The sequence below is a fragment of the Ammodytes marinus genome, assembly GCF_949987685.1.
Source record: "Ammodytes marinus genome assembly, chromosome: 19".
NCBI lineage: Eukaryota > Metazoa > Chordata > Actinopteri > Uranoscopiformes > Ammodytidae > Ammodytes > Ammodytes marinus.
In genome coordinates, this window is record NC_137223.1 from 13,082,643 (window position 1) to 13,140,600 (window position 57,958).

A 57,958-nucleotide genomic window follows, 5' to 3' on the forward strand; every position below is an offset into this window, starting at 1 on the left:
TACCCATCCTGTTTTCATTAAACCAGGCTATTTTTACTCCTTGATGACTTAACAGAAGAAATTTCAAACAGATACAACTAAACAGATACAACTAGTCAATTGTATTTTTGACGTGATAGATACACAACTTAGATAAATGTCTAATGTGACAGAAACATTTTAAAGGATGAAAGCGCTGAATTCAAATGGGTAATAAAAAAATCCACTCGCTCTGGATGTTTTACCAATAACCTCTCATATATAAAAGTCAGATGAATCACTGTGTGTTGGGGAATCTGAGGACAGATTTAGTCCCACTGCTGGCAACACTTGTAGCCCTCAATGCTGCCCACTACACTCTGTTTAGGGAAGGGGGGCTAATTGTCAGAAAATGTTGTTTGACAGTTGGTTGATGTCATGGTCTGACCAGTGAGTCCGGCGCAGTGGAGAGAGAAGACATGTTGCTGCGTCCCATTCATTCTGACCCTTTTTTTCCCCCCTGCAGTTCCAGGTCAATAAATGTAGGTCAGAGAACAATGCACTCTCTCTGTTGGACCGCAGCGGGGTGCCGTAACCCTTCTCATGCTCCCCACCAACCCTCATGCCAAGCCTTCACATCCAACCACTCAATGCAACTTTACACATGGCACACACTCCGAAACTCCAAGAGGGTTTAAGCTGGGTGAGCTGTTAAATAAAGCAGGGTGGGGAGTCACCTTGTGGTTAGATATTACAATTACACTTGAGCTATCTATCTATCTATCTATCTATCTATCTATCTATCTATCTATCTATCTATCTATCTATCTATCTATCTATCTATCTGGGAAAGACAGCTTTTAGCTTCAGTGCCCCTGACTCCTGGAACAACTTACAGCAACAAATTAAACTAAATAACTTCATATCCTTTAACCAATTTAAACAAACTATCTTAAATCTGCCAAACTCTACCTGTAACTGTTTTAATTAGGCTATATTGTACTTTCACCCATTTCATTTTAATTGCTGCCACTCTTCACCACTGTGTAAATGTTTCAATTGTTTTTCTCTTCACCTGTTGTTGTGTATTTGATGTATTTGCATTGAATATTGTTTATGTATTGTTGTTTTTCCTTTGAATTTGTTTGAACTCGACGCAATTGTAAATGAGGGTCACCCCTCAATTGGTCTCTCGAGGATAAATAAAAGTTAAATAAAATAAAATAAATCTATCTATCTATCTATCTATCTATCTATCTATCTATCTATCTATCTATCTATCTATCTATCTATCTATCTATCTATCTATCTATCTATCTATCGACATAATTAATATTTTATTGGCTGGTTCCAGTATAGCTACTATTTGCCTATATTTAAAATTTCAAGTAAAGGATTAGAATGTTTTTTTTTTTTGGCTCAATGCTGTTCTGTTCTGTTACCTTTTTGGATCTCAAGGATATGGTCAGTCAACATATTACAGTACAAACTGTAAAGGCATAAATGTGAAATCTGTCAAATATCTTGCAATAAATATACAACACATTGTGATGGAATCTAGGCTGCTTTGTAGGCCTACTGTTGAAATTGGTCTACCGTAGGCTTACAGAGAAAGTGCAGCCTTGTGAATTCTGAATAACTGTCATTAAAGCCAAAGTATTTATCAGAAAATATTTGGCAACTTCATAATAATACAATAATAATTAATATTGGCAACCTAAACTTTTGTAACCAATTGCACAAGGACTTGCTATAGCCTAGACTTAGGCTATTTACTTTTGAGAGATAAAGGCTTTTGAGTGTGTTTAAGTTTGAACTTACTGTTAAACAAATGGTACTACTTTACCAGTAATGTAGCCTACCGCAGGTAATTAGAAAAACTGTATTATACTGTAGATATTATGAAGTTCCTCCATCTCTACAGATGCAGTTTTCTTTACCGCCACTACAGCGTGATGACGTCACGTCAGTTCAAGACAAAAGTCCTATGAGCATGGGCAATAGTCGCCGGGTGCGGTGGCGCGCGCCTGTAATCCAAGTTACTGGGAGGCTGAGTCTGGCGGATCGTTTGAGCTCAGGAGATCTGAGCTGCAGTGGACTATGCCGATCGGGTGTCCGCACTAAGTTCGGTATCGATATGGTGCTCCTGGGGGAGCTCGGGACCACCAGGTCGTCTAAGGAGGGGTGCACCGGCCCAGGTCGGAAACGGAGCAGGCCAAAGCCCCCGTGCCGCTCAGTAGTGGGATCGCGCCTGTGAATAGACACTGTAGTGCAGCCTGAGTAATACAGCGAGACCCAGATTTTTTGACACTTCTCACAAAAACTAAATCCACAACACACATTCAATAATATGGTTTACATCTTAAAACAGCTTCATTGCTGCTTTTTCAACTTCTTATTCACATGAAAAACCTTCGCAAAGACACTGCTCTGCGTGCCCTACAGCGACTCCACCTGGACGACACCCGAAACTACACCAGCTGCACTTAATTCTGCGTTTACTTTCGATTTGAAACTTGTCAAGATAGATTTTATTGTAAGGTGGAGGAGGTCCATTTTGTCAGGACAGCGCATAACATAAGATATGATTTTATGGACTGTGTGAGATGAGCTGTGTGGGTTTTGTCTGCAGTAGCCTACAGTTACAGTTTTTTTCGATTGCTAAACCACAGTGGGCACAACTGGAAAGACGTGCAAAACTCTAACTACAGTATGCAGACCAGCGGTTCATTCGGACCAAACTGTAGCTCGTCTTTCATTGCTTAAACACAATTTTCAAAACTCTACACACCTATCTCATGGCTTAACCACAGCCTGCACAACACTGTGGATTTCCAGCACTTTTTTCAAATGCTAACACACTGCTGCCACAACTGTAAACCACACATTCAAAACAGAATGAGTGCATTTCAAACACTGCTGATTACAATTTCAACTGAAAGACTAAGATGTCTTGTTTTAGACTTGTTAGTGATAAAGGGAAAGCTCAAAAATATATATTTTTTTGGAAATGGACCAAGGAAGACAGGTTGTTGGAGGAAGGAGAGTGGCAGTGAGAGTGTGGATGTGTGGAGGAAGACCTAGAAGACATAGAGCTGTAATGTCTGATGAAATACAGTAAGGGCTACACTGAAAACTTGGTTGTGAATCATGGTCTCTCATTGGGAGAGGCAGGGTTGAGAGTGCAACCCAATCTGCAAAAATCTAAAGTTGCATCTGTAATATGAATTTTCCAGCAAACACACAGCTTAGAGTTGCATCCTTACAGTTAATGACAACATTACAGGAATTGATTTCTGTATTACAATTATAGAATATTTACACAGATAAATACTACATTTGGAAATGTTTTCAATAAAATATACAAAATGTGTATCTATTGAAGCAAAGTTCTGATTTTCATTTATTTTTGTTTTCCTAAAAAAACTGGTATGTTATAAAATAAACAATTTCATGTGAAAGAATTTCATCCTTTCATCAAAGAAAATATTACGTAATTTGTGTGAAATAACTCAAATTATTCAAACTGTAAAGATTAAAAGTTTGTAATTTGTGTATTAGGGTTTGATGCTAGTGTTTGTACTCTGAGCATGTTCTGAGTGACAGTGTGTTATCTCAATGAGGCTGGTTCATAGTGTTTGCTGCACTGAACCTGTTTTGCAGGTGAAGTGAACTGTTCAGCTCCAATGACTGTTGGTAGTGCAGACTGTAGTTAGAGTTTTGCACATTGAGCTACAGTTGTGCCCACTGTGGTTTAGCGATCGGAAAAAACTGTAAGACGGGATCACAGACTCCTCAGTTTTACCAACAAGCCTGGTCCTCATACATGTTCTCTCCCTCCCACTCTCTCTCTCTGTTTGTCCAGTGTATTTTTATTCACACCCTCTTCTTTTGACTGTTATTTTCAACATGCGCAATCCAAAGATATTTTCCCACATCTCTGTATAGTTTCTAAGGTTTCAGGTGTACTCAATAACCACCATTAACTTTTCTCACAAAGTCTGTTTCTTCCAAAAGCGCATTAACATTGTTGAGCTTTCTCCCTTCCGCATAAAGCATTTTTAATTTTACACACCAATGTTTGATTACATGCAAGTCATTTAAAATTTCGCAAAACTCATTTCTGAGTGGACCAATAAAATATTTTCTCACGATAATACTTAAAAGCATTTCTAAATGTGTTATCAAGTTTCAGAAGAACTGCTTATGTTTGATCATACCTCAAAAGAGACACAAATGACACCGTATCATTCATTTAATTTATTTGATAAATAAGCTGGTTAAAGCTCGTGGTCTTCCGGGTGGTACAGCTCGCTCATCAGTCGGTAGATGTACGATGGTGCATGTCCGCCGATGTTAGAGATGAACAGTGTGATGAGGTCTGGTGGCACATAGTCAAACACTGGACAGTGCACGTTCACCTTGGAGAGAATCTCACCTGAAATACAAATGATCAGAAAATAAACTTTAGGGCATCATCCTCTAAAAGAGAACTATTTATTTTTAAGCTGGTTTTCAAAAGATGGAAATTGAGTTGAGCAGCCTTTAACAAATATTTTTTTTACCTTCAGTGAAAGGCAGCACCTCGTGCGGAGAGACAAACTTATGGAAGGTATCTTCTTCATTTGGGAACTAAGGATACAAAATTATTTTCCTCATCAGTATTTGTTGTCGGCAGAAATTATAGAAATCTGGCAGACCAGAGCGTCCTCTCACCTGAGGCGAGAGCTTGAACATGGGAGCGCAAACAATCAGAGGTGTTGAGTGGTGCTTGGCCGCCAGCGCCAGAGTGTGTGTCCCATTGAGGGCCCTCAGCCCTCCGTTCGCCAGGACTGTCTGAGTACCAATGATGACCTGAAAAGAGTGTGCGACGCCAGTTAACCCTCAAGCTCGAAACAGGGCAGTTCAGAGCCTTCTGTGGTGTCAATCAAATACCTTATTAACACGAGACATGACTGCAAATATGGCGGCGTCTGCTATCACGGTTGTTTCGATGCCTGCTTCTGAGAGACTGGTTGCCATCTTATGTCCCTGGTGGAAAAGTAACAAATTAAGTAAATAATTATAACAACGTCATAAATGTAATTTTTTTTACAACATTAAGAACATTTAAAATTGTATTTAAAAAGTTTAAAATTGTATCTTTAGTGTTTTTGAGCGACCTGGCAGAAGGGGGCGCACTCTGCCACGATGACGTGGAACTTGCGTTTGCGTGCGGCGTCTTTGAGGAAAGCCTCCACGGTGCGAGAGCGGCCGATAGTCATGATGACCTCATTGGAGTGAATGTGCTCCAGGGCCTGCATCGCAATGTTGTCCGTTGTCCCCTCTAAAAAATGTCATTGTGAAGTAAAGGGAGACAAAAATAAATAAATGTCTTTTTACCTCACAGAACAAATGCAGGCGGATAAATAAATAACCCGTTGGTACAAAGACTTCTAAAACTTACCGAGTTCGGTCAGCAACTCATTGATCGCCTCGATGACGTTTGCTTTGAGGGTGGCGAAATGCAGTTTGAAGTTGTCGTCGCAGAGTCCTCCAGAGGTCAACAGCTTGTGGAGAGATTCCTGCTGGTCTGCCTCTTCACTGCTGCCTCGAGATCTGCATCCAACAACAAAGCAAACTGGTTCATGGAAAGAACAAATCGTGCAAAGCTGAGCCATATTTGCACAAACACAATATTAACTTTTATATTGTATAATTTAGAAGGTGTGAGACAATAAGAGGGGCATTGAGTAGATGTGGTGAACAAAACGGACGAGTTCTACAGCCAATACATTCACACACAAACACAACACACATGAAACAAAAAGAAAAATTATATTTATTCCCGAGGTCTTCTCACCTGGCGTATTCCTCTCTGACTATCTTCAGTACCCGTCTGATCATGTTACCAACGGTGGTCTCTGACGGCTGGGCGGCGGTCATTCTCCTCCCCTCTTTACGGAATATTTCCATGAGATCCTCTAAAACATTTTAGTGGGAAAGAAGATCATCTGTTAATGCTGAAGCTTGTGATGAAGTGAACATGTAACTCAATCCATTTATTTATGAACTCACATTTATTTTAATTTTTTTCCAAAGAAGGTCGGTGCCTTAAAGCTGGGGTTGAGCGTTTGCGAGAAAACAGCCGTTGGGATTCCAACGGCTGTTTTCCCAACGCTCTACCTGCTGTAGTTCCTCCCTCCGAACGACAGCTATGCGCGTTCATGACAGGAGACAAACACCATGTCCGATTCCGAGGTGATTAAACATTAGTAATGATAACTACACAGGGGTTGACACTAAGGTTTCAAATGCACTTGCCCATAGGGCAAGTACAGGTAATGTTTCACTTGCCCGAATGTTGTGTTCACTTGCCCAAAAAAACTGTTAAACAATGATATATACAGTATAGGCTAATTGAATTATACATTTTAGCGATCTCTTATCTCTTAAATGCAAACACAGCTTACTAGTCTCATCCTGACCACATAAAACGAACAACAATTCATATAAGCCTATATATCATGACATCACACACTACACCAAGCGCTTGGTCCTGCTGCAGCATCGTGAAAGGGCCTCTTTTTGCCATGCACCTTGCCCAGGGGCTCAGAAAACTCAGTCTAGCTCAGAGTCAAGCTGAATGTTAGCTTCCACAGAAAAATGTTACTTATTTAAAACGGTCACATTGTGCCAAAAAGTGATCGTGTGCCATAAAATGATTAAAGTCCACCATGTTAAAGGTATTGCCCAGTTATACTGTAAGTAAGGAGGGGGATCATTCATTTCTATTCATATTGATACCATTATAAAGACTCCACAATCCAAATCTTTATCGATACCTTTCTATTATTTTGTTTAAAGATAACTGGTATTATTGCTTTAATTGCTTATAAGATGAGCAGAGCTCAGGATAGGACTTTAAGCAGGTCATAATTCCATATTTAGGCCTACTATTTAGTTTATATTGCTGGGAAAACAAGTTTTTTACCCAAAGTGTAGGCTATTATTCAAGCTTCCCGCGAACTAAAATTTCTTATTTTCTTGATGTTACATTTGAACACATCATGATGTCATTTTATTGACCTTTGCCTAATAATCATTTTACTAAGCCGACCTGAACACATCACATTTGAACCGTTTGCGATTTTTTTTAGCTAACTAGGTCTTATCCTGCAGATTTTAATATGGATTTAAAAACTATCAGATTTTTTAACTGCGGGACTTGCTACAGTCTCTCGTTTGTTGATCACCGCTGCATTGAATGAATGATGAGACGGTGCCGAGCCCGTCTGCAGCGGCTCAGCAGACAAGAGTTTTTTTTTTTTGGAGACGGAGCGGGTTGAAGGAGTTTCTTCAAGACAGTCGAAGGTAGAACACTTTTACAGTCCATGAAGCGGTCCAGTGATGGAATAATACGCTGAAGTAGGCCTACTTAGATGAAGATGACCCGACTCGATATTTAAAATGATATAATGTGACTAGTCTACTGGACTCCATAGCGGTATCGATAACGTTATTGATTTCTGGGTTTTGAATATAGCGGAACCAGGTCCGTAGGATAGAGCCGGCTTTCGGAATGTAGACAGCGAAACTGCGCGCACACAGGCTGTGTGTGTGTGAGAGAGAGAGATAGAGATATCGAGTGCGAAAGAGCGACCGTGATGCTGCTGGCTGCCGCGCCCAGCTGCTCAATTGCGAATATAGCCGATCTATTTTGTGTGAGTTAGCGGAAAAAAAATGTTTTGCAGACTGTAAAACACATGAATACATAGCCTAGACTACAGACAAACCCTCTAAAATCCACTTGCCCGTCCGGGCAACCAAGAAGCAATCTCAACTTGCCCAAACATTATTTTCAGTTGCCCCGGGCAAGCGGGCAACCGTTAGTGTCAACCACTGCTACATACGTACATATTGAGCATCTACATTTTAATCACAGACATACCATGTATGTTAGCTTAAAATCATTGTAAGTGTGCTGGTAGGCCTAAGAAAAGTAGCTGTAACAGCCAGGGAAGATAGCAAACTAATTGTAACTGTAACAGAGCGGAGAGGTGTGTATCTCCTGCTCTGACCGCAGCTGGGAGGGGCTGCTGCGCGAGGACCGGGCCGCCTGTCAGTGCTCTGTGACGGGGGAGGGGCCGGGAGGCTCCCGCTGCTCGTTGAGAAGAGGTGATACTTGCTATGGCGAAAAAAGTCACCAATAACACCAGAAAAAAAGCTAGATTTGTCGCTTGTCGCTGTTTTGAAAAAAAAGACGCTAAATATAGCAACAAAATCGCTATGAGTTGGCAACACTGAGCACAGGACGAGGGATATATAGGGCCAGCGGCCGTCCTGCTGCTAGTGGCAGGCAGCCTAGGGGCAGAGGAAGGGGACGAGGTCGCGGTCGGAGAGGTCTTGACGTGATAGGGCAAGAAGACATGGCCGGTGTGGAAACACTCCGACTTTACTCTGGTTTTATTTTGAGCTCTCTCCGTCTCCCTTTTAGCAGTTAACTTTTCAACATTCGGAGGCGTCGTTGCCAAGGTCCCACAGCCAATAAGAACGGAGAATCTGACCTCGCTCTGATTGGTCAAAATTAACATGAGCGGTGGCAATTTTGGGGGGCAGCACACAGAGGCAGGGGGGAGCAAAGTGATGAAAAAATATTTTAAGACCACTTTACCTACATATAGCTGAATGGCTATTATGACAGTTTTGCCAAATATTACAGTGAAAAAATTATCAACCCTAGCTTTAAATTTGATTGCAGACATAGAAATAGTGTAGAATCTGAAACATGTCCTTTTTCATTTTACACATCACAACCTAAGCAGTGTTTTTAAAGTTTTCTTAATTATCACATTTTCGGTTTATTCCCAGATTAACGTGAACATATTAATTTCAATGGGCTTTCAGGCCAATTAATAATATATTGTACTCTGTCAGAACATCTTGTACTAGCTTAAAGGCCTATAGATGGGTTTTACTATATATAACTAGGCCTATGTGGGCCACAAACACCCTGGGAATGAACACAAAGGCTTTTTTTCGGTCTACTAGCTCGCTTAGGAGTATCCAACGTCTTAATTAGCAGGTATTTCCCTTGAACAACGCCTTGTCTGTCTTTTAAATTCATATATGTTTAATACCCTAAAAACTAAGTATCAGACTATTACCACGCGTGTGACAGCTGCTGCGGCTGATACAACAGATGACACATGTCCACACTGTTAATCTACAATTACAGTTTTAATACTAGTTCCCCGTCCTGCTGTAACGACTCATCTGAAGTACAAATGTAGAAACACAGAACCCCGGGTCACCTGCGCTGCTCCATCGGGCATGGGCTGTGATTCTTCGGAGCAGGGAGGTCGTTTCTCGGGCTGTCTCCGCCGAGCCACGCAGCGGCCCCGTCCCGCTTCCACCGCGTTTCAGGTCGGACAGAAACGCTTCAATTCTCTCCGTCAGGTCGGTTTCTCTGTCGGGGCCCGGCATAGCTGTTATACAAACCACCTGCTGTCACAGCGAAAACGATGCAACTACAACAACAATGTTTTCTCCCCATACAAATGTTTCGACTAGGAAGCACTTCGGGAGTACTTCCGGGTGACTGTGACTGCGCTTTCATTTGATTGGTCGAATGCTTCACGAGCGATTGCATCAATTTTTGCCGTTTGTTACTTCCTGAATGGACGATGATTATTCGTTGTGATTCCTGTATACGTCTCCTTTTTTCGTTGCATTTTAGTACATGTAATTCATTTGTTAGTTGTCTTTATTGAAAAAAGTTTGCAGAAAGAAAGAGGGCTGTGGATTGGTTTTTCCAATATATTTTTATTCAGGGATGGCAATCTCGGTCCATCAGCTGGTGCGGGCCTCCAGCGCCATCACATCATGAGGTCAACATTTCAATTGGCCCAACACTTTGGTTTATGACCAAATCATCAAGCGTAGCATCAGCATCTGATCAGCACGTAAGCACTGACATTGTTAGCATGCATAGCTGCTGCCTTAAAGTCTGGTTTCCCTGCAATTCTCTGACCGTGAGTAGATGGTAATATAACATTTAAGGCAATAAAATGCCCTTATTTAATGTAAGAATTGTACGTTTCACAAATATTTACTGGTCTGTCGGTCAGATTCCCACACTTAATGGCACTATGGGAAGTGTTTTCATGTCAGCCAGGAGTCAACCTTGTGCTGCGGTCTGTTGCCTTTGTTTCAAGCTAGAGGAGACTTCTTAAAACCATTTTTCTAAAAGGAAGTTAACTATATCATAGTTCACACCAACTACACATCTGAATAATACCAATTAATATCAACAAGGATCAAATCAACTCTACCATGTTTTGGTTGCATCACAGCAAGGTTGGTTGAATGCAAAAAGATGATGAGGAAATAGTCTCACGCCACGGAGATGTAAAAGGTAAAGTGAGTGATAGGTGTCTGTTGGTGGTCAAATTTTCAATCGTATCAATTCATAGTTAGTTAAATCCAAAGAATGTAGCTGGTGAATTGAGAAGGTAAGTGGGCAGTTTCTCACTTACAATGGAGGAAGAAACCTAAGAGGGCTCACCTTGACCCAGGGTGTTGAAAAAAGCTCCCTTAAAAAAGGTGCCCTATGCAGTTTCAGGGGAGGCGGATGTTTATATTCTGCAGTTAATTTCCTTCAAGGGAATTCTAAGTGTTTTATAGTTCTATCAAATCAAAACAATTATTTTGAGGCACCAGAACCAAACATACTATTAGAATATGTTGACACAACTGTAGGCCCTTCTGCTGTAAATGACAAAGTTAAACAGTAACTTACAGGGATCCAATTTTCCTGGTAGGAAGATTTATTTATTCAGTTATGAGAATATGCCTTACAAAATGTTCACTTCTCTTGACAAACCCATAGTTATGAAGCGCACCTTTAAATCTAAATGAATAATGAGAATTCCAACATAGCATTGGTAATAACGAACCAGGAGTCTGTAAGCTTTGTATAATTTCAAAATAATAAATACATTTTCTAAATTGTATCTGAGAAAAAAAACTTATGGGGGCCACATTGGGCACAGCAGCACTGCATCTGTGGTTTACTTTGAAAAATTATGGTGAAAATTAAAGTCATGTTTTAGCAATTTGGGGTTAGCACTCAATATCGGGATATTGCAGCCTTTCGGACCACATACATTAGTATCGCAAGTGTGAACAGCATGTTAGAGTACACCATAACTAATGTAAATCCATCCAATATTTTATTGAATAAAAGCCCAACACAAATTTACAAAATTTATCAGTCAACATAAAAATCATTGATTGCGCCCAATGCGCATGCTCTTTGTTAAAAAGTTACCCATGGCATGCCTCAATTAATCCCTGTCAAAAACAAACTGGATAACCACCCACATTTTCATGTAACCAAAGCCTAATTTTTAAGAGAAAAGAAGCATGACGGATGGATCTGCAAGTAATGTTATTGTGATGCAACATTGAAAATTACAAAAGGATAATTCAATTTACCAGTGTCTCAAGAAAAGGGGCATATGACTGAAAGTAGAATTCAGATGATAGCCTAATTCATATTTCCCGTATAAACCTCCCTCCACTGCATTTTATGGATACATTAAAGAAGTCAGGTGGTTAAATTACACATAGCAATGTACATACAGTATAATGCTGCAACTTCCTTTCTAAGGGAATGGCTTTTGGTGTCTGCCTACTTTTGATTGGTGGCAAATGAATGTTCAGGTGTTCCGAAAACAAAAGTAGAACGTGCAAGAGCTCATATAGGTGACCTAATTTATAACAAAGAAAATTAATCCGACAACTCAACCCAACCCCCCCCTCCCCACACTCCCCAAAAAAAATATACCTGTAGAAGCAACTAAGTAGCATTTACAATATGAAAACAAACTAAAGACACTGTTAAATTTAGCTACCAAACATGTATGCAAATTAGTTGATATAACACAGAAGTTCAATGGTTGCCAATTTCCTTATCAAAGTAACAAACCACTTTTTCAAATTGCCTTCACTTGATAACAGGGCACCAAAGATCTAGTTTGCTTGGCGTGGCAAAGAATGCGTACATCAACAGAAGGGCAAAAGACATTCGCTCATGGCACATCCATTCAAACGGAGCTCAAAATAAAACATCACTGTTCAACTGATTGAAGGAACAAGTTCTTATTCAGTACGCTGCAACATTCAAAACAGTGCAGACAGAAACGTGAAGTACCATGGAGATGGACATACGTCTTCCATGTCTCACAGTGCATTTCTCCCTACAGCGCTTCTTATGTTTCAAAACACTAAATAAGCAGGTGAATCATTTTTTTCAGAAGACAACCTTGGTACTCTCTCTTACAGATTTGAAAACTAGAATTTGAGCCCCTCAACCCCACTTGCTGTTATTTGCTGAATCTAGTCCAAGGAGGGTGGATGTTGGGATGTGTTGGCTGACTGGAAGGCAGCTTCCCCCGAGGTTAGGAGCAAGGGGCTGCTCTACTCGATCAGTTTCTTTGCCTTGAAGAAGCGCCGCAAGTAGAAGACCTGCCATGTAGCCAGCCCAATGAGACAGCACATGGAGAATATGCTGAAGTACAGCACACGTGTGTTGGTGGACTCTGCAGAGGAGTGAAAAAGAGAGGGGTCATGGTAGTCAGTGACTTGGTTCATACAATGAATTAAACAACAAAAAGAGACAGCTTTATTATTTTCCCTCGGGTGATTTAAGCATTTTCTGAAGCTGGCCATACAATGCAATACTGTCAATCTTATACATTTAATTCACACTACATGCTTTAAAAACAGCCTTTATACATTCAGCAATCACAGTTCTGACTAATCTTATTTTGAATAAGACAAATTTGCCCTATACAAAATTACAAAAAGAGAGGCAGCTTTTCTTTGTGCAATTCTGTTATGGATGATCAGTAAGAAGAACAAATACATTTGGTAATATTCTAGAGCTGGTTAGGAGCGACCAATACAGAGTTAAAATCGGGCTCAACTTTTGCTTCTCCTGAGGTCATTCATGTGCAGTTTTATTACCAACTATGTGTTCTTACCATTGGTGTCCCGCATTTCCTCTTCTCTCTTCTTCATGTAAGCAAAGTCATTGACGATGGACTCCGACAAGTCCTCCAGCCGCCTCAGCTCCACCTCCAGAGGCTTCAGCTTCTCCACCTTGGCAATCTGGAGGGACAAATCAGAAAATACTAAAAAATCTGCAAAGTATTGCCCCTCTGGCTGACGAACGATACACCTTGTCATCATATAGTTTCTCCAGCAGGTGTCACTCTAAGGCTGTGTACACACATCGTGTGTTTGGTCATTAACTTCTCGGCCTGTTCTTGCAATGTGTTTTAACAAATTCATGCCAACATGCTGTTATGAGGAAAATAAGAATATTGTTTAGTCTCTGCCAGCTAATTTAGTTATTTGAAAGTAGTATTTATTCTTCTTGGATGAAGTTATCTTGAACGACAATGCGCTATTTATGCGTTTTTTTTTAAAGGCAAAAATGAGTTGTGAGTGCTGAACATGTAGTTTCATGAGGTAGCTTTGTTGGGAACCCAGCATGCAGCGGGGCAATACATTCATGGACGCATGACTTCCTGTGATTGTTGTTGGTGTTCTTTGTTCTACATCTAGCTCCAACTTGTCCCCACTGTTTCCGATCACTGTTAAAAGATATTACCTGGGAATGTGCTTATCCTCAGCCACATGGTTGGTCATGTCTTCGATTAAACATGCAATAAACCTGACAAATATATTGCAAAATGTTCCGGCTCCACTGGTCTTTTACAGTGAAAAATATTTAGCCAAGTTTTTGGCTTGTTTCTCAGTATCTACAACTACATTTGGCTTGGTAAAAAAAAAATACAAACTTATTTTGTTGTATATCTCATCATGTATGAGTAACTAAAGGACGTGTTGCCCTGACAACAAATCCATACTAATTTGGAACCAGAAATTCCAGACTGATGTCAAATCGTCAACACAGGGCTCGTTAATTTCTGCTGGAGATAAATCTGCCGTTTGAACTCTGGTGTGAACAGAGCAGCTGCACTACTTAAAAAGGCAGGTCTTAATCTTTGACAAACTATGGTGTGGTTTGTTTGTGGAACGTCCCTCTCTTGTTGGTCAAACAAACCAAACCATAGCTTTAGATTGTGCAGCAGCTCCAGACATGGACATTTGCCTATTAGGAACTTACATAGTCAAACGAAGCCGGAAAATGACACCAAATAAACAGAGAATAAGAACACAGTTAGTACAGCCTGCAACTGCCAAGTGCACATTCTCAAACATTGGGTAACAGACAGGGACTCTTTCCAGGTTATTACCAAATACAGGATCTGTTGAACAGCTAAGTAACACACCCATCTACGCAAGTGAATAACGTGCAAGAAACACACCTTCTTCCCAAAGAGCGGCATGCCCACTTGAGCTCTCCATGAACATCCACTTCCACCCGGAACAGAACGTTATGTTAGTGTAGCATGTGTGGGAAGGGGTGTTGATTCTCAGCTCACTTTGCTTTATCAGTTTTGACACAATTTGCTGTCTGAGGTATTCAAAGTACTAAGTGCTATCCATTCTTAGGGGGACTACTGAGTAAGTGATGATGTGTCCTTACATGGTAAAATATTGAATGATGTGCGGGCAAGATGCATTCAGGATGTATTTAGGACAATTGGGTGCCTCAAACACCATGCTCAGGAATGTTAGCAATTGATTGAAATTAACCCATGGCTTTCTTGTTTATCAACTGAAATCTAATTATTATTAATACATTACATTTAGCTGGTGCTTTTATCCAAAGCGACTTCCAATAAGTGTGTTCAACCATGAAGGTACAAACTCAGAACAGCAAGAATCAAGTAAGTAACTTAAAATAAACCAAACTAAAAAGTGCCACATGTAAGTGCTACATGTAGGTGTAACAAGTGCCAATATTTCTTTCCTATTAAAATATCATCTTCCTAGCCAAGGTGCAGTCTTATTAAGTGGTATATACAGACACACTCAACAACAATAAGCTGCAGTATCTATATTGTTTTACAAAGAGCAAACAGTTCCAACTCAGACAGCACTTACCTCTTCATAGTTTTTAGCCTCCACACCATGCTTCATGTCCAGGTTGACCAGCTGGTCAGGCACTCTTCCAGTCCCTGATTAAAAAGAGATTTTATTATCATGTACAAAAAAATATTGCAAAAAAAAAACATCCGTTACATTTAAAGAATCTTTGAATTTTTTAGAAATGTATATCTTATCCGGTTTATTATTTTCTATATTCATTAGTTGTTTCCTCTCATTCCTTCTTAATTACTACTTTACAAATTAACTTCACTTTGAAATATATATGAAATATGACATGTAATTGACTTGCATTTAACCACATCTCTGAATTGTAAAATATCATAATAATCCTAAAGATCACACCACTAGGTTGCTTGCCATTGTACATAGAATTTATGGCACAAAATGTTTAAAATAAGCTCTGACCCTGTCAATCTTTGCACTTGCTAAATGATACAATCAAACAAATGATATGTGTGTGAGTTAATTGCAGCACACTCTTTATATCCATCAGTGAGAGGAAATATATTGACATTTCCTTTGGTAAGTTTGTCTTGACTCTTGACATAACTACATTTTCTGGTTTTGACACTTACCCATGGGTGACTTGCTCTCAAAGCACACCTCGAACATGTCATAGTCCTCCGTGGTGAATGCAAACTTTCCTTTCGTTGCATCTTCCTTTGAGTAAAGAGTGTGGCTGGAGGAATCTGTGATCTACAAAATTAAAGAAAATCATGATAAACATTAAATGTATTACTGGTTATTAATGGAACCTCATCTGTTAGGATTTCCTTCCCTTATTGTTTTAAAATGATGATGTGAAGTTGGTTGTTTAACATTAAGCAATTTAAGGAGTTCAGCATGAGCATTTGAAAATAGTGCTTGTTATCTAATAGTTTTATCTACTCATTGAAAAAAAAAACACACACACACTGTTAGGAAAAATAACTCTAATTTTAATGATATTATGCCCCCCCTCATTAATTTGCATTTACCCATTGTATAATCATTTAAACAATTTATATATTCTTCACATTTGACTTTAATAAATGTTCTCCTTCAGTCTTGGTGCTTGGACACTAATAGGTAGACACTAAGCAATACAACTAACACTGATTTTCCCATAAAATAAGATACATTCCTGAGGCCAGAGTATCTGCTAGAACAAAGGTCTTTCTGGTCAAGCAAGCTTCAGAGACTTTCTCAAGGCTGCTAGAGAAAGCCTCCCTAATTCTAGTTTCGGACGTCAGGAACGAAGAGGATGACCCCGGAACACACATGGCAACAATAAACTGCCACCCCATTTAGAGATAATATAATGCCTCGCTGTAGAAGAGGTCTTCACTTGCTTTTTGACTTTGGCTGTCTCTACATAAGCTGTCCTGTGCATTGATTCATTAAACAACACTGAGAAATTTTAAACCTTCTTTCAGACATTCTTTATTTTTCACCTTCCATACATCCGAACGACGAACACGTGTTTATTATAGTTTTAATAACACACACACACACACACACACACACACACACACACACACACACACACACACACACACACACACACACACACACACACACACACACACACACACACACACACACACACACACACACACACACACACACACACACATCGCCATGAAATACAAATTATGGTTACTTGCATTCCCAATTCAAAGTGTAAAACATTAAACAAGGCTTATTATAACCTGCTTAATACTAGCAACAAATAAGACTAGAAGTTGATTTATCAGCTGTTAAAATCTCGTTAGGCAAAACATTTTTGGGAATCTTCGTATAAGGATGCAATATATAATAATATATTAATGTGCGGACAGAAGCTCAGGTAGGCGGGATGTAGGAAATCTTCCTCAATCGAAATAACATCAAATACAAGTATAGCAGCTGTGGCTGAGCTGTCAGTGGCTAACGTGCTAATGTCGCTAGCATGTGTGGACGGTAAGACTGACGTGTAACAGCAGCAGAGCCAAACGGCTGACCCATACGGGATTATTTTACTCCATAAAACACACAGTAACTGTGAATTAATCAGCCACATTAGTTGATGCAATGGGAGGTCAATGGTGTCCAGAGTAATTAAGAGTTCATGACAAAAGCGAATTCTTAATAATAATGATGTCAGGCTGGCTAATTAGCTACTAGCTTAAACCAGGAAGCCGAGGTTTTCGGGGCCTAGTTTAGCCACAATGCTAACAACAGTACTCACTAATTAAGCCGAACTTCACCGACAACTGAACTACCTTTAACATGTGCTGTATAACTCATTTGTATGCACTGTCGTGCTTAAACAAAGACGTTATTAGACTGAGGCCATTTCGGCCTCTCACAGGCTGCTCACTTTAGCCGCAGGTCTGTGCTCACCTTCAGGTTAGTTTTGGTGTTCGCCTGCTCGCTGATTTCATACTCCCCCGTCACCAGCACATCTTTGTGGATTTCCTCCCGTAAACACTTTCTTGAGTTGACCGGTAAAAAGAAAGAAATGGAAAATACTGATTCAATGAGAACCGGTAACAGCAGTAGCGCAGCGACTCGAGCCATGGCTACCCCTCTAACCAACCAACCAGCCCGTGCCAGCCGAGCAGCTTATTGACGAGCTCCAACTCACACCGCCGGCCTGACCCAAGCCTCCAGCGCCACCGCCGACCTGGAGGATAAACTACACTCGGTCTGTTGATGAATTGGGGTTGGTGTTTTAAAATTCCTTTCACACGCTTTAGCTGAATATGCAATGATTTCAAGCCTTGTACATATTTTAAACCTGTTCCCACAGAGATATTGTTACAGCATTGGCCTATATGAAAAGATAAATCTCTCTTTATTTGTTTGCCCAACTCTTCTAACGGTTCACATTAACCTTATTGATATCTTTAGATGTTCCCTCAAACATGCAATTTGATAATAATCCATCCAGTATGGGATTGGTACATTCCAGTCACAAAGCAGATATATATTGCTGAGCGTTGGCTTGGATATTTTTTGAAAATGCAAAAAGCTATTATTCCTCTGCCAGCAGCTCAGGGATTACAGATAGAGCTGTCCAGTTTCCAGGGAAACATCCCTGTTAGTGATCCCATGAGAGGAGACTAGGACATGCTGCCATGTGGGGAGTCGAGCACTAAATGAACAGTAGTTATTGGATGGAGAAATCCCTCCGGTTTTGTATCTTAGTGCGTCAAAAAAACTCTAATAATAGCATGTAGCAGACTGTACGCCACAGGGCCTTTTAAAGGGAGGAATACATTTTACAAAACTTTATATTCATACACCTGTGACTACATGTTTACAGGTTTTAATTATACTAAAATGTCACTGTGACACCTGCCCATTAATCCAGCAACCTGTGTTTGTAAACATTTTAAATTACTTTCCACCATTAAGGCCATTTTCGGGATTAATTGTGGACTTGACATTTGTTGGGATGAGACGCAGTCTGTAAACCAAGTTACCGCAATAAACTTGCCAGTGATTGACTAATGTTTTTATCACCTCTGGGCACAATGAGAGAACAATGCTTCCTCAAATGAGCACACATGCTGACGCAATTTGTATTCACACACCCTGCAATTAATGCTGTCGTTGTTTGATTTGTCTGCTTAAGATAAGTCTGATTTGTCATACACTCCCACAGGCGGTGGAAACTTTAAGGTCATGGGGGATACCTGCCTCGTGTAAGGTGGACCCTCTCATAATGACAGTAACAAAGAAGGGAATGTCTGGAGCAGATATCTTTGCTTCAGTGATAAAGTGTATTTTGGTGTCATTGTAAAAGAAAAATAAGTATATATTGTAACTTGAAGCTTTATCTGCTTTTGATCAAATAAAAAAGGTATCCGGGGAAGGGTTTCTGTCAGTGCCAAACTGAGCTCTATTCGTCGTGGCACAGTCAATGCAAGTTTGGCTGTTTCATCATCACAATTACACCCAAGCAGGGATCTCTCTATATCCTCATCATTCTCTCTATTCCCCTCTTCTCTTCTCCCCTCCTCGCTCTCACTATCCCCCTCTCTCTCTGTCAAGCGTACGCTGCCTGCTTCCTCCCCTGGGTTGCAGCACCGACGCAGGTTGGCGTCATAGTGGTCTAATTTTACTGCTGTTGATGTTGCTGTTAAAAGAAGCAATAGGCACCTGCTATTTCTGCCGCTACCCCATCTCCCTGGTGCCTGCAAAGAGGTATTAATAGACAGCGTTATTAGGCGCTGCATGGTCGCACACAGAGGCTTCATTGAAGAAAAAAAGGAGGCTGTGCTGAAGTGCAAAGGAAAGCTGTTATACAATAAAACAAAATACTTTGTAAAAGAACACAGATTCGATCATGCATTTAAAAAAGTTTTGCACAAGCAAGAACCAAGGAAGTAGCATTGTTCTTCTGCAACTTGTAAACTGTAACAAAGCTTAACATTCTTTTGTTTTGTTTCAGGTTGCACTTTGACAGGAGCAGGCCTGTGTCCATACAGGAAGCAGAAGAACAACTGATATCTTGGCCATGTTGCACAAAAAGGGTGTGTCTACCCTTGAAGCGTTCTAGCGTCATAGTAAGTTAGTTATTGTGCGTTGGTAGTCTTCCACCCATGTCCCTCACGTCCCTCACGTGCCTACGCAACACACTTCTCCTGTGCCAAAGCCATTAGGCAATCTGACTTCCGATGATTCTTTTTTAACATGGTGAAATATTTATAAAGGGTGAAATGAGCAAGCGAGGACAAATAATGACAAGTAGCTGGGAGGGGGTTAGGGTTAGGGAAGGCTTCATGACAAACTGCATAACAATGATCACCCACCACAAATTCACCACTGCGAATGTGTTGGCAATTAAATTACTGTCTCTGATGATTTAGAAAATTGGCCTTTTGATTGACAGGAAGTTTAAATTAAAGTAAAAAGAGAGGATTGCTTTTGTGTGTTCAGAGATGTTGTAACTCACACCTGGACCATGAATGTATGAGTTTAAATAAAACAGCCACATACCCCAAATTTGATCAAAAAATATAATGATAATAATAATTATCAGTGAATGTAAATTTAAAGAACTCCCTGTGCTAACACCTGAGTCAATTACCTGGTGTGAGAACTCACAGCATGTCTATACATCACTGGGTGTTTTTCCTGATCACCATCGTTCATGTAAGAACCAATGGGCAAAGATAATATGCTGTCGTTTTTTGAACTAGCCTATCAATTAAAGGTTTGTAGATCACCATCTTCTAAATTACGTATGTCCAATTGACCTCATAATTCAAGACATTTTAATATGATGTTGGCACAACAGTATTAATCTGGGCCCAGCTGTGCTTCCAGATGAGGGGGGATACATTGTCTGTCTGGTGGTGGGAAGGAACCGAACTGAATAAAAACACCACTTTGCATTGCATGTTATGCTGTTTGCCTGATCACAGAAGATTATGCCGCCGTCTTCCTTCCTTCGTGCTTTCTTAAACAAATTTTCTCTTGCATTAACTTACACCCGCGTCTTAAACTGTGTCTAAAACTGTGTGAGGTGATATTACAGCGATAATCAAACCACCGCGACGAGAGAATACATTTAAGCAACGTAGATCGTGGTTAAAAATGTTGCTTTCGGATCCGCTTGCCGATTGCATAACCAGACTAGGCTACGTGTGCGGTTGGGCTCTTGCATGGAGCCTGCATGGAGCACACATTTGGGAAGCAACGCAGATCAGGTTTTTCCTCTAAGGCTAACTATCAGATCACACTTTATCTGTGCAGATTAAATACCAAGGTGAAAGTGTTTCATCGAATAATAGTATACATAAAAAATTAAAAAACGTTGTCTTGCAGAGCAGCCCGTGTGCTTTCTGCCGGCCGACAGTAGCAACACTACTCCGCAGATTTCTATATTTGGGCAAGGAAGTGCGACGTCATCGCGCTATGCTTGCAGATTTAAAAAAATGGAAAGAACGCACTGACGTCAGAGCCCTGACGTGTAGTTAACCTTGGCAACAGACGGAACAATAAATAGAACCAGTGGAGGTGCAGAAAAAACCCTGCCATCATATAGAGGCTTATTTTTAGACATTTTAATTGAAAGTTGAATGCCACTGCAGATGCTTTACTATATTGCGGCAATCCACACAGACAATGTATGTGTGCATTTAATGAGGAGAGCCACAGAAATCACCAGACACTGAAAAAAGAATTAATTTAAATATTACTTTTTTTTATTTCCTACATATCTTACAAACAACATTCATCTATAGCCTACTCTTTGTAAAAAAATACATTTCAATTTCATAAATTAAAACCCACACATGTTTTCACAGAAAACTTCATACTGAAAGATAGACCACTCAGACCATGGTTAAGACAAAGTACGTCAGTTTTTTAAGTTTCACAAACGGCTCACAATAACTCTCGTATTCCATCAACCAGAAAAACAAACTGGATCAATAATACCTATTGCTTTGAACACACATCAACACTACAACAAGTTTTGTTATCTAGCACCATTAATAAAAATCATATATTAACTCAAATTACGACTGGTAGTTGAAACATGCTTTTCAAACTTGCTACATCTGTGTAATATGCAAGTACAGATAAAAGGCAAATAAAAAATAATCATAAATAACTGGTACAAGTCCATTTCATAGCCCTGTGATCTGCACATCTATCTCCTATGTCAAGAAAATGTGCTTTTTCGGAAGTATTACTGTTAATGGAAGAGTCTTTTAAAGGGCTAGCAGGGTTGGCGAGCTGAGGGAATCGGAGGAATGGTCGTTGCTGTTGCTTCCTCTCCTGTGGGCGATGCCGCAGGTGGGGAAGGTCTCTGCCTCTGGGAAGGTGAAGACGAAAGAAGACGTGTAGGTGGTGCCGGCGGGCGTGCAGGTCACCACGGGCGTGCACAGGGGCTCAAAGTCAATGTTGTTGGCCGAGGAGTGGAGGGGCTCCCAGTCCTGAGTTGTGTAAAGGGAGTTGGACAGGTCGACCTCGGGCACCGACCGCGCCGTCTCCATCTCCGTCTTGGCCAGCAGATCCAGAGACTCCTCCAGGACAGAGGAGTCCAGGTCAGACATCCTGACCGTGCTGTTGGAGACGGTGGTGGTGGTGTTAGAGAGCACGGAGCTGCTGCAGGAGAAGATGGAGTTGGAGGTGAAGGTGGAAGCAATCTTGGATGCTTCTGGGATGGTGGTCTGCGGCTGGCAGGACACCTCGGTGGAGAGGCATGGGTGGGTGGGAGAAATGGAGGCCAGAGAGAAGTCAGAGTCCAGCTCTGAGGGGATTTTGCAGATGGGTTGGTGGGCAGCCAGGATGAACTCGAGCCTTTCCTTCTGCTTCAGAAGGTTGGCAATATCATTCTGCAGGTTGGACTTCTCATCCTCAAGCTCATCCGTTTCCTGGACAAAAAAAAAGAGGAAGTGGCATTAATTTGACTGTTGGATATCAATGCTATAATAAGCTCAAGTGAGAGATGCATTTGGATGAGTGATGGTATACATCTGTGGGAAATACTTACAGCTTGCAGTGTGTCTGTGAGCTCTCGCCTCCTGTTGCGGCATTTTGCTGCTGCCTGCTTGTTTCTCTCCCTGCGAACTCTCTTCTTCTCGTTCTCCTCGGGTGAAATCTGCACATAATGCAAGGAAAAGTTAGTCCTCTAGCTCTATGATCATTAGTACAACTTGACATATGATATGTATTGTTATGCAACACATTGTTTAAAATGAAAATTACCTGCTCTGCTCTGCCCCTCTTGTTAGGGTTGTGTGCCTTGGCGGCTGGAGACCTCATGCCTGGTCTTGTGTAGGCAGGGCTGGGGGTGTATTGGTGAGCTCTGTGTGAAGGGGCCACTGAGGAGATCAAAGGCTGGACCATCCACTGCAGATCAGCGCTCGCAGAAATGGCTGTGACAGTGGGGATGAAGGAGGCACTGGCTGACAAGTCGGTGAAATCCTGGAGGAAATGAAGAAAGAGGATCATCAGTACATTAGGTTTACTTTCAGGAGGCGGATCCAGCATTGCAGGGTGTCTATGAATGAATGGAGACAGGGGGTCTATAAAAAGCTGGTTGGTTTAAAAATATCCTTATGATGTCAACTATGACGATACACGCTCTCTGAGGGGTTTCCAGGTAAATGAAGGAAGCTTGCATTGCACTGCACTGGTCAATAGAGTACTTCAAGCACAACTCAGCAAAGGCTATTACTAGCCTGATCTCTCTTTTAATGTAATTTAAAAAAAAAAAAGTAATGTTTAGGCTTCATGAGAATGTATAAATGTTAAGATCGGCATAATCTTTCCCAGTCTCTGGTTGCATGCCAAACAACAACAACTGAAGTGTAATTGGCATATCCTAGGCTACATTGTAATACATGTATAATAATATTCATGAACATACCTGAGACTGGGGAGATCCCATGCTGGAGTAAGATCCCGCTGGTGACGGATAGTAGTCCCCAGAAGGTGAAGCGGTGCTGCAGCGAGAGGAAGAGTCGCACTCCGTGTTGAAAGCGGTAAACATCATCGTTCCTGAAAAATAAGTTGGAAGGTCCAAACCAACTGCACTAAAGGGGATTGTGGTCCTGAAATGAAGAAATCCTTTTAGTAGGTTTGTGTCAAACTCTTGAAGACCTACTTTCGATAAATTTTCTATTGTAGTTGTTCCACGACTGAAAGTTTGAATGCCAAATCTGTCTGCTCGGAGCCATTTTATAGCCTGAGACCAGACCGGTCGAATGACGTCGGCAAAGGGGAGTGCTCAGCGTAGAGAAAATAACAACAAAACACCGACATAAAAACGCTGCAGCGACGATACCTATGCTTCTAGGTTGTTGAAATACACTTTAAGTTTATTAAACAACTCAATGTTTTGGCGTTTAAAGGTTAAAGTAAGATTTAGAAATATTCCTTTACACTCAGCCTCAAGAAATGGAATATTCCAAAAAAGGGATCCCCGACACGTCACTAACCATATATGGTGCATCCTGTAAAAGGGGCGGACCTTGCTGGGAAACACCATCTCACCAGCCGAGATTGGCCTACAGTGACATGACGTTATATAGGACAACAAACAGAGGCTGTTGTTAACACTGAACCGGTATAACGGTCAGCAAAACAGCGTCCTACACTAAGTAGCCTACATCAAAAGTAAATGTATACATGCAGGTCAGTCTGTTCTGTTCTGAACTATAGGCTACATTAGGCTACTCAAACAAACACACATAGGCTTATTGCTGAAACACTTTATTGATAACCTAACAAACTCTTGCAGGTTCCATCAAGTAAAGGAAATTCCAGAATAAAAAGCTGAAAGAGTTTTGAATCCCTGAAAAGAGTGTTAAATCTTTGCAAGGCAGGTTTTAAAACATTGAAGACAAAGATATGTATCCAAAACCTCTGCAAAAATTGTAATAGGCTAGTGAAACAATTATTTCACACATTTAAATCTTACTTTCCGCATCAAAACCATAGTTGACAAAACTCTCTGTGTGACATGAATTAACCGCTCATGCTTTTCAGGCAGGCGCCAAATAGTTAGTAAAAAATAGTAGTAACAATGAGAAACATATGGATTTTACTTTAAGATAAAAAAATGTTTTAGCCTATGCAAATAGGCCGATCTAATCTTCAAAACTAAAACCACTAAACTGTAAACTACATGTCAGGAAAGCCTCTAAAAATCTCTGTCTTTTGTTTATCTGTGATGCAAAGTATAGGCTACTGTGTTCATTGGCACATGAGGGAGAAATGTTCATCATTTACAACTATTTGCAAGAACCACAAATTGATGTCAGAGAAGACGCAGTTGTGCTCGCCTAATACCCTCAGGCAGTGCTTGTACCTTTTGCCTGCAATCCAAGTAAGGGTGTGTCTAGATGAAGGCCTACAGCAAGCCAATAACCGGTTATGCGTACTTTTCCACACCAGAGGTTTTCTAAGGACTATATGAGGTTGTTTATAAAGGCTTTCCTTCAGACTGTAGAGGGAATCCTCACACTTCTCCTTTGTGCTTTTACATAATGAGCTGATGACTGAGATGCAGGTTTGACATTGGGCCATCAATCAAACTTCATATTGCTCTTCTGATGAATTGTTAATCTAATCTTGCTTTAAAACCATTAAAACAAATTAATTCCCTTGAACACCCAATCAAGATGCTACACCCTTTTAATGCTAGGCCTAAGTAGCACAAGAGGCCATCTTCTTTTAATAGCATCAGCATCTGATAGTTTTTTTGTTAATTTATCATTCATAGAAAGCTATACATTTGTAAAGAACAAAGCAAAAACTTGTCTCCTGTAGGTAGGTCTATAGTGACATGGCCTGCATGTGCCTAGATTTTCCTGTTTCTCTGGCCATTTAGCTAAGGAATGCCCCTCTTCATTAAGCAGCCCCTAATCAGTGTAAATGCATGCTTTGATTAAACGGTATTGTGAGTCTTAAAATAGTATTATCAGTACACAGTGTAAATAATAGTGTTATTGTGTCAAAGAACATCAATGTAGGTGAAAGGGGTTGTGTTTTGTTTCCCGCGCTGGTGTTTTGTTGAACATTCTTGGTTGCCGTAGCAACACTCCACCCCTTCGCGTCAGTGACGTCCTCATTTTGCTTAGCAACAACGATCGTTTGTGTTGTGACGACGGCTCACTCAACAACATAAAATGAAAACCTCTCTTCTTTGTCGTCTGCGTGAAGAGGCCCCGTGCAAACACGTCATTCCGTAAGCGAAACGAGCCGGAATCTGTCGTTCCCGGAAACACTGTCAGAGTGAGAGCTCTGTCTGTGTTGTGTATCTCAGACGGCGCTCTTTCTATGGTATCTATGGAGTAGACTAGAGGAATGAAACGGGACACCGAACAACCAAAATGCGCCTAGCGGATTGTTTTTGAGTAGCCTACTTTGTTTGACTGGTCGTCATAAACAGTAGCCTTGCTTCCAAACCAGCTTTGCTGTCATACAGTCTTTGTTTTCAACAATGCTCTATTGGCTTAGTTCTTTAGGCAAAGTGGAAATAATTTAATTTTAATTTTTCATTTAACTTGTATTTATCCTCGAGAGACCAATTGAGGGGTGACCCTCATTTTCAATGGTGTCGAGTTCAAACAAATTCCAAGGAAAAACAACAATGCATACACAATATTCAATGCAAATACATCAAATACACAACAACAGGTGAAGAGAAGAAAAAAACAAAAAAACAATTGAAACATTTACATAGTGGTGAAGAGTGGCAGCAATTAAAATTAAATTAAATGGATGAAAGTACAATATAGCCTGATAGACGTAGGCCTATCATAGCCTAGCCTATAAATAAACGATGGGTCCTAAGGACACACTAATTTAGTTGCTGACCATAATAGTAGCCTACTTTGATAGCCTTATAAAAACTGAAAAATAAATCGGACCAAATCAATTAGGCTAATTTAAGCAACAAAGGAGAGTTAATATGCTAGCCTACCTTTTGCAGATAAAATAAAAATAAGATAATCCAAAGGCTATAAATCCCACGTTAGAACATTCTCAACGTTGATTGAGATGCAACATTTGATACCCTACAAAATAGATTGTATAATAATCGCCTATAGGCCTACTATTTTATCATCTTAAAACAATATCTGGGCCATTCTAGCTTTTTTTCTTCTTCATAGGCTTACATTGCAGCAAAGGTGTTTTTAAGGAGCACACTAAACTAATTATCTATTTTCGTCTCATTTGAATTAGGCCTACATTTGAACGCTAATGTTACTTTGATGTAAACATCTGAAACTATCTAAAAATAGATTTTCCCGGTCCGTGCACATTCACGCTCATTGTTCTGGTGAAAGCACGTATTTGAGCTATTAGTGGTGAGGGATTGTCTGCAGTTATGTCCGACCTTTGAACCCTTCTGGTCTCGAGCCGCCTGCTACTGAATGGGCGCAAGAAGACCACCTAATGATGTGCCGGTAAATAAGCCCAGAGGGGGCTGTGACTGCCGGGAAGCATGCCGGTGGCGTATCCCCACTGAGCGGGGGAGAGGCCCCCTCTATTCACCACTTTCACTTCACTGGATCTGTGAGGACATCTGAGACCTAAATATAGCTCACACAGCATATACAATCCCCTTACGGGAGATGAAAAGCTATGCGGGAATAAGGCTTAGGCTACAACGTCTAAGTGCACCGTGCCAATAAACGCCTCAGCATAACTGATTAGTGGACACAATGACAGCGTTGTGGTCTCGTCGATGATCATAACGAGGAAATCAGCCACCAAAATAGTCAATGAATAGGCTAATAGGCTACTTTGAGAAAGGCTCCATTAAATGTCTGCAATAACACAGTAGGGTGGTGTTATGATTTGCAGATGTAGGCTACTGACGGATCTATTTCTAAGTTCAAAAGCTATTCTTGGCTCAAGTGCAGAGGTTTGCCATCCTCTTCTTGAGCTGTGACGCTGTTGTCTGATATAATGCATGGAGGGCGATCCCTTATGGTGATTGTTTCACTTTCTTTTGTGACTGGGAGAGAGTGGGCCACACACAGCCCCACGTCCGTCTGCGCGCTCGTGCGCCACAGCGTGCCCCTGCTCCCCGGAAACACCATATATGGCTCGACCGGTCCATTCAGTGATTGGCTGCTATACTACAGCGACAATTCTGTTGCTGAAGCTCTGTTCATGTATGCAGAGCCGCCAGGTGATAGGCATAAGGTGATATATGTGGATGACACTTCATTTAGAAGCTCATAGATAACCAGCCAGTGTGCTGGAAGCCCTTGTGCGTTAATTCGATCAATCTGGGCTTTACAATGTTGGTCTTAATTGATAAATTGTGGGAACTGTTTTTATAATATTGCACTGTAGTATTTATATAGGCTATTGCAACAGCATTATTTTAATCTGTTTTAAGGATGCCACATAATCATCAGGTCCACTGTTTCAAAGTGTTTATAAATATAGGCTATTGCATTGCTGTTATAGAGTGAAAATACATCTCGTGAACATATGAGGACATAAAGGAAACATAATCTATGTGATGCAGATGCTGCATGACGTAGTCCATTCATGGCGATAGCAACTCTTGCACGCGGGGGTGTCAATAAATATATGCTTGCTATTTTTTTTTATATAAGAGTAAATAAAATAAGTAAGAGTGAAAAGGCCGTGGTATTGCTGTACGGACATTTCAAGGAAGTAATTGTCAAATTGGAAAACAGCTGTTTTCCCCCCTCTCTCACACACCTCTCCCTCTGTGAAATGGTTCAGTCTCACCACACAGATTTCATTCATAAAATTCCAGCTCACTATAAAAGGCGGGCCTCTCCACCATCTGCACAGTTACCATTTATGAACCCGGCTAATGGAATATAGGAAGGGGTTAAGACGTCCGTTTTCCACTTAAAATAGATTATTCTGTCTTTTGCATGCAGACATTTTTGGAAGAGAACATGCATCCAGTAGACACCAGCCCTGAGTTCGACTCATCGTCCAGCTGTAGCACAGCATCGCCGGACGGGGACACCCCTGGGTGCAACCAGACTCCTGACTCGCTTTCAACATCAGTGGAGAGCGCCAAGGTAGAACAGATCTGATCACACACGCCCCCGATCCCCTAACAAAAAAATAATAATCCTAACAAATACGAAAAACTTCAAGATAATTGTAAATATTGGTGTAATATGAAAACTAAATCTTATTAGTAGGTTCAAAATGTTCACAGTTATCCAAGTTCATTTCATAGACAGCTTTTATTAGATTTTTTTTTTATAAATGAAAGTCCCTTGTTTTTTAGTAGATAATTATACAGGCTCTTGCATCTGCAGCGCAATGATGTTCGTGTCTTATTTCTTATATTATTACACAGACATGTCTTGGTCGTGACCTTTCATTTTAGATTAATGATAATGATGAGGAGGATTAATATTACGGGGAAAATAGGCAAAGTGATTTAAATGCAGATGATAGGAGATGTGATGGAGACAGTACTGATATTGTCTTTTTATGGCGTTCCATCAGTACCATTTAAGCACAGCTAAAGGTCACCCACCAACGTGCTTCCTCATTCATCAGATAATCTAAATTACTGTTTGACTGCATACAAGCAAACGCGCGCGTCTCTGTTTGATGTTTCACAGGACATTGACATCAGTGCAGTAGACTCCTTTGTTCCGACCGTGACTGCTATCTCGACCTCGCCGGATCTAAGGTGGATGGTGCAGCCCACGGTCATCACGTCTGTCTCTCCGTCGTCCGGCCGTGCGAAGACCAGAACTCACGGCGCGACCGAGTCGTCTGCCACAGCAGGTGCAAACAAGGCGAAGCCGTCCAACAGGAAAGGGCTGAAAGATAAGGTAGGTAGCCTATGCAAATTTAACCGGTCGGGAGGGGGAAACATAACGTTAGAGGTAGCCAATCAATTAGGCCTACTCTCAATCAGGCAGTCAATTAATCAATCAATCAAGAAGTCCCCCTTTGTCCTGCAATAAGATCATATCCTAGTACCCCCCACCCCCACGTATGCGTTCCAATGATAGAGAAGATATCTGAGTTAGAAATGTAGTTATCGCGATATTTGCAGAGGATGCGATTGCGAAAATGTTTTAACTGTTTGAGTAAATAAAATAAAAATAACGCAGCGAGCAGTGCAAACAATTGACTGCAGGGAGGACCACATACTGTGACTGGATTATGTCTAATGGGTCCAGCGAGTGATCACTTTTAGAGTAAAATGCCTCATGCTTCTCATGAATGGGATTGGAAATTGCATAAACAGTGCGCGTTCACGTGTCTGACTAGAGCGTGCCAGTGGTGCAGCATTTTGACGCCTGAACTGAAAGAGTCTGCACGGGCACCATCAGTATTCCCAGCATACACTGCAACTAAGAATTTTTCTTCCTCTTTTTTTTTATTTGGCAAGTAAAACGGTGCTTCAGAGCCAACTGCTGATATGGCAAATCTTAGCAGGATGCGAATTTAAATGGGCTATTTCTGATTGATTTCAGCCTTCCAAAGAGGAGGAGGAGAGGAGGAGGATCAGGAGGGAGAGGAACAAAATTGCTGCAGCAAAATGTCGTAACAGACGGAGGGACCTGATAGACACTCTGCAAGCTGTAAGTATTAACACACGCTTTATGAACACACACACCCAGCGGCATTCACACAGCACCTCTAGGAAATGCATGGTCATATGGGATAATAATTAGGGCACAACAGGAATGGCTGAAGCGCACCACAGGGCAACTATGTTGTCATGCCTTCCCCGTGCCAAGCTGTTTTTTTCTTTTTTTTTTCACGACTTTGTCCCTTCCCCACCTCAGGAAACCGACGAGCTGGAAGAGGAGAAGTCTGCCCTCCAGACGGAGATAGAAGAGCTGCTGAGGGAGAAGGAGAGACTGGAGCAGGTCTTAGCCTCACACAAACCCTCCTGCAAACTCCCTGCAAATGAGCACAATGAGGAGGAGGAGAAGGAGGGAAGCCCTGAAGATGATGTCAACACAATGCTGCAGGATCCTCCAGCATCCCCACAGCTGCTGTCCATCTTAGAGGATGGAAAACCCCCGGAGAGCAACGCAATTGTCGGAGACTCTCCTTTATGTCAAGACATTGACAATGTCCCCTCCTGCATTCCTGCTGCTACCGCCATTTTGGGGAACTCCAACATCCTCCTGTGCTCAAGCGCAGAGGAGGAGGAGGCTCTGGAGGACTTAAGAGGAGATGACCTGGACGACTTGGTGCCGAGCCTGGAGATGGCAGTGACTTCCGAGATGGCTGCGTCCGTCCCTGACATCGACATGAACAGCCCCTTCTGCCTCTCCGAATGGGAAACCCTGTACAAGTCTGTGGCAAACGACCTTGAATCTCTGAGCACACCAGTCATGTCTTCCAGTCCTACTTGTAGCAATTATCGCACAGTGTTTTCCTTTAATTACTCCGAGATTGATTCCTTGACTGAGGGCTACGAGAGCCTCAAAGGCAGCCTTGGTGCATCGGAGTTAATCAAAGGGAGTCTTAACTCTCCAACACTTTTGGCATTGTGAATGCAAACGAAGATATGCAACAATAGTGCAATTGTATTCTAACCACCCAGCTATGATCTCTCTCTCTCTCTCTCTCTAATAACCTTAAGTAGTTTGAGTCTTTTGATGTTGTGTAATCCTAAACATCAGCGGTTGTGGAGGTGACATGTTTTTTTGTGGCTGTAGTAGGGTGGACTTATTCCATACTGCTGGTGCAAAATTCTCTTGCGACGAGACCTCGTGCCGGTGATAAAACTGCATGCGACTACAAGTCATCCAAGAAGAGTTGGTTCCTGGTTCCTGTGTTCTGAAAAATCCTTTTATGTGATGTGCAGTTAGATCCCGCTCAGTAGCCAAATGTATTTGTAATACTGTTGACAAAGCTGTGTTGTAACAAGTGAAAAATAGCAGTGTTACTAATGTGTATTGTGTGTGCAGGTGCTACATCTTGCTGTAAGGTGTGTCCCCTCCTATACATTAACCCTTCAAGTGTGACCATTAAAAAAAATGGATCATGTCGTGTATTTTATCAAGATGTATTTTATGACATAGTTTATTTTTTTACTTATCAAATATTATCAGAGATGCAAAAAAAAACGTTGTATAATGCAGAAATAAAAACACACAAAAACAACCACAAACTATTTCTTGCTGTTTGCTGTTCATCGAGAACATTTCTTTGAATAAACATTTTCCACCACAGGGCTTTTTTTAGTAACTAATCTGGATCTTTCAATTATATCACATGATCATTTATTAAAGTAGGCTATAGACTACAATTGATTGGGGCACTTTAAAAGCATATTGTTTCTAAAGTGTCTCTTCTGCCAGTAGGCAGTAGGGTACAACAAAACCCATAAATAAGATTACTTTAGATTTTATTTTTGACTTGACTCACGTTTTATGACTGACGGATCCAAAACAGTGACCAAAAAGACCCTGTGAAATGTTTCTCTGTTCCAAGGTTGAAATTGAACCGTTAGGCAAACGTGGGCCAGAACACCTTAAATGTTCAGAAGGGAAATTATTCTATTTTTAATGATCTTATTCATGACAAATGAGCAATAAGATCATGATGCGATATATATAAAAAGATGATATAGTCCTACATTTATTCAGATTTTGAATTGTTTTAATCTTTTCTTCCTCCTCATGCTTCATGTGCCTCATGTGTCTTCATCTGATAATGACCATTTTGTTATATAGGCCTATATGACTTTAGTTTCTCTAGTTTTTCTTTTAACATTATATAGGCCATATGACTGAAAGTTCCTGAACAGCTGTTGTAAAATGTTTCAAAGTCGAGAAAAATCTTTGAACCTTATGCCAAAATAGAAATCTGACAAGCTACAACAAGATAACTCGTCAATGCTGCTGATTAGGATTACGTAACATTATTATAGTGGATGTATGGGCTATAATTGGGTCAAGAATGAATTTTGATCTTCGGGAATTGGCTTACTTTCAGTCTATAAAGATTCCAGTGAGCCTATCTTGGGATTCAGAATTACATAAAGTAAAACCATCGGGGCCTTAACAATGTTCGAAATGAGTGGGAGCAGCAGAAACAGCAGGTTAATTATTTATTCGTGGCTCGTTCCCGACTGTTAACGGTCAAGGGAATCCGATTCTACATCAGTACATTGCGTGCTCTGCGTGACGTCAACACGCGGCTGCCGCATCCTCTCACTTCCCTTGACCATATTTGGCTACTGCAGTTGTTTTGTTTCCACGGCGACGGGTGTCATATTTCGTGACCGAAGGTTGTTACCGGAAAAAGTCGAAGCAGGAGCGAGCAGTGCAGAGTTATTTAGCGTAAACAAACGAAGCTCCCGCATCGATTACAATGGCGGGCATCGCGCGCATGATGGTATGGTCTGGTAGGTAATTTAACAATGCCAGAGCCTTTCTTGGAACAGCAAACGGGATATTTAATGAACACAGTCTGTGTGTGGTTTCTGTCAACAACGAGCATACAGTTTCAAGGCAGCACTAACGCCTCAGTTGATGCACTTAATAGGCCTAACCGCAGTCGGTAGCCTACAAATTATTATTTTACGCATGCCAGAAAGCCTTTTGTTGAACGTTTTACAACACAGGCCATCTGCCAAGTAGGCCTATGTGAGAAGTGCAGTAGGCCTATTTATATTCGTCAGCAGGGGGAGCTACAGCGCGAGCAGTGTCAAACACCAAACAGCCTCTCAGCCCCATGTGTGTGAGAGAGAGCGAGATAGACAGATGGATAGACAGATAGACAGAGAGAGAGCGAGATAGACAGATAGATAGAAGATAGACAGACAGACAGATGGATATAGATAAATAGATAGGCTAGATAGATAGATAGATAGATAGATAGATAGATAGATAGATAGATAGATAGATAGATAGATAGATAGATAGATAGATAGATAGATAGATAGATAGATAGATAGATAGATAGATAGATAGATAGATAGATAGATGGGAAATAGAATAAAACATTTTCATAGTCCATTTACTTTATTGATCGCTGAAGGGAAATTGTTGCACTGACCAAGTAGACATAGTAAAAAAAGCAATAATCAAATGTACCTTAGGAATGAGGAGATTTTTGGAGGGCAAGGACATTTTGGCAAGTCATCATAATTCTGGGATGGACTGTCACAGGGCTGTTTGAGGGTTCAGACTTGGTTTTGAGGTTTAGGTTTGAATTGAGTATAGGTTTAGTGAATGTTAGGGTAAGTCCATTATTCATGGTTATGATAAGGGGCTAGTGAATGCAATACGTGTCCTCACAAGTATAGCTGTACAAACAAATGTGTGTGTGTGTGTGTGTGTGTTGCTATTTTAGAGTGGTGATGGATGGACCTGTCCACAACTATGATGTCCACTGACTCACCCTCTCTGTCCGCTGCCTTTGTTCCATGAAACTCTTTTGCGTGCAGCAGTGCGATGCTCCTCATCTCTGTGGCCTGTTTTCATAGTTGTAAAATATCACATAGCTAGAGTTGTTCACAACCAAGCATCAAGCCACAGCTTTACTGGAAGAGTTTGTTTTCCTTTTTTTTTGCCTGTGTTATTGCTTGTGTATTTATTTAACTTAATTTTAACGAGAAAAGAACATGAAATACCACGTTCAAAGTGATGTTTACATATAGGCCTAAATACAGATTATCAGCCAAATGTATAATAAGAAGCCTTATATGCAACAGTTAGGCCTGGACAGTTATATATTATCATATAACATGTTCTTTTAATGCATTACGTACATGTTTGATGTGATGTTAAAGCAGGAAATATATGTTGTAGCCGGCCATTTTAACATACAGTATTTGACAAACTCGTCAAGTTTTCAAATTAAAATCCGAATCTCCTACATAATTTACAACTATAGCTAGTTTTCAACCAGTGGTTACCCCGAGTTGGTGTATATGATATTTTCAGAATCGGTATGGTAATCAGATCTTCTAGTCAAAGTCACAAGATGTTAAAATTTTGTTTGAATTCACAATTTTACTCAGGTAAATGTAAAGAAGTCTCAACAGCAAAATCCACTTCAAAGTATGAAAAGTAGACGCAGAATGGTGAATTTTTTATTATTGGTCCACTATTATTAGGCTTATACTACTGGATAAGTATCGCTGATGCATTAGTATCTGATCTGCAATTAATTTAATATATTAATTGCAGATCAAATACTATACATATAAGCAGGAACCTGAAGATGAAACGATATGGAATTCAGCCATGATTCATTTTATTAATTAAAACTTTGATTTTCCTACTGTGGCATGTCAAACTGTCAGTTACACTTAACCCTTAAGAAGAGCTGGTTTTTAATAGATTTTGAAATGAGGAAATATGATTACTTATAAATAGCAATACAATGGTCAACTCCTACATCTACACCTATCACACAGTTATTAGTCATTTTCATTTGCCATTGTTAAACAAAGCCTCCGTTCACTTTTTAAAGGTTTATTTACTGGAAATATGTGCATATGTAGCCTATTTGTTTATTCGTGTTTTATGTGTGTTTTTTGTCTGTTTATGACGGTTGAACTAATATGCATTTTCCATTGTAATGCATTGACCTGGCCTGACTAATGCATAAAATTAAATAAAACATGGAGAATTCAAAGGGCAGCTTTACCGCTTACTGCATAGCGTTTCAGGATGGGATTACGCCCGGTAACACCAGCAGTCTGTAATATGTCTCACCATGCTTAGTTACAGATCGCTATCTTTCTATTATTTGTTGTGTGCTCACAGTTTCCACCTCTGTAATCTCATCCTCATACACCTCCTGACCACTCCGTTTCCTGCTTGCTGCGATATTCCCAAGGAAGTGCTATATTTACGGGGATAAATCAATGTCATGCAGGTTTGTGGGAAAGACTGGGTCACCTGACATGAGTAACGCTATGAGGGAGCGACGTTGCCAAAGACGGTTTTGATATGTGCATGAATTCGGACACAACTGGAAATGGGATCTTTAATGATACAATAGCGCTGAGGGGGTCCTCGCGCAGACTCTGTTTGACTTCTGTTCTGAGTGTTGATTAGCACTGCCTTGTATAAAGCTGCAAACATTTAATTTCCTTATATAAGGGAATGTGCTTTTTATAGACTGGGATGCTACATGATATGGTGGAATAACATCAAATGGTGAATCCATGTCTCAGCATTATGACAGGGTGAGCAGGATCAGTGAAGGGGGGGGGGTTGTCAGCTATCATGCCAGCCTTTTATCAAGAAAGGGGGATGAAGATTGAAGAGTCAACACAAGTGCACTAGGCTATTGATTTGATATCTGTGAATGGAGTCGGAAGGAGTTGCTGTGACGTTGTGGCATCACAATTCAATCCATTAACGAGAGCTTGTATCTAATCCACGTGTGTCTTGGATGAGCAGGAGTGTGTTATGTTTCATGTTCGTATACGTAAGAAGGAGAATGGAGAGTGGTTTATAGGAAAGATATAAATGTTTCAGTTGAGACAATGATTGTATTCATCATGTACAGCACTTTAATGCATGATTTGTTTTACTTTGTCTCTATGCACACATTCATGCCATCTTGTGCACAGACTATACAGCAGTGCAAAACTGAAGTTTGGTTTGAATAAACTATGACACACACACACACACACACACACACACACACACACACACACACACACACACACACACACACACACACACACACACACACACACACACACACACACACACACACACACACACACACACACACACACAATAAAAGTTTCCATTCACTCACAGATCATTGCTGCAGGGTTTTAAATAACCTGTCTGAAAAGGGTGCATCGGTACGTTTCTAGACGTATTTTGACGTGGTCTGCGTTTGTCTGAGATTATTTTGAAAGAACAAAAAAGGAAGGAAGGAAATGAAGTGGGAAAAATAATGTTTGCCTACAATGTCTGCAGCGTGGCGGATGATGAGTCAGGATGGTGTCTGGAGGCGTCTGGCCTGGTGGGTATTTCCCAAAGATGTGCTGCTGGATAACATTACAACTAAACACATTAACTTAAACTACAGGTTTGAAGCAGGCTGATCGTTTGATGAAAATGACTAAATGTGACTTGTTTGTTGGGATATAAAGAGACGGAAAAACATTATGCTTGGTTGTGCAAAAAGCAGTTTGATAGTTTTTACCTTGACTGGCGCCCACACTGCGTACGTTTGGCAAAGCTGAAGAAAACCACAAGTTGCACTCCCTCATTCATTCATCATTAGGCCAGCTGTTGAAAAGAGCACCCAAGATAATTTTTTAATGCAAAGACTTACTAGAAGATTGGAAAAGACAAATTTAAAGATCTTGATGTACTGTATATATGTTGAGATATGATTCTGAACATACAGGATCAGACTGGGATTATTCTACAGCAGCAGTGTTTCGGCTCATTTCTGTAGGCCTACTCCTACCCAATCATGGCTTCTTTATTAAAAATCAATCTGAACTTTTTTTTTAAACAAATTAACGTGCCTTGCATACTTGGTCTGCATATGCAGACTGGTATATTTTTTCAGTGTGCCATTATAAAGGCTTATTGTTCTTGGCAGGGACGATTTCCTCTTAAAAGGCTTAAAGCGCCGAATGGGCCTGCACCGTGTGTGTTCGTGTACTGAGTGACATCTCTGGCTGCCTCCTCTGCAGCCACAGAGGAATTTAGTTGAAAGGCTACACATGCGGAAGGAGAGAGAAAAAAAATTATCTAAAGATGTCCAGGACATCCCCCAGTTTTGTGAAATATGTCTGCTTGTTGGTCCAGTTCTGCTTTAATAACCCAAAATGCCTCCCCCTAATATTTGTCATCTATCTTAAGAGCGACTGTGACGCACTGCCCCGACCTCCCCTCAGATTCGAGACATAAATCACAGCAGAACCAAATTAGAATCTAAAAAAAGGAACAGAGTGGGGTATTTTCAGTGAGTCTCTAATAACTTGGCTGCTTTTTCTAGCTGGAATAGTCCAGATAGCATCATGTAAAAGCCAACAGAGCCTCATGGTAAAGATGAAAACTTTGATACTTAGATATTATAACAGCACACTCTAGAATGGGGGCTGCTCTTAATCAAAACACATTAATTTGATGACATTTGAAGATAACACCCCCATACTGTAGATTTTTTGGGATATTTTATTGCAGATCTGTTGTGACCTTGGTATCGACAATTGTAATTGTTAAGAATGTGATACTATGGCTATGTATGTAGAAAACAATGCATGACAGTCATGCACAACTGTAGAGAGATAGATAGATAGATAGATAGATAGATAGATAGATAGATAGATAGATAGATAGATAGATAGATAGATAGATAGATAGATAGATAGATAGATAGATAGATAGATAGATAGATAGATAGATAGATAGATAGATAGATAGATAGATAGAGAGAGAGAGAGAGAGAGAGAGAGAGAGCGAAAAGCTTATTAGGGGTTGTCTTAGTCCTTGAGGTGAAGTCAGCAATTCTGGAGAACGCTTGTTGTCAATATTATTCTTTGTCAAAATCAGTGAATATCTCCTCATGATCCACTACCTGTCTGTACTTTGTGTGAACTGAAGAGAAATCTAGGTTTTGTAAACTTATATGTTGACAAAGGGTATGTAACCAAAGGGGGCCCACCGTAGCCAGCAACATGCCCGTTTACAGAGCCTATAGGCTGTGTATTAACACTGGATTTATTTTCATTGCACACAATGTACGGACAGGTATCGGATCATGAAGAGAAGAGATGTTCACTTATTTTGAGGAAAAGTGATTTCCACAAATGTGTTTTCCACTTTTGCGGACTCCACCTTTAAGGGTATAAGTATAACTACCTGTCCCTATAATGTGCTTTAAACAGACACTTTTATACGAGATGTCCAGTTGGATGTAGTTACCACTGTCCACACTAGAGGGAAGCCCCACGCCCTCCCAGCTCAATACTTTCTATTTTGGCCTTTGCAAGAATAAGGAGGGTAGCACTTTGTACACTAAACAGGAAATGCCATCTCTTCTCTTTATTGGAAATGAGAGGTTAACATGATGTCAAAAAAAGGTTTGATTTGCAACTATATAGAGTAGGTGTTTAATTACTTTATTTGTGTCACTTGTGGGTTGCAAGTTTTATTTTGGTAATTAAATTAGTCATTTGATGCCAGGAACCAACCATGGCTGTTGACCTCTGAGTTCCTTTTAAGAGCCTAAACGGCTAATAAACGTTGTTTGTTCTCTTGATATTTTTGTATAGCCATTTAACTTCAAACATCTTCTTAGCTGCATCCTTCCCCTCTAAGGGTAACAATGAAAAACAAAATATATTTGTTTTGCACAAAACTATTTGTTTATAAACTATTGTTTTTTTTATATGACTTTCCTAATTTTTTTCCTCTATTATTTCATGTAAGATACCTGTCCGTTTAACCCTCTCAATGTAACAATCTGAGGAGGTAAATCACTCTTGAATAAAACTGCTTTCGTCCACACAATAGGACAGTGTTTTTTTTTTTTAGTTTGTGTTTTTGTTATTAACATCATATTACGCAAATGTAAGTTATCATACAAAAAAAGGAATACAATGTTTTGGTATAGTTAATCATCTGGGAGGTAATCCGAGGTTAACTGATCACTTCACGTTCACGTCCATGCACAGTGTGTATTGAGTTTATTTATTTTTTTAATATGGAAATGGGGCTGCCCTCAGTTGCCCATGCACTGTGTATAAACTACAGCCTTTTTCAGCCTCGTCTGTGGAAATAAAGATAGCTGGACAAGAGTTCTTCTGCTTCGTTCCTCTCACTGCATTTACTGTAAATGCATTCACTATATTACAGAGAAATATGTCTCGTTAAAGAAAAACTCTCTCACACTTTGAAAACCCCTGCACTAGATTAAGAGGTTCAAATGTATTTTGAAAAAGCAAAACAAAAACATACTCAGATAAAGATGTTTAGAATGTTTAAAAAATATGTTTAAAATGTGTAAAATAGGAACAGAGTTGTTTAAAATGCTGAAATTTGTTCTCTGAGGGGGGGCTCACTCTAACCCCTGCAATAGGACATACCTTGTGAGGAGGGGGTCAAGCCAAGAGTAGACACTGATTTCTTTCAGGGGTCGCATGCCATAAAGGGTGGGAGCTGTGCAACTCTAATACATGTATTCAGATAGTCTGACTGACTTCAGACTTTGATTCGACCACACTTGTCCAGCTTGGCATTTTACTATCAAGGGTTCAATCTTCTCTTGTCCATCTTTTTTTAACACATGAAACACCTGCAGACTAGTTTATATCCAAAACATTTTTGTTGTCGTCTCGTTCATGTCTCGTGGTGTGTTTACCCCAAGTCTATCTCTCTATCTGCCCTCAGCTGAAAGTTTCCTCTCCTCCAGTCCCTGTATGTTTTTTTTTTTTTTTTGGTTGCTATGGGTGGAGCAAAACAAACCTCTGTGTGTGACTCCAGCACCTCCTCTTACATTATTTTCATCCACGCTTACGTATGGGAGAGCAGTTCCGCATTCCTCAGCTCTCACAGACCTGATCAGTACTTAAACGGGCTGATGCAACGATTCCAGCTAGTTCCACAGCCTCCATCCTCACTCCTGACTCTACCACCGGCACGTTATTACTGCGGATTTTTGGACGCACAACAGGTAAATATGACCGCGCACAAGGACGTCGAGCTACGTTGCCATTGTTTGTTTTTGTGTGCTAATAATTAGCTAAATGTTGGTACAGGCTTGCCATATTTTATTTTATGTTTTGCACTTTTATCACCACGTTGTAAAGGCTCGACACACTGCATCTAGCTTGTTATATGAGTTTCCTCTGCGCGATATTGGTGTTAGTTAATAAATATAAATAAATGTCGAATTAAATGCTGTGTTAAAAGTCTGAGGTGGTCATAGTTTAAAAGTTTGCTCGTGCTTGGCTCGTTACTGCACGAGCCAATGTGTTGCTGCCACAGCCGTTAGGTACGTTGTTGTTACAACTGTTGTAGCAACAGGAGCTTTACTGCTCGTTATTTACGGACCCATTAGCTAAAATAAACACCAGCTTGTGAAGAACTGAGGGTATTTTCATCTCGGGAAGTCTTAATTTCAGTGTTTCCGAACAGGAGAAGTGTCGGTCAGAGCCGTGGAGGCAGTTATGTAACACAGTAGCCTACACGCTGTGGGTCTTTCAACGTAACAGTTAGGAGCTGGTCTGCTGCACCGACCAAACTACACGGAGCCTGCAAGGATTTATAGATGCACATTAAATAAAAACACGTGAATTACACTTTGTCACTGTTGTACAGTTATGTCATGTGTCTAGCCTGTTGCAACACTAGGATCGGCCTGTTTGTTCAGTCCATCTACCTTTGTCCAACTCTTCTAAACTACTTTCACTACTGTTACTCAAATAAGTCACTTTGTACGCAACTGTCTGCAAGATATATAATAATCTAAGAATACCAGATTGAAAAAATATTTTAAGATAAGTGTTGTTTCTCTGTTTATATGCATAAAGCAGTCCCAATTTAGGCTGCAAATAATGATCAATCAGGTGAAGTTTTAAAATATTTACTTTTGATGGATCAACCTCTTAATTTATATCATGTAGCCTTCACGTCATAAAACCTTCACATCTGGGAAATAAGAAACAGAATGTGTTCAGCTTCACGTAAACAAATTGATTATCAATTATCAGCATCAATCGTTTCAGCTCTCATAACATTACTAGTTCCTCAACCATGAATAGTAACACATATCTTGTCACCTTTCTGCAGCGTCCAAACACAGTTGCATCATTGACAGAAGACTACTGACCAGCTTTCTCTGAGTAAGTACAGTGCATTTAAGAAGTTTGAGATTTAATTCATTAATCAGGGATACTCTCTTGGGTATCACCTTCTGCTGCACAAAAAAAAAAAAAGTGTCTTGGCGTAGCTAGTTCACCTTGAAACATAAGTGATGTAAATTAAGCATGTTAGCACAGGAAAGAATGTGCCCTCACATTGGCTCATACTAGTAGTCTTTGCTTTGGCCCATCGTAGTGCTCATGTTCTGTGTGATTAACTGTACCTTTTCCGTGCTGGATAAGGGAAACTCTTTGTGTGTGTGCCCTGTCCTCACGTGAATCTACTTGTTATTTGTTGTTATCTTACTTGTTAAACAGACTCCAATTTTACATTTCCCCTTCATCACAACAGCAATTATATGTATATGCAATTCAATTTCCCTGTGCTGTTGTGATGACCCAGTAAGTAATCATCCTCTTGTGCACATTAGGGTCTTTTAAGAAAGGATTTATACTTAACCGTGTAACAGTAACTTCATCTTGGCCAGAGGTAGTTTTGGTCATCTGATGGATTGGGGTTGATCATGTGTGTGGGTTTGTGACTTGTAAGTTCATAGGTTAAATGTTTTCCTATATGGCAAGTGCATGCTCGTACAACTACATGCCACACGGGGGGGGGGGGGGGGGACTATTCATGTGTTTATGTGTTATGTGTTCTTTAGATACGTGTTTCCTTTGTGTCTTGATGTGTGTTTGCGTGTGTCTAAGTGATCGAGCGTGCGTTGCAGAGGGTTTTTAAATGCCCCACAGCCTGCCTGGGCACATCCGTTGGATGCTTTCTGCATAAATGGAACGCTGCAGTGGATTAATGGGGAAGGGCTGGCGAGCCGACAAGCAGCACAGGGCCGACAGGGCTGAGAGGCTGGACGTGGGCGCACAGGGTTTATTTTAAGTAGAAATGCCTTCCAGTGCGTCTCCGGAGAGCAGGAATTGCCAAGCTGCACCCCAGTACACTGAATAGACGGCAGACGCATTGCAAGCGAGCGAGCCAACTAAGCAACAGCTAGACTCAATGATACTAATACTAATGCTGTAGGGGGGGTTAGCTATTCACTGCTGCGTGTATCACATTATCAGTATCACATTGTAGTCCCCATAAGCCTTTCCACATGGCTTGTAAAAACAGTCTGTCAGGACAGGGTAGATGTACTTTGTAGAAGCAAACACCCGAATGTCCAAAGGTGTAACTGAGAAAGAGACATTAAAGCCAATGTTTTTTTAGTGTGTTTAAAAAAAAATAGCCTTTACATAGTTATGATTTCCAGATTTCCTGAATTTCTCCTGGACTTGAAGCCAGTTCACTCTGTTTGCACAGAAAACAAGTCTTGTCACTAAATGCTGACCTAAACATTGACATCTAGCTCACAGCCCTTTAGAGCAACAAAAGCATTGAACAACACATAGTACAGTGCTGACACTGGGGCTTGTTTCATCAGAACAAACGTCTGCTTGACGTTGGGGCAGATGAGGAAATATCACCCAAACTATAAAACAGAATTAAAGTGACAACCGCACATTACGCAATAGTGATGATTGCTTCAGCAGGCGGCATTAAATCAGATTTTCTGCACTCAGTTGGCCAATATCTTATTGTCAGGGATTGCACATAATTTGCCTTGGATTGGACATGGATGTGAACTCCATACCTTTGTAATGGCTTTCGTCTGACTTTTGTATTTAGATTTATTTAATCCACGTCTGAGCCAAGCCAAAACTCAGTGCCATGTAAAGTCTAATCCTGACTTACAATGTGCAGAAAAATAGTAACATTGGAATAATTCAAGCAGGACCACCCAGAAGCAGAATATAGATGTGTGACTGTTTAAATGGCATGAAGCAGGCCAAGCAGGAGTCCAGCCAACGATCACATCGTAATGTTCGAATGAACACAACCACAGTCCTCTTGCCTTGTGCATATCTGCAGGTGCTTTCTGTTTCAATTTGCCTGAAAATGAAACTCTACAATAAAATGCAATATTTAAACCTGCTGCTCTCTTGTGTAACTTCATTGTGTACAAAAAACAACCATTGTACTCCAAGTTGCTCACACTGCTAAGGCATCCAAATTGTGAAAGGGAAATTCAGCTTGCTCATTAATGCTGCAGCTGTGGCTCTCCTCATTGACTCTAATGCAAGGTTAATTGTTCATAATTGCGTTGAATTGCTTTGCAAAATGTTTCATAGCATTCACAAGAGGAATTTTGAAAGATTCCCTTTCTCTGTGGCAGCGACGTATTTAGCACATAAGAGTGGCTGAATTAGAAATGAAAGCTAAAATGAAAGTTTCACGGCCAGAGATGACCGCAGCATCAGGACAACAGCCATTATTATTGCGTCTCTCTCCTTCTTGTGCCTGTGTCTTGTCCCTCCAATGAAAACATAACGATAGGGCCGGAGGAATGCCGATACTGTATATTTGGACTGCCCTGTCCTCGAGGAAACTCGGTGCCAAATTCCCTAGTTTCCTCAGAGGATTGCGAAAGGCTGTAAGTCAACACACAGCCTGACTGAGTGCAGACGGTAATGATGATCGCCAAGACCTTGGCCAGAGATTGAGAGAGCGTGCCTTGGCCCGAGCCTTTGCGCTCATTGTTCACCTTCAGCGCTCATTGTTCACCTTCAGTGCTCATGTAGCGTTGGAAGCTGTATCTTGCAAGAGTTTTGCAAGATGCTGGCGTGTGGACAGTGCAATGCCTTATTAGTAAAAAATTAGACTTTAATAAAGTATGCTGACAAAAGTTGGGTCTATCAGCATTTTGGAAAGTGTTCACGTCTTTCCCGTAATTGCCACTACACAGTGATTTAAAGTTTGGCTTTCTGGCAGCACAAACCTACTTTGTGTCTCAGGAAAAGATAAATTGCAGAGCAAATACTTTGGACCCCTGCTTTCAGTCACCGACAGTAGAGGTAAAAAAACAACAGTATATGAAGGTAATGAGTAGCCTTTGAAAGCCCTCTGTAACCCCCCACTCCTCTCCTTCACCGTCTCTATAGGGGATGAGGATAATAGGGCCTCCAGTCGTGCTGCTGGCTATTGGTAAGAGGGCTGAATTCCTCAGCACTGTTAATTGCTCTCAGGAATGATTCAGGAAATGGACACATTTAGTCGAGCTGAAGACAGACAGAGTATGTGAGCAAAGAAACTAGCGGATTGTAAATGTATATAGGACACAGTCACTGCCTGCATAGTAGTCACATATATAGTGGGAACCCTCTTCACACACACCTCCAACTATCTACGGCTGGCATGCATTTGGATTAGTTTTGGGCTGAAGCCAGAATTTAGGAAGGTTACGGCCCTATATTTCATAACTAATACATGACATTTCTGCTCCCCGCCCTTTGGCTTCAGCTCGTCTCCTCTCCGTTAGCCCTGAGAGGCGGCGTCGCTGGGCTGTGTAGGTGTCTTTGTCTGAGGCTAGTGTGGGCCTAAAGCTGTGGCACTGGCTTTTCTGCTCCACTGCAAAAGCACAGTAACAACGTTGCATCATCAAGCGCTGACCACTAATCCTCCACTGCAGTATGCCCGCCACGGACAGAAAAAAATACCCCTCTTTTTAAATTGTAAAAATCACTTTGACTCATTTAGGTATAACTATGCATTGCGAATTCCCTTTGTACAGAGGAGACTTCCATGTCTCGAGGCTTGGTGTGTTGATTTTGCAAGGGGGGATTTTAAGACACTTGGTGTGGCAGGTTGAAAGAGACTGAACAGATTAAACATAAAAAGACACTTTCTTGTCAACTTAAAAGTCACGTTTAAATCAAAAGCAAGTGTTTACAACAGTACAATAAATTGTGTGGAATGGCGTGCAACTCTCTTTATGTCTCATAATTGATAGGCATCTTGCTTCAGATGTAATTTCAACTTTTGTTTTGGAGGCCGCTGGCAAAACTATATCTGTGGGCTTTTTATTTGTGTGATATGATGTCATGTAGACAAATATAAGGTTTATGTATGTTCATGTACTGAAACTGAATTTGTGGTGAGGGCTGCCGGCGGGCTGCATGCTTTAACAAGCCATAACAAGGAATGGGGGCTTTCCCTGGAATATGTCTGATTGAGCAGGGTTGCATTACAATGAACTGCAAATGAGCCTCATAGACTAGGATTTTTTCTGATTTTACTTGAAATTGTGTTCGTCCAGGCCAGAGCCTAATCGGAGGCTGCACACTGGTCCTGAGTGTCTGGCCAACTTGGATATTGGACTCCATTTTGGCTCTGAAAGCGATTTGCACAGTCATTCCTAATGGGCGCTTCAGTTCCTGTGGATGTTCTGTGAGCCCAAAGGTTTGGATTGCATCTTTTGAATTCCAGCACTTATAGGTTCGGCCGCAAGCAATATACAAAAAAACACAAAATGCTCTTCAGCTTCATGTTGGGGGTTTTCTCATGTTGTGCAGATGCAGCTAGACACCATATACAAACTAATTTGAGTCTGCACTCTTGATTAATAATAAAAAATGTGTTTGTAAGTTTACAGAGGTTGCTGCTCTAACAAATACAGTAGGGAATGCAGCCGTTGAGTGACTTCAGCCCAACATACTGTATTATGCTATTGTCTGGCAATTTCATTAAAAGCCGTCTCTTGTTCACCTGTGGATTAGCTGCCATATGGTTCGCCTTGTTCTAAGACAACCTCCCCTGCAGACAGTGAAGGCCTTGGCACCTTCAATTCCTCCACCTCTTGTGGGTCTTTTGAGAGAGAGGGAATTTTGTCTGAGAGATTTTTTTCTTACCAGGGCTGTCTTGTTCTTTTCCTCTCCAGCAATAACAACACACTGCTGCCAAATGCAGTGTAAATGGGAGTATACATACAGTGGGAGAGAGGAGAAAGAGGGAAGGAGTCAGGATTTAAGTAATAAAATGCCTCATTGGACACTGGGTCCACACACCAAGTTGTCCTTCGAGTATATAAATCTTTGAGACCGAAGGTGTTAGGGAAAAGGTCAAAAGTTTTGTGAACGGCTGACAGTTGATGTACTGTAATATCTAATCTTTCAGGTAATTAAATAGGAATTGTGGTTACAACTCATGAACTCATGAACTGAAATGTATGGTAGATGAGAAGGTAGAAATAAAAAAGTGAAGCATTATGTGACACATGCATCTTAGAGGCTTACTCATTTAGCAGAGAATCAACACTATTCCAATTCAGCATGGGATTTCCTCTTAGTAAAAGTGAGCCCGTTTGGTTTCCACCACGCTCGACAGTAAACTGCAGTCCAACTGTGAAAACACTCTTTGAGACCAACCCATAAGCAGGGTGGAGTACATTAGAATAGAGTTACATAAGCTTGTTTTTTTCATTACCTCTTCTGTGGCTTTTGTAATAGTGAAAGAAAGAAAAACTTGGTTTAACTTACAATACAGTCGGCCTGTCGGCTAGTCACCCACCAGCAAAAGTCAGCTGTTTCCGCAGAACCTCACAATACACGTCCTTGTTGGATTCATGAGAGGGGCTTTGTTCGGTTTGTGCCCAACCTGTAGCGGTCCGGCTTCAGCCCAACGCTCTGGAGGCAAAAGTGAATTAAGCATTCAATGAAGAAGTCACACTGATATCATTGATCTTTTTTAAACTCCTTGTAGCTTTTAATCCTAGCTGACATCTTGTCAGTGTGCTAAACTTCAAATTTTATTCTATACATGTTTGCCCCATCTCATTTTCTTATTTTAACATATTTCTTCCCCCCAAAATAAATATTGAATAGTAGGAGAAACAATTTGCTTTCTAAAATTCACTAGTCCCTCTGCCTCTCCTCAAGAGATTGCAGGGATGGGCAGGGTACAGTCGGCTCATGTTACCCTGTTCCCATCTGTAACATTTGTTTTTTATTTGGCCATCAGAACTTTTCCAACTCATGGGTTTACAGTAATTAGAGAGGCGTCTTAATTCTCCAGCCTCTTCCTTTACTCCTGCACAAGTTCTCCTTTTTACTCCTCTCCATCCCTCATTCCTTTCTGATTACATTATAGGGAACTGTGGTCAATCATTCTAAACTACCCAAAATTGTTGTAAGAGGGTGGTAGTGGAATGCACAAGCGTTACCCGCTCTGTTTTGACATGCATGCTTTTCATATGCCTCCGAATCCCTTTTATGAAAGAACCAAGTGAACAGTCCAGACAAAAAACACTTTAAACCTTCATGAGCATAAGTGTAGAAGATGTAATCACATCAATGGGTTTCATTGCTTTCCTTTCATGTGAAACTACCCAGTTGAGTGTGTAGCTGCTGACAGTGTGGAGTTTGTTTTTTCACTGGCTGCTGACTTAGAAGATAACACAGCTGTCAAAGCTGTCGACGTTTGATACATTCCTGGACGCAGCAACAAGTATTTAGAAAGATGCTCGATGACAAGGACAGAAGACAGTACATTAAGCTTTTTGTGGGATGGTTGCCAATGCTATAAGATCATAATAAAGATTAAAGATACAGTCCGACAGCAGCAATATGATAATGGAAGAAAAACGACAAATGTTTAGCTCATATTTCCTCCACGGAGCAGGAGAATGAAAATTAACTCTTTACAAAAATCAGGGAACTAAGTACAAAAATACTGGATATCTTAAGTTGGTTTAATTTAAAATATCTAGAACTAGGTGGTTTTGATGTGTAAACTTAAATACAATTAAAATAAAAACTTTTTGCTCTTGACTGTATTCTGAAACAATAATAACGTTGAGTTTTTATTGTCTGTGAGTTCTGTTGAAGCTTGAATCTCTGGTCCTAATGGTTCCCTCTGCTCCTCTGTTCTCTGTCCCCATAGCGGCGGTGGTGGCCGGGTGGGACATGATGCCGGGACAGATCCCTGATCCTTCGCTGGCAGCGGGCTCCCTGCCAAGCCTTGGCCCGCTGGCCGGGATCTCGGCCACCACGCTCACTGATCAACTCAAGCTGGCAGACTTCCGCCAGCTGGGCGCCATGCTGTCCCCTCTGCATTTCCTGGGGAGGCTGGGCAAGAGGCCGCTGGCCATCAAGACAGAGGTGAGGAGCAGGAAGAGAGATGAGACCAAAAGAGGGACTAGTGCAGAAGTTTGTGTGTGTGTGTGTGTGTGTGTGAGAAAGATGTGCATTAAGTCAGAGGGTACAATCAAGAAGGAGGGCATTAGATTCAGGATGTGTAAAAGTCCTCTATCAAGTTAGGTTTGATCATTTTCTTAGGGTAAGGTCTCCAACTTACATTTGCCAATGAACCAAACTATTCACTTTAGTATCACAGGCATGTTGATTCATGTTCATGATCTTAAGTGATGGAAATATAAGAAAGAGAGCTGTAAATAATGAATGCACTTTGAAGTCCATTTACTTATTTATTATACTAGGCTGTCCATTAGTTCAAGTCCTTTTGGACAACTATTTACTTGATTCACTGACTTTTACTTATATTCTATACAGCATTACTTAGTTTTTAAACTATTATACTACACGTTTGTTTACTTATTTTATTATGCCTTTTACTTTGTTGCACTGTCCCTTTTTTTCCTGTAAAAATATAAATTTCCCCCGCTGTGGAATGAAATATCTTATCTTATGATATATTCTGGTGTTCAGAAATTAAATATAAATGTCCTGACAGCACCCTTGTCATATATAGAACATACTTTAGATGCATTGTATGTTGGTAATGGCTCCCTGTCATACAACATTTTAGAACCAAACAATGTCTATATTTCAAGTATATAAGTAGATTTGAGTCGTAAGTGTATAAACGTACAGTATGTGGACATGATAAACTTATTCATTCAAGTACAATGTTGCCCCCTCTAGTGCTGACAACAAAAATTACTACTGAGGTTACACTACAGTATATATTTGTTTAATCTAGGTGATTATTACTAATAGCTTAAAGGTTTGTCATTTTTTTTAGAACATAATGATCTGATTTAGTTCTTTATAAAATACAGTCATATAATGCCTATTTCTAGCATTAACAATATGTGGTGTTTGCAGATGGATGAAGATGACGATAGGAGGAAACGGAGGCGAGAGAAAAACAAAGTTGCAGCAGCTCGATGCCGAAACAAAAAGAAGGAACGGACTGACTTCCTTCAAAGGGTGAGGTCATGACACAGCACTGCATACTAATGAGAAGAAGCACAGTTTAGGGTAGTAGCTCAGCTGATTGAAACCTGACTTCAGCTAACCTGAACAGCAGGCTCACGTTGAAGCCTTTTAGCCCAGCTCAGAACTCATACAAGCCTGGTTTAAAAAAAAAAAGGCTCACTCTACCTGCATCTAAATGATTCAATATCTCTGTCCAGGAATCAGAGCGTCTGGAGATGGTGAACTCCGATCTGAAGGCCCAGATTGAGGAGCTCCGTATGGAGAGGCAGCAGCTCATGGTGATGCTCAATCTCCACCGGCCCACCTGCATCGTGAGGACCGACAGCGTCAAGACGCCAGAGAGCGAGGCCAACCCCTTGCTAGAGCAGCTGTCTGCCGACACCAAGTGAAACAAGGAATGCAGGGACGTGGAGTCCCTGGAGCCCTAAACTAGCACCACTGTGGCAGCCATCAAAATGAAAACATTACTGACAGTACATTTTCTAAAAAAGCACTTGAGCTCCAAGCTGAAGACTTTTGGAGACTCTGCCCAAAGACCTGAGGTTGTAGGGCTTCTTAAATACTGCTACATAAACTGGCTCTGTCCATTGGAAGACTGGAATTACCCAGCTCATCTCTACATTAAGTGTTGTTGTTGACACCCGCTGTGCCTAGCTGTTACTTCAACCATCTCTACATAAAGGGACCAATGGAAACCGTAGAGTAGGACAGGAAACAACGCCGAGGAAACACACTAATATCAATATGGTGCTCTGTTACAAAAGCCCTGAGTAGGTTGTGTGGCATTGTTTCAATGCAGAGGCCTGCAAAGGCTTAGTGTTGTGCAGTTTTCCTTTGTTTGCTAGCCGAAATATAGAGGTGTAGAGTTCTTAGTAATATACAATACTCAATACACCAGACTGAGGAGAGTTATTTGTTTTTTTTGTTATGTTGATTTCTACACCCTGCCTGGACGATGGCAGTGACCGGTTGATCCGATTTGTGGTGACGCTGGCGTCATGAAAAAGCACATATACACAAAATGTTTACACGGTTGTTTTTTGGACTTTGTTGTCTGTCCATTATTGTACTTGTTTTATACTGCTTTGTATACATAAACCTATATGAAATACTTGTTAATCACTTGACGGGATTTTGTCTTTTCAGTCTTTCCAGTCTGTGTCTGTCATGTTACGCTGTCAAACAGCTGTGAAAAAGGAGCAGAAATCTTTTCAGCTGAGCAGTATTTCAATGTCTTGGACTTATCTGCTATGTATGACTCTGGTACCCTGAATAGAATAAATTTTATTTTTTAAATACAAGAAAGGGCATGTCTTGTTCTTTTCTCTCCACATCAAACATGCAGTATCTCATGAATACCACATGTCTGTATTTGCTTGTTCATCCCAGTCATGACACCAAAAGTAGGCTATCAAGTGACAAAAGTTGCACATTCATGTTTTTTTCTGCTGAGGTAGGCTACATTGCCAACAGGGCTTTTCTTTCATTGGCCAACAATGTAAAAAGCAATTCATACTTTAATATAGCAGAAGTTATGTAGACTTATCATTAAGGAAGGTTAGTGATCAGGTTTCAGCAAGATAAAATATCTCCTATCTGCCAACCGAACAGATAGCTCTAAATAGCACATTATTATTATTATTATTATTATTATTATTATTATTATTATTATTATTATTATTATTATTATTATTATTATTATTATTATTAATAATAATAATAATAATAATAATAAACCTAGCAGTGTACAGTAACTGCTTACAACAACAGTTAATTTACTGCACTTACATTGGAGTTGAATTATCAGCTCTGGCAGATTGTGAGTCCATTGCATTTACTGCATTGCATATTGGATATAGTATTTATGCTGCGGTCAACACCTTCATCTAGCGGATTGTTTTGTGAACTGCAGATTTTGCAGTAGACCTGATATAATGCGACTTCAGAATCAAAAACTGAATGATATTTGTTTAAGTTGCCTACTCTAAACAGACAAAATGTATGTATTTATTTTAACCCTTCTATTTATTTAGGCATGATCTATTGCTATTTTTTCTTTTGGAAAATTTGAATTTGCTAGCAAACAACGGTTGTATCCCTGCGGTTAAACGTTGGTCTTTGAAACACATTTGACCACTTTGGAAAGTGACCAAACTCGCTCAGGTAAGCCAACAATTTCACTATTGGACAAACATTTAACATGTTTGTAAAACAGAAAAGTTTCTATTTGTTTTGAAATACTGCTCGAAATTAGGGTTTAATTTGGTCCAATTTAAAGGCTTCTCCTCAAAGACGTTAATGTGCTCCAACCGTCGGGTGCTTAACCGAGTCGGTAAAAAAATAGAAATTAAATAAAAAAAGGTATTGCTAGATAGAACGCATTATCAAATAACTTTAATAACGCTGTACTAACTACAGGGAATACTTTAACTTAGTATACATTGAGTTGACCGTTAAGAAAAGCCATGTCACGCTGTTTGTCCGCTCATAATGCTACCGCTAGCACTCACCTATTTTCTCCTCATTTGTTTGTGCAGGTGTTGTGCAGATCCAGGTTAGGATCCCTAGGACCTTGAACTGTGATGTATGAGTGGGAGGAAGAAAGCCAGCTTCATGAGGAAGAGCAGCAGCCATCTGATCAGTCACCGCCCACAGGAAGCCAGGATCAGGTGGACGAGGTGATGCCAGCCCAGGGCCCAGACAGTGGTGATGAGTTTGACACTGATCTGGAAACAGACGGTAATTAGAGTGACCATACAGTTGAATACAGATGATGGATGCACGCACAGCAGTGGTGAATGCAGAAATAGTATCTTGTGTTGGCCAGTCCAAGAGGCGATTTCCCATCTTTTCCCAGAGAAAAACTTCTAAAAACTTGCATTTCAAAGGCAACAACAGGAAACACAAACACTATAGGACACTCTTCCTCCGATTCACCTGCCATTTATTCAGGTGTGCAGAGATCTTTTTGAACATTTAAAGGCAAGAAAAGCCGGCTATCCAAACAGCTCAAACACATATCAGGCTTTAGATTTGCAGCAGTGTTATGCCAAGTACTGCCTTCCCACAATAATTACATGCAACTCAAAGAGATAAATCCACTTAGTAGAATAATGCATTCACACTGAAAATATATTTCTCGATATGAATCAAATTATTTGAGCAGCTCATATTTTAGGTCGCTTTGGCTCAACAGTGTGAGTTTTAAACAACTGATAATGGCCTAAGATGATAAAGTAGGACGGGGATGCAGTTTTTAGCAGCCAGCGTATACAGTTCTACTGGCATTTTAAAAGACGGTGTTTCGCCAATGTTATGGTTGCAAAGTTACCATGACTGCAAAAGTTTTTAGGATCAAACTTGGCCAGGTGGACCAGTGAGTTATGTGGGTTGGCTGGTGCTGCCTAGGCTCATTACTGGTCATGTCACTGCAGTCTTTGAAACCCTTACCTCTTACAACTTTTTTTTTCTTTTGCTTCTCCTTCCATTCAGATTCTACCAGTCACAGTTTGTCCCGTGCAGAGGTGTACCTGCAGGCCTGTCGGCGGACAGGAGCCATTCCTATTTCCTCCTTCATCCGTCACTTGGGGGAAACTGACCTCAACCTCAACCACTACGGTGTAGGACCTCTGGGGGCCAAAGTTCTGGCAATAGTTTTGCAAGTAGGTGCCCTTCAATCTCCTCATCTAGAAATTCACTTAAATGAAAAGATTTGTACGGACAGGATTTTTATAAGGTTATAATGTTAGGTTATGGATGGATGTTTTAGACTGACAATTACGCCACCAACCTCGAGTTGGAGGACAACGCAATAGGGGCAGAGGGGACACGCTATCTGATGGAGATGCTTCAATCAAACATCACCATTCAGAGTCTGGTAACTATTTTCAAACAGCCACATTGCTATCATCAGGTCACAAAAATGCAACTGAATAATAATGAACCTTATTTTAGAATCTTGCCAACAACCAACTGAAACGCGAAGGAGCGAACGCCATCTCCAAAATGCTGTTAGACAATTACTACATCAAATGCCTTAAACTCTCAGGTGATAAAACACCTCTCCAGATATGTTTTATGCCACGGTAAAATGGAAATTAAGAGAAGTGAGCGCTTTTTCTGAAATAGTAATTCAATTAATTTCCTCTTCTTCCCTAAGGAAATGAATTTGATGATTGTGCTGTCAAATACTTTGCTGACGCTTTAAAGGTTCGTACAAAGTACTGATATGGCAAAGTAGCATTTCGAGCCCCCACACATTTCTTTGACCGTATTCTAACTAATCAAATCAAGAAGCTTTCAACATCATAACTTAGACGTTCATACATTTTCCTTTCTTCTCAGGGCGACTATGTGGTCAAAGAGCTGGACCTCAGTCACAACAAGTTCTGCAATGCAGGAGGAGAACACCTTGGTCACATGTTAGGTACATTGGTTCAGTTCAGGACACATTTAGAAGAAAGTAATTTCTGATGCTGAATCCTTTGAATTAATTAAGAATGAATATATCACTAATGCAAACAAATCACACACAGATATATGTATTAACTTTATGTCCAACTGAAGACATATTTTCAACAACCTTCAAAAAATAAAATATATATTTAGCATCAACACATAAAGGAATAATTACCAAAGTGGCACTGGATTGTATGTTTGAATGTGTTTTTTTGGTGATTACAATTAGGACCAAAACTTATTCGAGGTTCGACTTTATAATCCTTAATGTATAACTAGTGGTTTAATTTAATTTGATTTCCCTTTCTCAAAGCCTCAAATGTAGGTATAGAAGTCCTAAACCTGAGCTGGAATCACCTGCGTATGCGTGGTGCAGTGGTTTTGAGCACTGGGCTGAAGGTTGACTAACACAACACACTTGAGCACATGTCATCAGCGTATATTTACACGGCACGTTACCCGTCACAGTCACATTTTCCTTTCCTCAGGCCAACTCCACCCTGAAGCAGCTCTACCTTTCGTGGAACGGTTTTGGCCAGTACGAGGCAGAGTCGCTGGCGCAAGCACTGAAACAAAACCGCACGCTGGCGCTGCTGGACCTCAGCAGTAACCGTATGGACGACGAGGCCACTGCTATTCTCTGCAATGGCCTGGCCAACAACGACGCCCTTAAGATCCTCAAGGTGAGCGTGTGTGTGTTTGGTCATCATTTAGATCAATCAAAATTATTTGCACTCTGTAGATTCAATCATGTTAAATGTAAGGTTTGGTTTGTGGGTGTGTGTGTGTGTGTTTGCGTGTGTGTGTTTCAGCTCTCCAATAACCCCCTGACAAATATCGGAGCTCTGACGCTGATCAAAACCATTAAAAACAACATGAAATCCGCAGTAGAGGAGATCAATATTTCTGTAAGTGCCTCAGTGTATGAACTAAAAGTATAAGTGTGAATCTTATTGTGTTGATATGTGATGATTACATCTACCTGCATTACTCTTTCTGTGCCACAAATGAATCTGTGAATGTGCAGACAGTGTTTGTGTGCGAGGCCTTTGTGGAGCTGTTGAAAGAAGCCCGTGAGAGGCGTCCTGCTCTGGATGTTCAGTACAGCGTCATGAGCTCCGTCAGCAGGAACTTATCCGCCCTCTCTATTTTTCAGGTCAGGAAAGGGGGAGAAACCTGGTGGAAGGCATTTAATGTTCATGCTCAAATTGTCCTGAAGAGATAATTTATCTGGTTTATCTGTTTCTGAATTTGAAAAATATTTAATAGAAATTCCTTAAGGAGCGAAATGAGAGCCTCATGGACTTCTTCCAGGCTTTGGATAAAGAAGGAATCACAAAGGTCTCAACCTCTGCCTTCAGGGCGGCTGTAAAGGTCAGGATAACTCTTTATCAGACTACATTGAAATGTCATATTAATACACATCATTAATGAGCACCATGAGTCTATCTTAGAATATTACTTCACTGGTCCAAAGCATGCAGCAATGTGTATTGATGATCATTGGATCATGATATCATCATTCAGGAAGCTAAAGTACCTCTGGATCAGAGACAGCTTGATTGGTTGACCAGGAAGTTTGACCAGAACTGCACAACCAACATCACCTACTGGTAGGTTTGTGTATGGGGATAATAATAACAATGCTGGTCTGTGCAGACAGAAAATAAACAAAGGTTTTTGGTGGACCAAAGTCATTAGTTTTGAATTTCCAGGTCACATTAACCATGCTTTACCGATTACTTTTGTGGTGTCCAACCAAACAGATTGTTTCAGATGTATTTGCGTAGTTTGGCTTTAATAACTTGATTTCAGCAGCTTTAGAAAAAATATCCAACTTTCTCTTTGTTGCAGTCAGTTTGCTGAGCTGTCGTAGGTACGGAGACGTGCAGCACCACTAAAATGAGGATTAGGGACAACAGAGGAGACATTTTCAAATAAAGGCTAATGGAGTCTCTTATTTGATTTTCTTCTTTATATGGTAGTGATTTGACATTCCATTCGATCCTCAATTTTTACATACAGATCTCACAACGCCAGTTTCACGTTTTTCGCAAAAATAGATAGATGCTTATGAGGAGGAGGAACTGTCATCACAAACCCAATGGTAATGTTTGGCCGCTTCCACTGTAGTTCTTCATTAAACCCTATTTTTTCAATGTTGAATACTAGAACCTCTGACACCAACCAGCTGCACCCACCTCAGTGCTGCCAGCTGTGGCCGGGCCACAGGGTGCTCTGCCTCATTCTCCCTTTTCAAAAATAATCTTATGGTATGACAACAGAACAAGAGGAGGAAGAAAAAGAGAGCTGGCTTCCATATCAAAGGGCCGAGAGGGGAGAAAGAATAGGGCCAGATGCAAGCTAGTTGTTTTGCCACATTGGTTAGCTTTCAATGAAATGGCCTGTAAAGGGAACAGTAGTTATGAATATGCATGTTCAGCATTACCTATGCAGTCCCTGCAGGCTAGAATTATTAAGTGTGTGCTGATAAATTGTCTCAAGGTGTGATATAAAACATTTCTGTCAGGTGGATCCTGTGGTAACCACACAGGATACAATGACACAACGCACCGTCTCACCAACAGCTCTATATTGATTTACATGCAAATGGCTTGACAACTTAATATGGTGGGTCATCAGGACAGCGGACATCCCTTTTAAACGAACATCCGGTTGAGGAATATACATCACCTACAAATTCTCAAACTTGTATGAATGTTTTCCAAACCAGCTGTGATTAAACTTTTATTGTAATACTTAAAATAAGCTCAAAGATTAAGCTAGTAAAGTGAAATGGAGTTGCTGAAGTGGAGCCAAACATGCCACCGTTACTGACTCTGGATTCAATCAACTTGAGAAAGGGTGTAATCCATTCTAAACAGGGTAAATTAAAAGGGTATATGCGGTCTTACCTCTGCTACTTTATGATGATGAAACAATTTCAAAACCTTTAAAAATCGTTATTGTTTTATTATAGATTTGTTTGGAAATTAATAGAATCATTTAAGAGAACTGAAAACTGACCAACAGTCAGTTCCTGTCCAAACAAAGACTACAAAGACTACATACAATCAACAAAAATATAAACGCAACACTTTTGTTTTTGCTCCCATTTTTCATGAGATGGACTTAAAGATCTAAAATTCATTCCAGATACACAATTGTACCATTTCTCTCAAACATTGTTCACAAATCTGTCTAAATGTGTGATAGTGAGCACTTCTGCTTTGCTGAGATAATCCATCCCACCTCACAGGTGTGCCACATCAAGATGCTGATCTGACATCATGATTAGTGCACAGGTGTGCCTTAGACTGTCCACAATAAAAGGCCACCCTGAAATGTGCATTTTTTTGCTTTATTGGGGGTCTGGGGACTCAGAACCAGTCAGTATCTGGTGTGACCACCATTTGCCTCATGCAGTGCAACACATCTTCTTTGCATAGAGTTTATCAGATTGTCAATTGTGGCCTGTGGAATGTTGGTCCACTCCTCTTCAATGGCTGTGCGAAGTTGCTGGAGACGGCTTATGGTGGAGAAATGAACATTCAATGCACGAGCAACAGATCTGGTTGACATTCCTGCTGTCAGCATGCCAATTGCACGCTCCCTCAATGCTTGTGGCATCTGTGGCATTTTGCTGTGAGACAAAACTGCACATTTCAGGGTGGCCTTTTATTGTGGACAGTCTAAGGCACACCTGTGCACTAATCATGATGTCAGATCAGCATCTTGATGTGGCACACCTGTGAGGTGGGATGGATTATCTCAGCAAAGGAGAAGTGCTCACTATCACACATTTAGACAGATTTTAGAACAATGTTTGAGAGAAATGGTACAATTGTGTATCTGGAATGAATTTTAGATCTTTAAGTCCATCTCATGAAAAATGGGAGCAAAAACAAATGTGTTGCATTTATATTTTTGTTGCGTGTATGATAAGACTGTATGATAAATTTGAATCATAGTTTGATTATTACTTTTTCTATGCCTATAAATTTACCTTATTTGGATTTTGATCCATTTGCTGCTTCAGAGACATCAAGCTTTCAACTCATAACCAAAATGTTCCAACTGCATTAATGGGGGATGTCTACACATAGAAAAAGGCAGAATTATTAG

At 40.6% G+C, this 57,958-nt stretch overlaps 6 protein-coding genes across 6 annotated transcripts; 3 read left to right on the top strand and 3 right to left on the bottom strand.

Moving 5' to 3' along the window:
- Window positions 1-4,205: 4,205 nt before the first annotated feature.
- eif2b2 (eukaryotic translation initiation factor 2B, subunit 2 beta) lies at window positions 4,206-9,501 on the bottom strand. Its single transcript, XM_080048100.1, has 8 exons — window positions 9,252-9,501; window positions 5,801-5,921; window positions 5,405-5,556; window positions 5,121-5,284; window positions 4,894-4,989; window positions 4,675-4,812; window positions 4,524-4,590; window positions 4,206-4,396 (listed from the first exon to the last, which is right to left on the bottom strand). Exons 1-8 carry the CDS (start codon window positions 9,421-9,423, stop codon window positions 4,239-4,241), a joined length of 1,068 nt encoding a protein of 355 aa, XP_079904226.1. The 5' UTR covers window positions 9,424-9,501; the 3' UTR covers window positions 4,206-4,238.
- A 1,648-nt stretch (window positions 9,502-11,149) lies between these two features.
- Window positions 11,150-17,622, bottom strand: tmed10 (transmembrane p24 trafficking protein 10). Its single transcript, XM_080047434.1, has 5 exons — window positions 17,392-17,622; window positions 15,603-15,723; window positions 15,022-15,095; window positions 12,987-13,113; window positions 11,150-12,542 (listed from the first exon to the last, which is right to left on the bottom strand). The coding sequence occupies exons 1-5, from the start codon at window positions 17,566-17,568 to the stop codon at window positions 12,421-12,423; spliced, it is 621 nt and encodes a 206-aa protein (XP_079903560.1). The 5' UTR covers window positions 17,569-17,622; the 3' UTR covers window positions 11,150-12,420.
- Window positions 17,623-21,184: 3,562 nt separating this feature from the next.
- fosab (v-fos FBJ murine osteosarcoma viral oncogene homolog Ab) lies at window positions 21,185-23,651 on the bottom strand. The gene is made up of 4 exons (XM_080047436.1): window positions 23,381-23,651; window positions 22,717-22,935; window positions 22,502-22,609; window positions 21,185-22,382 (listed from the first exon to the last, which is right to left on the bottom strand). The coding sequence occupies exons 1-4, from the start codon at window positions 23,504-23,506 to the stop codon at window positions 21,717-21,719; spliced, it is 1,119 nt and encodes a 372-aa protein (XP_079903562.1). The 5' UTR covers window positions 23,507-23,651; the 3' UTR covers window positions 21,185-21,716.
- A 4,758-nt stretch (window positions 23,652-28,409) lies between these two features.
- Window positions 28,410-30,998, top strand: LOC307266369 (protein c-Fos-like; the record flags this gene model as incomplete). Its single annotated transcript, XM_080048368.1, has 4 exons — window positions 28,410-28,538; window positions 29,097-29,312; window positions 29,964-30,071; window positions 30,279-30,998. 4 exons carry the CDS (start codon window positions 28,410-28,412, stop codon window positions 30,996-30,998), a joined length of 1,173 nt encoding a protein of 390 aa, XP_079904494.1.
- Window positions 30,999-39,998: 9,000 nt separating this feature from the next.
- On the top strand, window positions 39,999-50,671 carry LOC307266117 (jun dimerization protein 2-like). Its single transcript, XM_080048037.1, has 5 exons — window positions 39,999-40,119; window positions 41,238-41,290; window positions 48,078-48,295; window positions 49,262-49,366; window positions 49,573-50,671. The coding sequence occupies exons 3-5, from the start codon at window positions 48,101-48,103 to the stop codon at window positions 49,762-49,764; spliced, it is 492 nt and encodes a 163-aa protein (XP_079904163.1). The 5' UTR covers window positions 39,999-40,119; window positions 41,238-41,290; window positions 48,078-48,100; the 3' UTR covers window positions 49,765-50,671.
- A 1,286-nt stretch (window positions 50,672-51,957) lies between these two features.
- On the top strand, window positions 51,958-56,379 carry LOC307266285 (uncharacterized protein; the record flags this gene model as incomplete). The annotated part of the gene is made up of 11 exons (XM_080048262.1): window positions 51,958-52,114; window positions 52,868-53,037; window positions 53,145-53,252; window positions 53,720-53,801; window positions 54,147-54,232; window positions 54,322-54,516; window positions 54,646-54,741; window positions 54,861-54,989; window positions 55,103-55,207; window positions 55,361-55,446; window positions 56,364-56,379. The coding sequence occupies 11 exons, from the start codon at window positions 51,958-51,960 to the stop codon at window positions 56,377-56,379; spliced, it is 1,230 nt and encodes a 409-aa protein (XP_079904388.1).
- Between the last annotated feature and the right edge of the window lie 1,579 nt (window positions 56,380-57,958).

Excerpts from the sequence above, each read along its gene's own strand:
- tmed10 (XM_080047434.1), bottom strand. The coding sequence starts at position 17,568 with ATGGCTCGAGTCGCTGCGCTACTGCTGTTACCGGTTCTCATTGAATCA. Across the intron at positions 15,096-15,602 it reads TGAGAGCAAGTCACCCATGG|GGACTGGAAGAGTGCCTGAC; the intron begins GTAAGTGTCAAA and ends CTTTTTAATCAG. Across the intron at positions 12,543-12,986 it reads GGAAATGCGGGACACCAATG|AGTCCACCAACACACGTGTG; the intron begins GTAAGAACACAT and ends ACTCCTCTGCAG.
- eif2b2 (XM_080048100.1), bottom strand. The coding sequence starts at position 9,423 with ATGCCGGGCCCCGACAGAGAAACCGACCTGACGGAGAGAATTGAAGCG. Across the intron at positions 5,557-5,800 it reads GTCAGAGAGGAATACGCCAG|ATCTCGAGGCAGCAGTGAAG; the intron begins GTGAGAAGACCT and ends TGTTGGATGCAG. Across the intron at positions 4,813-4,893 it reads TCATGTCTCGTGTTAATAAG|GTCATCATTGGTACTCAGAC; the intron begins GTATTTGATTGA and ends CACTCTTTTCAG.
- LOC307266117 (XM_080048037.1), top strand. The coding sequence starts at position 48,101 with ATGATGCCGGGACAGATCCCTGATCCTTCGCTGGCAGCGGGCTCCCTG. Across the intron at positions 48,296-49,261 it reads CGCTGGCCATCAAGACAGAG|ATGGATGAAGATGACGATAG; the intron begins GTGAGGAGCAGG and ends TGGTGTTTGCAG. Across the intron at positions 49,367-49,572 it reads GGACTGACTTCCTTCAAAGG|GAATCAGAGCGTCTGGAGAT; the intron begins GTGAGGTCATGA and ends ATCTCTGTCCAG.
- fosab (XM_080047436.1), bottom strand. The coding sequence starts at position 23,506 with ATGATGTTTACCGCTTTCAACACGGAGTGCGACTCTTCCTCTCGCTGC. Across the intron at positions 22,610-22,716 it reads AGAGGGGCAGAGCAGAGCAG|ATTTCACCCGAGGAGAACGA; the intron begins GTAATTTTCATT and ends CATTATGTGCAG. Across the intron at positions 22,383-22,501 it reads TCACAGACACACTGCAAGCT|GAAACGGATGAGCTTGAGGA; the intron begins GTAAGTATTTCC and ends TTTTTTGTCCAG.